Source organism: Rhodnius prolixus, unplaced genomic scaffold, assembly GCF_049639745.1.
Source record: "Rhodnius prolixus isolate KJV_2025 unplaced genomic scaffold, Rpr scaffold_31, whole genome shotgun sequence".
NCBI classification, from domain to species: Eukaryota; Metazoa; Arthropoda; class Insecta; order Hemiptera; family Reduviidae; genus Rhodnius; species Rhodnius prolixus.
In genome coordinates, this window is record NW_027411586.1 from 681,551 (window position 1) to 753,639 (window position 72,089).

Genomic DNA, 72,089 nt, shown 5'->3' on the forward strand with positions numbered 1-72,089 from the left:
GCCCCGAACTTGTCATGAAGCTAGAACAGTCAGTTACTCCTAGCCTGTCTTCGTCCTCGGCTCCAATTTCGTCAACGTCCCAAACGGAAGTCATTCACCAGCACTCTGCTTATACAGCTTGGACTTTTCAGCTTCCGCCCCCCAAACCACAACGGTTAAATAGAACGCGGCGTCCGCTACAAGTCCTTGACACTCCTGAGCCTGACCCTCTTCCTCCTGCCATAACTTTGGCGGAAGTCCCTTCTTCTGAAGGTTCTACCCTACCGGTTAACACCTCCTTAGTTAATTCTATGTCAACCATTTCCGTCCAACCTACCGTACTCCGCCTCAGCTCTGAAAAAGTTTCTCAACCCATTCAGCACCCCCCTGACCAGGTCCTGTCCCGTCTTGTGGAGAAAATGTTCGCCCTGGAGGAAGTGTCTGAGGTCTCCCCCCTTACTCCCGATGAATTGAAGGCCGAGGAGTGCTTCTCCAAGTCATGTCTCCGACTCCCCAATGGCCGGTTTTCTGTGGCCTTGCCACTTAAAACTAGTCCTTGCTGTCTGGGAGAGACCAGAAAGATCGCGCTGAGGCGCCTTCTCCAATCCGAAACACGCCATGCTAAGTCCCAGCATCTGCGTACTCCCTACGTCGAGTTTATGAAGGACTACTTAGAGTCTAAACATATGGAGCTGGCCCCTCCTCTTAAGTCAGGTCAAATTGCATATTACATTCCCCACCATGCAGTCCACCGTCTAGATGATCCCCCGGAAAAAATCAGAGTAGTCTTTAACGCATCCCAAAAGTCCTCCTCAGGAATCTCACTCAATGAACTCCTGCTCCCTGGCCCTAAATTACAGCTTGACATCTGGAAAGTTGTGACCAGATTCAGAGTTGATAAATGGGTATTTACAGCCGACATACGTCAAATGTTTCGTCAAATATTACACCCCCCTGAAGATCGAGACCTATTACGTTTCCTTTGGCGCTTTGATACCAGTCAGCCGGTTCAGGAGTACCGACTGTGTACTGTCACGTATGGAACCACGTCAGCGCCCTATTTAGCATGTCGCGTGCTACAAGAGTTAGCCCTCACTTCGCAGAATTCCTTTCCCCAAGCAGCAGAGATCCTTAGGGATCGTACTTATGTCGATGACATCTCCGGAGGAGGCCCTACTCTTGAAGCGGCCCTGAAATCGAGAGATCAACTTATACGATTACTAAGTCAAGCTCAAATCGAGCTTAGAAAATGGGCATCCAATCACCCTCGACTGTTAGAAAGAATTCCTCTCGACCACCTTCTCCCAGCAATGTCTTCTGTATGTCTAGAGAAGGACGAGGAGTCACAATTAAAAATTCTTGGCCTCTGTTGGAACCCCTCACAAGACTATTTCCATTTTTTGATTCGTTCAGTCCCCAATATTCAAACCAAAAGACAACTAGCCAGTCAGATCGCAAAAGTTTTTGATCCATTGGGATGGTTAATCCCAATAACAGTTTTTGCTCGTGCAATATTTCGAGTCGTTTGTCAAGCCTCCTTTAGCTGGGATGACCCTTTACCTTCATCCATTATCCAAGAATGGTCTCAGTTTGCTGTCACCCTTCCGGAACTCTCAAATATCCGTATCCCTAGATTTTTGTCCCCGTCTACTCCTAAACTATATTTAGTCGATTTTGCTGATGCATCAGAACGGGCATATGCGGCCGTAGTGTACCTTGTGTCACTTTCTGAGGAAACAGTCATCAGCCTGATCATGTCTAAAGCCAGAATAGCTCCCATGAAACCTGTCACGCTCCAACGTCTGGAGCTTTGTGCCGCTCATCTCCTGGCTCTTACACTCCATAAAGTCAGTCTTCTCTTCCCTCAGATACCCTCTTCAAACATTTTCGCCCTTTCCGATTCTACCATAGCTCTTGCCTGGATAACCGCTACCCCGCCTCCTCATTGGAAGGTGTTTGTAGGCAATAGAGTGGCTGCCATTTTGGAAAAGGTACCCGCTTCCCAATGGTTTCACGTCCCCTCATCGTTGAACCCTGCTGACTGTGCCTCACGTGGGCTAAGGCCACAGGAGTTGGTAAAACACCACTTATGGTGGGAAGGCCCTCCTTGGCTAAAATCAAATCCTGAGTCATGGCCTCTAGGACAAGTAAATGCAGATTTGTCGGACCCCATTGTGGGGGCAGAAATTCGCTCCCAGGCCCTTAATGTATCGATCGCAGCCTCCTCTCCTGAGGATTTGGAGTACAAGTTTTCCAGTTTGCATACACTTATAAACGTAGTTGCCTGGTGTCTAAGATTCGCCCACAATGCCAGAAATTCAGCCCACCACATGTCAGGCCCATTAAAGGTCAAAGAACGCGGTGAAGCCTTGCGTGCCCTGATTATTCGAGCTCAGCGACATTCATTTTTAGAAGAAATTGAAGATGCCCAGTCCTCCAGACCTAAATTACGCCTGGTCAGAATTTTAGGCTTATTCATACATACCGACGGAGTATTGCGAGTTGGAGGAAGATTAAGACAAGCCAATATCCCTGAGTCCAATAAGCACCCGGCCCTCTAGCCTCAGCAACATCCCCTTACGGCCCTGATAATTCAAGACGCTCATGTATCCAATCTCCATGTAGGCCCTACCGCCACTCATGCCTTTCTCCGAAACAGATATTGGATTACTAATGGAAAAAATGTGGTTCGACGTCAATTGTCGTCATGTAATAAATGTTTCAGCATTAAACCATCACCTTTCAACCCTATTATGGGTCAACTGCCAGAGGGAAGAGCCAGCGCCTCACCACCCTTCACGACTACTGGTATTGACTACGCAGGCCCCTTCAACGTAAAAATTGCGTCACTTCGGTCCGCCAAGGTCCTCCAATGCTACCTCGCTATCTTCATCTGTTTTTCGACAAAGGCCATTCACTTAGAATTCGTCACTGACCTCACGACTCAGGCCTTTCTAGCCGCCTTAAACCGATTCATAGCCAGGCGAGGCATGCCTAGTCACATATGGTCTGACAATGGTACTAATTTTGTTGGCGCTACCAGGAGACTTAAGGAAGTATCTGCCCTGTTAAAGGATTCCCAATGTCAGGAATCGATCCTACGAGAGTCCAGAAGAAGAGGAGTCGAGTGGCACTTCATCCCACCAAGAGCACCCCACTTCGGTGGCCTATGGGAGGCAGCGGTTAAGTCTACAAAACGTTTGCTGAAGGTTACCTTGGGCCTGCAAGAGCCCACAATGGAGTGTTTTCTCACCATCATCTGCCAGGTCGAGGCTATTTTGAATTCACGACCTCTGACAGCCCTTTCGTCGTCGCCAGACGATCTACAAGTCTTAACGCCAGGACACTTCCTAATTATGCGTCCAATGAACGCTCTTCCGACTAGTGACTCCCTGAATCAACGCAACGCCCTCAAGTCTAAGTGGGCGATGGCCCAATTCACTGTTAGCCAGTTTTGGAAACGATGGCACAAGGAGTACCTCCTTGAGCAGCAAGCCATGCTCAAGTGGCATTCGCCGTCCTTCCCAGCGGCAGAAGGACAAGTGGTGGTCATTATGGACAACCTTCCTCCGTTGCAGTGGTCCTTAGGCCGGATCGCCAAGCTGCATTATGGCCGAGATAACGTGGCGAGGGTGGCCGAGGTGAAGACGGCGTCCGGAGTTGTCAGCCGCCCTGTCAGGAAGCTGTGCCCTCTCCCAAATCAGTAAGTGGAACTCTGGCGAGTCCACTGCGGGGGAGGATGTTCGGTCCTCGCAAGGAGGTGCGGCCCCCCTTTGTGGGAAATTTGGGCTGATGCAGTTGAGGGTTGGCTGCATTGGAGGTCTAAAAAGTGAGTGGGGCTGCGTACGTGACCAAGTGCTTCTAGTTGTCCTTGACTGCCTCGAGGAAGTTAGATTTTGATATATGTGCCGTGTCTATTGCGTCGCTTCTTGTTTTTTGTTCTTGAGTAAAAAGTGGAAGTCAGCGTCCTTTGTCTTATAAATATATATTTATGTATATGTTATGTAAAGATTTATGTATTTTATGATTTGTCATTGTACCTTGTGTCTTGTAAGTTGAAAAAAATTGTTGTCAGTTAATAACATATCAATTGCCACTTCGCCAGGAAGTGAGTATTGCACAAGCACTAATTAAGCAGTGTATACACTAATTAAAACATCTCCCTCACATAAAATAAGAAGGGATAGTATAAGGTCTGCCAGGCAGGTTAGTTGTCATCTTGTATATAATTGTGAATAATAATCTAATTGAGTCAATCAATAATAACTTTGATATTAGATATTGTGTTGTTAATAAATTACTAGCCATTCCTAATGGCGTTTGTGAAGGTATTTTGAGTGGCTGTGGCGTCCACCACAATCAATTTCCCTTGTACTGTCTGCCATCTAATTATTGTTTAATCCTTTTGCTCTCCCAAAGATCGTCAAGGTCTAGGAAGGAATAATTAGTCCCTTCAAAATTATTCAGAGACTTTGTACGTGTTTCGAAAAAGAGAACTATATTTAGCAGAGGTTACACACCCAATTGGAGCACTGAAGTATTTAAAATTATAAATGTCCGCAACACTATTCCATATACTTACTTGTTGGAAGACTTGACAGGACAACCTATTCAAGGAGCATTTTATGCACAAGAACTGCAGAAAACTAAATATAAAGATGTATATCTTGTAGAAAAAATTCTAAGACGTAAACAAGATAAGCTGTATGTAAAGTGGTTAGGGTTTAAGAAACCTTCTTGGATAAATAAAAATGATTTAGTAGAACAAAAAAAGTTTTTATAATAAAATTGTGTAGTTTTTTTTTTTTCATTAACCTTCCACATCATTAAGGAACATAATAAAAAATTAAAACAGATTATTTTGTATAAACAAATTTATTCATTAGTTTTTACACCAGTGTTACAACAGTTTAATATCTTTCTTTAATAAGTAAATTGTTTATTAACATCGTCTATTAAACTCACTAGTTTAAAATATTTATTTTTTAAAAAAATTATCTTCGGAGGGTGATATTGATGGAGATCTTCTTACCATGATGGTTTTCCTCGTATAACTATAGTTTTTTGGGTGAACATCTCAAAGAAAACTGTTGCATTTTGTAGTTGTACTTCAGCCGGTACGGATCCGTTTTTTTTACCAAAAAAATCATCACATACTTGCTTGTTAACTTGTAGAGTTGACCAATCTTCCTCATTTAAGTAGATAACTGTTTTTTTTTTTTTGGTTTTTATGCAATAAGTGGTGCACCATCTTCAGACAAGCCTGTTACCAGTTGTTTTGAGTGTTTGGCGTTCAACGAGAAGCTGGTTGTAAGCTGCAATCCTGTACCACTCGCCATCTTGTCACAAACTGAATATGTTACACTAATTCTCATCATCTATCCCTCCTTTGCATAGCAGATTTAATTCTTTGGTAATGTGGTGGGATAACCAAGCAATGTTCGAACAAGGGCAAGTATCAGGCCCAACAGTCTGCTTCGGATTGGACCAAACACAGTTAATATAATGTTCATTAGCAGCCTTAACAATATATTCTTTAGAGTAATTTTCTAATGATTTCAAATCATCACGTAGATTGATATAAGCTAGTACTAAATCCAAATCGGCTAGTGTAATGGTGGGAAATGTTGTAACAATTTTATTATAATTATAATAATAAACCAGATACAACAGCCTACGCTTTAATTTTACATGATGCACTAGTTGAATATAATCCACTGACAGGTTTAGTTAGAACAATTTAATTGGTTAGAGTAGGGGAAAGAATCATATAAGTGTAGAGCTGTACACGGTTGCTTATAGTTCATCAATATGCATGCCGCAGTGATAGATATTCAATGTTATCAAAGCGATGATCCTACTTTCATAATAATTATAATATTATAATCACTCACTGAAATCACTTTCCATTGATCTGCCATTTTTTAATTAATAATAGAAAAATCTGCAGGAGGTGCTCAATGGAGTCAAAGAAAGTTGACTGACTGTGTCGTATTTGCAATAGTATTATTATATAGTCTTTTAAAACCGGCCCCTCTCTAAGTAGAGAATGTGTGGGACTATACCGCTTCTACACATGATGAGTATTATATAAGTAGTTGATGTCTGCAGCAAGAGAAACTAACCGAGAGAGAGAGAGTTTGAGCATGTTCACGCATGCTAGTTGAGATTTTTCAGGTTATTCACCCATTTAAGTATTATATTTTCACAATTCAAATCAACTATTATTTAGTTTTAACTAATATGGATGGGCGAGAGAGAGAGAGATGTACCTTAATAGTGTGGAGAGAAGAGAAAGATGCACCTTAAGAGTGTGGAGAGAAAGATAGAGCAGGAATAAACTGCACCCGCCACCCCTACTTCATCATAGTTCGCCATCTTTACTGAGCCAAAAGCCTCCTTTTTACTCTACTAACAATTCAGGGATGAAGCTCCTATTATTGTAATAGACTGTTCTTGTCAGTCTGAGGCAATTAGAAGAATATAATTGGTTAGAGTGGGGGAAAGAATCATATAAGTGTAGAGCTGTACACGGTTGCTTATAGTTCACCAATATGCATGCCGCAGTGATAGATATTCAATGTTATCAAGCGATGATCCTACTTTCATCGTAAAGGAGTTGGCAATTGCTGATGTAACCGGTCAACAGAAACATTGGATGTTCAAACCGCCCTCATATGGAAACCCGTACTCACCTCCCAATAGATGGGTGTACAGAAACCTACATGGAATCAATTGGGAAGATGGCGACATGGATTATTCTGAATTTAAATATGTTTTAAAGGATGAAACTAAAAACTACACTTTCCTCTATGCAAAAGGAGTTGAAAAGATCAAGTTCTTGGGGGATATTATGGAAAAAACTGTGTATTATCTTCAAGATTTTGGATGCCCCAGCTTAAAACAACTTTGCAAACATCATTATTCATCCAAATGTGACTGTCATTGCGGAACTAAATATAACTGTGCTTTGCACTTTAGTAAAATATTAGTGCATTGGCTGCTGAACAACTACTCCAAAGTTGATTTTACTAATTCTAGTGTTCGGGAGGAATCTTTCAGCGGGTGGAAATCAACTGTAAGTCCGGAATTACTTCCCTTTAACGGCTACATCAAGATAAGAGACGGTTGTGTTCAATGTATTTCTTGTGGACTACAGATTTTAGAAGATGTAATTAAAGAATGTCCATGTAAATTACACAGTATTCATAATCAAAATTGTATATTGCTTAAAAAACATGGTATTAAATAAATGTATTTTTTTAAATAAAAAGAATGGTAATTTTTTTTCTATCCTTTTTATTTTTATTTTAAACTTAGGGAAAGAAATGACACATTTCTTAATTATTTTTGTTCTTTATTAGCATAAAACAAAATGCATATAATCAATATTACATTTTATAATATAAATATTACTTATCACTAATTTAATACAAAAAAGTAAAATAAATATTTGTATAATCATCATTGGCCATTTCATCTATTCATTTAAATATGTCCCAGAGCTCGAGTATTAATTGAATCAACTATGTACCTTTTATTATCTAAGGGACATAAACTTACTTTATTCTGTTCTACAGTCATCAATAAGGTGATGCTTACTTCTAAACATAATCATTGAATGTCTAATTGCTTCGTTTGTCAGTAAGCAAGCAATATAATCATCAAACTTTATGGAATGTTTTAGAACCAGCTTTTTAACCCCTTTTGCTTTTTTTATTATTTTGGAATCTCCCATTCGAAGCGAATACATTTTTGGACGGAGTCCAATAAATTCTGTTATTATTTCACCTACAGCTTCATCCTTAAATTTACCTATAGCTGCTTTATTCTTTTGTACGATAATTCATTAATTATATCACAAGACGCTATATCTTTGAAATCCTGACGAAAGATTTTGATCAACGGGTGGTCTGATGTGGTGGGATAGTTGGACAAATCTAAATAATCGCGCAACAGCAGTGAATCTTTAAATAAATTATCTGTTTTAATGAGATAAACATATGCATCGGTATCCATATAGCAGAGAGCTAATCTATCAGACCCGTAAAATGGAAGCATTACATCATAATGATACCAGTACATATGTAATTTCGATAAATCCAAAACACTAAGACTTATGTAAATAGGTTTATTAAAAAGAATGCTATTCTTGGCTAAATGTACAGCCGCCAGAGATTTGTTGTATATAACATAGTCTAGACCGGTGTTTCCCAACGTGGGGCCCAAGCCCCCCAGGGGGGTAATTTGATAGTTAAGGGGGGCAATTTGAAAATAGACTCGACACGACTTTAACCCTTTTGCTCCGGGCCATTTAAATGAAATGCTAGATATAGGTGCCAAATTTAACAAAAAAAGCAAATTCTTAAATAATTGCGGTAAATAATTATTAGGTATAATTTCGTTTTACGAGGCCTTCATACTGAAGTAAGATGGCTACCTAAAGGAAATTGCTTGAAAAGATGTATGGAACTGTTTGATACTCTTAGTTTTTTAAGCGACCAACCTGAAATGAAGTATCTGTTAACAATCGATGGTAAAGTATTTGTGAGTTATTTAGCCGATGTCTTTGAAAAACTAAATATAAAAGCAACTTCAAGGAACAAATAAAACTCTTGTCGATACAAAAGCGAAGATATTTGGCTTCATTACCAATATCGAGTTATGTCAGAAACATATTAACAACAAAAACTTTGAACAGTTTCATTGGCTCCAAAAATGTGAAGTAACTGATACCGCTTTACTTGTTATTGTCAATCATTTGAATATTCTATCAGCTAATTTAAAAGAAAGATTTTCTGATTTAAAACAAATTGATTTCCCAACATGGATGATGCAGCCAATGTTAGTGGATTTGTCTGATATATCAAATATGCAGTATCAAGAAGAACTCGCAGAATTGCAAAATGATGAGTTAGTTAAAACTTTATTTAATATAAAAGGAGCGATGGCATGGCTTTGTGAGGAAACAGAAATCAAATACCTAAACTTAACCAAATGTGCAAGAAAACTATTGCTACCGTTTCTATTATGTATTTAACGAACGAGTACACAAAATCTGTGATAACGTATTTATTCACTATAACAAGATACATAAGATACATGTAAGAAGTCTGTATTGCGTACTTAACGTAATGCACCTCGTGTCCTCTCTAACCTCTAACCCCCTCTATGTCTTATTGTCGATTATTCTCTATCGATATTCACAATATATATATCATCTTTCCCCCTTGAAAATGATTCAACGAAATAAAGTATAAAAATAGTAATATAAAATAAATTTGAATAGCATTCATACTTTATAAGTCCAATCTATCGTCAGGCTTCCGTGGTCTTTGGGATCTACGTATTGTAACTGGAGGTATAGTAGGAAGGGAGATGTTTGAAGTTCGAGGGTTAAGAGTATTTCCTGGAACGGTCTTAGGAGTGGAGGGTAGCGGAGAACTAGGTGTAGAAGTAGTAGGTTTGGAGGTGATGGGAGTAGGTGTAATGGCTGTAGGATCGGAAGGAGAAGGATTAGTAGCAAACGTAGCTTAGTCGGAGTAGTTATGATTTCCTTTCTGTAGTTCCTTCCTGCAGATGTTGTAGTTGTAGTTGGGATGTGTTGACTTATCTTCCTCAACTGCTGAGCATGTCTTCTCACAAATCGTCCATCCATGTAAATCGTGTAAAGAAGAAGTCCATCTCTATTGATGACTGTACCTATTACCCATCTGTTATTTGGCATTGTGTAATTTCTTAACGCCACTTTCTCTCCCTCTTGAAAGGTTTGGGACTGTCTTAAAGTTGTAGGTTCTATTCTCGATTTGCTCCCTGGTGACGAATGTAAGCTAAGTCGTGAGAGGCAGTCTGCATTAGAATTTTCAGTAGATTTCCTGTATTTAATAGTGAAATTAAACATTTGTAAAAATAGAGCATATCGAAGTAATCGTGTTGCAGTAATTACTGGAAAACTGTTTTTTGATCCCAGAATCCGCGTAAGGGGTTGGTATTCTGTAATTAATGTAAAATGTTGCCCATATAAATAATGGTAGAATTTTTCTATCCCCAATTTTATTGCAAGGGCTTCTTTATCTATCTGTGAATAATTCCTTTCACTCTTTGATAAAGTTCTTGATGCAAAAGCAATTGGCTTTTCTTCATTGTTAATATTGTGCGCTAAAATTGCACCTAAACCTTGTGAAAACATCCACTGCAAGTACAACAGGATATTTAGGATTGTAATGTACGAGGACTTTATCTGATGTAATTTCTTTCTTTATTTGATCAAAGCTTCTGGAGTGCTCTTTCTTCCAAATAAATGGCGTATCTGCTCTAGTTAGTTGATGTAAAGGTTCAGCTAAAGTGGCAAGGTGTGGGGTAAACCTCGCATAAAATGTCACAAGACCCATAAAAGATTTTACTTCGGCCACGTTGTTGGGCTTCCGACACTTACTTATGGCTTCTACCATATCTTGCGTTTTTCCAATGCCCGCTTCTGATATTTCAAATCCCAAATATGTGATTTTCTTTTCTAAGAATTTGCATTTGCTTCTGTCCAAGCGGACTTTCTTATCCTCTAATTTCTGAAGGACTATTTCGAGTCTTTGATTATGTTCTTCAATCGTACTACCTGAAACAACAATATCGTCAAGCACAACACATACACCTTTTTCATCTAGAAAGAGAGTATCTATGAATCTTTGCCATTCTGCGGGTGCTGAAGCTAAACCGTATAACAGTCGGTTGACTTTGTACAGCCCAGTATGTGTATTAATGGTTAAAATTTCACTCGCTTCTTCCGTTACTGGCAAATGTAAGAATGCTGTCCTGACATCTAATTTTGAAAAATATTTAGCTCCAGAAAGTTGTGTAGCAACTTCGTCAAATCCTGGAAAGGGATGCTGTGGCACTATCATTTGCGGATTTACTGTAATAGAGTAATCAGCACAAAGTCATATAGATCCGTCTGATTTAACTACAGGAACAACTGGTGTAGCCCAATTAGATATTCTTGTTTTCGTGATGATGCCTTCATCTTCCAAACGTTTTATCTCGTCTTGTACCTTTGGCTTTAAGGCGAAGGGCACAACCCTGGCCTTTGCAATCAGGCTTAAGATTAACAGAGATCTGAATTCCTTCAACTGGTTGAATAAGTTCTTGAAAAACTTGACTATATTTGGTTAAAATACTTTCCAGTACATTGCAATTGCTTCTGGCATGTACTCCTAAGTTCTCGATCCAGTCTCTCCCCATTAGGTTTGAGTAATTTCCATCAACTATGTATGCATTTAATTGTTTTCGTATACCCTTGTAAATAACACTAACAGTACATTCTCCTAAGGGGCGAATTACTTTTTTACTGTAACCCTTAAATAAGGAAGTAGTATGCCGGATTTTTGAATCCTTAAATCTATTAAATAAGCTTTTCGTAATTATAGTAACAGGTGAACCTGTATCAACTTCAAGGGAAACACTTAATCCATTAATTGAAACGTTGGCGTAAACCGGTGGTACATGCTTCAACTTTGTATTAATTTTACAAATTGGGAGTATTTCTTTAATTGGTTCTTGTTGCTTGTATTTCTTCTTGTTAAAGCAAACCTTTATTACATGCTCTTGTATATGGCAAAATTTACAAAATAAGTCATTAGCATAACATTCATTAGCTTTATGACCGATCTTACTACATTTTAAACAAGTGACATTACTCTCTCTAGCATTTGATTTATCACTGATTGTTTTTTCTAAAATTATTTCTTTTGTACCTTTGTGTGGCTATTGTATTATGTTTTGACTTTATAGACAATTTATTGACTTCATTACCAAGAATTTCTCCCGTTCAGCCAGATGCAATTTCGACAGTTTTGTCAAACGATGGATTATCCTCTTCAAAAAGCCTATCTAAAATATGTTTGGAGCGTAATCCACTCACGAAAACATCTCTTAGCAATGTAGCCAACATACTGTCATCATACTTGCTTTGGAGCAGCTAATTTCCGTAATTGCGCAACATAATCTGAAATAGATTCTCCCTCAGCTTGTTTCCGGTTAATTAATGTATGCCTCGAAGGTATTATTAAGGGTGGAGGATCAATATGATTCTTTAAAGTAGCTACCAGTTCCTCAAATGTTTTTCGCATGTATGACATGGGATGTAACAATGTTTTTAAAAGCGTAAATAACTTCGGTCCAATTAATGTAACAAATAAATCTGGTTTTTTATCATTAGGGACACCCTTTGTTCGGAAATAAGCAGTTAATCGCTCAATGTATATTGTATGTATCAAAATCTTCAACTGAAGCATCGTACTTTTCAAAATTCACATGACCAATTGATTTGGTTTCTTCATTTTTAACGCTAATTGTTGCGATTAGATTCTTTACTGTTTCTACCAAACTCTGTACATTTGGATCCAGGCTCATTGTAATTCAAGAAAGATAAATTTAAGGTTACTTACAATTTTGTAGGATATTCAAATTCGTAATATAATATATACTCGCTTTAGTTTTGTAAATCTTACCCTCACGTTTTATATCTCGCCGGTGCCTCCAATTTGTTATGTATTTAACGAACGAGTACACAAAATCTGTGATAACGTATTTATTCACTATAACAAGATACATAAGATACATGTAAGAAGTCTGTATTGCGTACTTAACGTAATGCACCTCGTGTCCTCTCTAACCTCTAACCCCTTCTATGTCTTACTGTCGATTCTACTCTATCGATATTCACAATATATATATCAGTTTCCATCTTCATTTTTAGCTGAATGTGGATTTAGTGCTGTTTTATTAGGGAAGAGATTAGCTATGAGGTTAGCGTACTGGACTCCCACGCGGAGGTCCCGGGTTCGAATCCAGCAGCTGACCCTTAGATTTTCTCTTCCTAGGAGCTTCTTACAGCTCACTGACCGGTGATGGACAGTGTTGTCTGTAACAAGAGAACACTGTCCGGAGGCCGGCAGTGCACTGGAAAATGCTCCGGGCGCTAATAACCTCAGCTGTTGATGCGCAAAAAAAAAAAAAAAAAAAAAAAAGTATTTTATTTATTTACATCAAATAATACAAAGGTTTAAATGAAGTGAAAAAATAAAAATAAAAGAAATAACACTTTTCAGCATGGATAAAAATCCGTCTGCCGAGTTGCTACAACAAAATAATTCATCCTCGGTACTAAGTTACAGTAAAGTAATTTATAAACATAACCAAAAAATAAATTAACAATTCTTTAAATATTTAACTAAGTGGTCCCATTTTTTTCCATTAAGAAAAAGAATAACGTCTTCCTGTGTTAACTTTTTCCCTCCCAGATATTGTAATCTATAAGGAGCCAGGATGGGGCATATCCCAATAAAGTGGAAAATGTCTTCCATCTCAGACAAATTGCACAGGGTACACTCTTGTCCAGACTCTGTACTAAAAGGCCTGTAGTTAAGGTACAGCGATTCAGATCTGGCCTGCATGAGAAGTTGTGCCTCAGAAAATGTCCTGTTACGGACATAATCTACCTCGTATAGCAGTCTGGGATACAGTTTATGAAATTGTCCCATTCTAGCACGCGACGTAGTAGATAGGATTTGGCGGTTCTGGCACACCTAAAATACAAAATGGCACACCTCATACCAGCTGTAGACCACAAGATGGCGGACCTCGTACCAGCCAATGAAACATACCTCCACCCCCTCGCCCATTGATAGACAGGAGGGTGAATTTTTTTTATTTTAATTATTTTTACTTACCTGGGATTCGATCCTACAACCTTCGTGCTGGTAGACACGTCATCTGCACCAGTCGGCCACAGTGGTAGTCTCGCTTACTCTAGTTTTGAATGTTCTCTTATGTTTTAACTTGGAATTATTTTTTAAAAAATCTAACCCCCCTCACCAAGAATTTTTTTAAAATTTAAATTACCCCCACTATCACAAAAATATTCAACTTAAATAAAAATGGATAACCTCACTTTAGGTAATAGAAAAAACTATTTACTTACCCCCTCCACCTGGACTGCTTCCGCTGCTGATGACGCGACCTACACTCACTGAAAACTAAACCCGAACTGGCATTTGGACTGCGATACTAGCATAAACCCCCCCAACACAATTACGTCACACTCTAACTAGCTAATAGAATTGCATCTTTTTTTCCAACTGATTGCCTCTCTGGACAGGTCTCTGTAGCAAGCCCCCCCCTTCCCTTCCTATAGTCTCAATAGGATGACACGTATGATTACCTGAACATGCTCCAACAAGTCTGGACATGTAGCCAGCTGCCTCTTTCGCTTTAACCGTTTTTTTTTGTTATTATGAAGTTAAAAGTAAATTGAACTTTGAACTTTCATATATCTTATTATTTCAGTTTACCAACTATACAAACCTGTATGAACATATCATCGGTGTAGCCTCAATATGTGTGTTTACCTGAACATGCTCCAACAAGTCTGGACATGTAGCCAGCTGCCTCTCTCGCTTTAACCGTTTTTTTTTTTTTTTTGTTATTATGAAGTTAAAAGTAAATTGAACTTTGAATTTTCATATATCTTATTATTTCAGTTTACCAACTATACAAACCTGTATGAACATATCATCGGTGTAGTCTCAATATGTGTGATTACCTGAACAAGCTCCAACAAGTCTGGACATGTAGCCAGCTGCCTCTTTCGCTTTAACCGTTTTTTTTTTGTTGTTATGAAGTTAAAAGTAAATTGAACTTTGAACTTTTTAATAAAATATAAATAAGTTTTAATTTCCTTTTTTTTTATTTATCACATAATTTGTATATGGCTTAATATTGCTCAACTTGCATGTCTGAGCTTGCCCTGTTTGAATTGGTCAGTAACTAACTGATGTCTCCCACCCTTGGGCATGACGTCACTTATTGTTAGCCAATGGCATTTCGTGTTTTTACTAATAATCGATTATCATAATCGATTCTTCTGATGTTATAAAAGTCGCTCCGAATTCGGCTGCGGTCATAAAGTGTTTAGTGTTCTTAGTGTCAACAGCTTTTCCAGCATCTTGCCTTCTTTGAACTGTAAGTACTTTTTTATTATTTTTCAACAAATATATATATATATATATTCGTATTATTTCACTTTTTTTATATTTCATTTTTTCTAAGTTTTCAATTTTAAATTTCATTCTGTATTGTTAATTTTATTTCTTGTATATATTTAATTAGTAATATCTTAGTCTAGTTTATATTCTTATTAATTTATTCTTATTAATTTTTATTAGTAATTTTTAAATATTCGTGCTTTGATAATATATATATATATATATATATATTTGTATTTATTATTTCGTGTTACGTACTATTTTATTGATAATGGAGTGTCAGTATTGTGGAAAAATGTTTGTACGGGGGGACTATAATGAACGTCATGAACGTGCTTGCGCCGCAAATGAGCAATCTCGTCAATGTCCAAATTGTAGAGAAAGGTATTCTTCTAGAAAAACGATGCTTGCTCATTTGCGACGCTGCGGTACTGAAACACCAGTCATGGCAAAACGAGCTCGTATTGAGGCAGCTCAAGGCCATTTATACGAAGTGGAGTCAGCCTTTGGGAGGACTCTTCGAACTTTTTTCCTTCCAAGTTCCGGGGCAGTCGACGCAATGGAATTTCTAACAGGTCAGATAGAAACATTGCGTCGTCTGCTTCAGGAAGTAATGGCAGACAGCGATTCTCCCCTGAAATATAACTTGGTCTTGGAGGCGACCTTTGAAAACATCAAAGGTGAAACTTGTGATCGCGCCTTCAAGACTAAGAACAAAGTAATTTATGAAGACTCCTCCATCGACGACTCTCTTAATGAGAGCTTCAAGAAGATTATAGTAGAGATGGAGGAGTCAACACTAAAGGGGAGCGGCTGGTGCCTAAAAGAGTTCGACGGAGTCCTCTTAAAAGTAAATAAATTTACCCCTCTCGGCGGCTCCAGCTTCATTCCGCTTCCTCCTCACATTGCCAATAAAAAAGCCGTCATCAATGTCCAAAATACAGATGACCGGTGTTTTCAGTACGCGTTACTCTCTTGCTTCATCACAAAGAATCCACAACGCGTTAGTAAGTATGCTAACATAGAGCACAGGTACAATTTTGACTGCATTTCCTTCCCCACTCCTCTCCATGAGGTGAAAAAATTTGAAAAGTACAACAACATCACGATAAATGTTTTAACCCTTGGAGAGAAAGGAAACGTGTACCCTTTAAAGGTGGTAAAACAGGAGAAGGAAGACCATCGCGATCTCCTTCTTCTGACTTTAAAGAATGGACGGAGCCACTACACTTACATCAAAGATTTTAATAAATTAGTGGTCCGTCAAATTACTGCTCATGAACAAAGGGTACACGTTTGCAAGCGGTGCTTTACCCATTTCAACATGGATGGTGAAAGCATCGCTGAGCGGGTGAGGGAACATATGGAGTATTGTGGAGTAAATAGACCGACCCGGATTGTATTGCCAGTCTGTAACGACGATGGGACCCCTCCAAAAATATCTTTCACAAAAATACAAAATCAAATGAGGGTTCCCTTCGTCGTTTATGCTGTTTTTGAGGCAATTTTAAAAAAAATTGATACAAACGGAAATAATGTGGGTCGGTCACACACAACTCCCTACCAGAGCCACCTTCCTATGAGTTTCTGCACTTATGTAAAAGTTGCAGAAGACATACGCCACTGCCTTCCTGCCGATTTTCCTGCGGAACCTTACATCTATACGGGTGAAGATTCCACAGAGAAATTTATGGCTTACATAAAAGCGGTGGCCGAGAAGGTGGCTCTGGTGTACTCCATTAAGCGGCCAATGCTACCCCTGACACCATCTCAGCTGGAAGACTTTAAACGGTCCCCAAAATGTCACCTCTGCAATCTTCCCTTCAATAGATCCGATCCTAAAGTGGCGGATCACGATCACATCACTGGTGTGTATCGTGGTCCTGCTCACAATTCCTGCAATATCCTTTACCGCACTCCTCGTTTCCTTCCCGTCTTCCTCCACAATCTGAGCGGCTATGACGCCCACTTTATTGTTCGCCAGTTGGGGTATGACTCAAGTCGCATTGACGTCATCCCCAACAGCGAAGAGAAATACATTTCATTTAGCAAGCAAGTGGGCGCTCTAACCGTCAGATTTGTGGACACCTTCCGTTTCATGTCTTCTAGCTTAGATAGGTTGTCCAAGAATTTGCCCAACAATAAATTTATAGACACGGGCAAATTCTTCCCCGCCGACAAGATGGATCTGGTCGTAAGAAAAGGAGTGTACCCCTATGACTACACAGATTCGTTCGAGAAACTTAGGGAGACGGTTCTACCCCCTAAGGAGGCATTCTACAGCACCCTTAATGAATGCCACATCTCGGACGAAGACTATCAGCATGCCTAGTCAGTTTGGGAGGCCTTTGAAATTAGAACCCTAGGGGGGTACAGCGAACTCTACCTTAAAGTAGACGTAATGCTCTTATGTGACATCATTGAAAATTTCATAGATGTTTGCATAAGAGCATATTCGCTGGACCCTGCCTGGTATTTCACGGCCCCAGGACTGGCTTGGGATGCCATGCTGAAGTGTACAGGGGTACAGTTAGATCTACTCACTGATTATGACCAGCTCCTGATGGTTGAGCGGGGCATTAGGGGTGGCATTTGCCAGTGCAGTCTTCGCTATGGTAAAGCTGTTAATGCTTATCTGTACCCAGATCGAGATCCCCATAAGGAATCTAGCTACATTGCCTACCTAGATGCAAATAATTTGTACGGGTGGGCAATGTCAAATCCGCTTCCTTACGGGGATTTCGAATGGGTATCTGATCCGGATACTCTAGACTGGGGCAATATGCAGGAAGATGGTCCCTTCGGGTATATTGTCGAAGCCGATATTGAGTATCCGGCCGAGTTGCACGAACTGCACAACGATTTCCCCCTTCTCCCGGAGAATAGGGTGCCTCCGGGACAGGTTAATAAGAAATTGTTGGCTCCATTGACCAACAGGGAGAAATACGTTGTTCACTTCGTCAACTTGAGGCAGGCTAAGGGTTTAGGTCTGCGGTTGGTACGCGTACATAGAGCACTGCGATTCAGGCAGTCCCGTTGGCTTCGTCTCTACATCGACCTCAACACCCAAATGAGACAACAGGCGACCAACGACTTTGACAAAGACTTCTACAAACTAATGAACAACGCAGTATTTGGCAAATTCATGGAGGACGTACGAAAACGAACAAAAATAGAACTAGTAACTGACGAACGTAGAATACGGAAACTAATAGCGAAACCTACTTTTAAAGACAGGACGATCTACTCTGAGACGCTGACTGCTGTACATCTGGACTTTGAACAGATCACGATTAACAAACCAATCTATGTTGGGATGGCCATTCTTGATCTGTCCAAAGTCCGGATGTATGACTTTCACTACGCTACAATGCTGACAAAATACGGACCTGACAAACTAAAATTGTTATATACAGACACTGACAGCCTCATGTACTTAGTAAAGACGAAAGACTTTTACGATGACAAAACTACAATGATGGACGAATTTGACACCAGCGACTACCCAGACGGACATCCATGTAAAAACAATAGAAACAAGAAGCGGGCGAAAGGGATAAAGAAGGCAGCCGTAGATAAAAAAAATCACCTTTGATGATTATATGGCTGCCCTGTTCGAGGGAAAAGAGTTTACAACAACGTTTAGAACAATAATTTCTAAAGAACATAAACTCTTTTCCGTCGAACAGAGAAAAGTATCCCTTTCGCCCCACGACGACAAACGCCATCTAGTCGATCGTGTACATACTCTCGCCCATGGCCACTTTACCATAGCGGACTTGCCTGTGTAAAGTTGTGGATTTTTTGTAAATATATATATTTCATATACTTTGCACATGGTTACCTTGTTTAGAGTAGGTCTTTTTTTTTTTTTTTTGTTCTAGTCAATCTTTATTTATTAATTTTTTTAAACGTATTTTTGTAAATATTTTTTTCCATATATTATTATTTTTTGTAAATATTTTTTTCTATTTATTATTAGTATTTAGTATTAAATTTTTTCTAATTAATAGTTTATTAAAATAAAAAAAAAATTAAAAAAATTAATAAATAAAAAAAAAGGTGGTGGGTATTTTAGTTTAAGTTATTTTATTTTATGTAAATAGGATGTGTGAATGTTGGTGGCGGGTGTGTGAATGCAGTGTAGATAGATTTCCTGTGCCATGTACATAGCTTAGTTATATATATATATATATATATATATATATATATATATATATATATATATATATACAGAAGCGAGAGAGCGTTCCTTATTAGTTCCCATCATGCGCTTGATAAAGCAACATCACACCCTCTCCGTGCAAAATCTTGACGACAGGGCCTCTTCCAAGAAATGCTCCAAACACGGTCAGCTTTTCCCAGATTCCATTAGATGTTTAATAAGTGGGCTGTCCAATTGTGGGAAAACTAACCTGATGTTGAGTTTAATATACGATCCGAAGGGGTTGAGATATGAAAATATATATTTGTTTGCAAAGTCATTACAACAGCCCAAGTACCGGAAGCTAGCTCAAATTTTAGAACCTTTAAAAGATATTGGGTACTTTGAATTTGAAGACAATTCTTCAATTATTATATAATATATAATTATTTTCGATGATATAGCATGTGACAAGCAAGATAATGTAAGAGCCTATTTTTGTATGGGGCGCCACAGTGGAGTTGATATATTTTATCTAAGTCAAAGTTATACTAGAGTTCCTAAGCACCTAGTGAGAGAAAATGCAAATTTCCTAATACTCTTTCGGCAAGATGAATTAAATTTGAGAAGAATTTACGATAACCATATCAATTCCGACATGGAATTCAAAACTTTTAGAAAAATTTGCCACTGGTGTTGGAAAGAAAATAGATATGGTTTTCTAGTGTTGGACAAAGATAGACAGATTACTGAGGGAAGGTATCGAAAAGGTTTCGAAGCCTATATAATACCTTAACTATACACTTGAAGATCATTGTTCATTGAGCCATGGAGGGGTCAACTAGTGACGTTGTTATGCGAGAAATAATCGAAACCAGAAAGGCGATTCAAGAAAAGTGTAATATATTGAAGAGAAACAGAGAAGAGACCGATGAATATTTGAAAATGAAATATCAACCTTTATTGAGTCCATTGAAAGCATTGGTGGAAAAGCAGGAAAAGCCACCACTTGAATTAAAAGAATCTCCTAAACCGGAAGTAGCTACTTGTGAAACACCCCTTCCACCTCCAAAGAGACTAAAATTTCTGAGGCTGGAATCGGCTACAACACCGCCGTCAAGATTTACAAAAACATGGCATGAAGAACTTTCAACCCCAAAGCGACCGGAAGTTCTAAAGTTATCTTCTTCTGCTTCTGCTGAAGCAACCAGCCCGCTTCGAGAGGTACGAGAACAAGCACAAACTCCCGAAGGGAAGGAAATTTCAGCAAAATATTTGAAGGAAGTTGGAGAAATGTCCTCAAAATATATCAAAAAATTTATTAAAAATGAGACCAAGGACTTGGATATGATATATGGTGTAGTTTATGACGGCCGGAGATTAAGTATTGGTGACTCAGTGGTCTCCATCAGCGAAGATATTCTATCCGTTGGTGATAATACCTATTTCGGCACACCAGGTCTTTTCGAGTTATTATTCTTTACAAATCCAAACTTGTCTATGGTGAAAAAGACGGATTATATCAATTATAAGAGCATACTGCAACAGACGAACGCTCATAGAGAAGGGCACAGCCCTTCCGGACCAATTAAAGTTCTGAACACAAACATGAAATACAAGAATGTGATTTCAAAATTGTTTTCAACAAAAAGAGGTGCCGGATATGTAGATCCTAACATGCTTGTAGATCGATTAAGAAGCTTACTTGGCACCAACAATGCCAGCGCGGAAATAAAAAGTATTGAAGCCCATCTGAGAGATGGAGGTATAATAGCGTAGCGTGGACATGAACAAGCTTCATTTTATCATGGCCTCTGTTAAGGAACAGATTGTAAACGAGTTGCATAGACCAGCAAGAAGAGTGTTCAAGAGAAGAGCAGTCCTTCTGAAGGGCTTAAATGACGTGTGGCAAGCCGACCCGGTGGAACTAATACCCTACGCTAGATTCAATAAAGGTCATAAATATCTGTTGACCGTGATTGATTGTTTCTCCAAATATGCATGGGCGATCCCTCTGAAGAATAAGACAGCCCTGGAAGTGAGTCAAGCATTCGAGAAAGTATTAGTCGAACGGAAGCAAAACAATTTGCAAACGGATAATGGAAAAGAGTTTTACAACAAGATATTTGGCAAGCTGATGAACGTGAACAGTATAAATCACTATTCTACCTATAGTAACTTAAAAGCTTCAATAGTGGAGAGATTCAATCGTACTCTGAAAGCGGCAATGTGGAAAAAATTTAGTCTCCAAGGATCGTACGACTGGTTAACCAGTATTAAATCGCTAGTGAACAAATATAATAATACTAAACACAGAACGATTAAAATGACGCCGGCTTCAGTACGGGGAAAAGAAATAGAAGAACAGCAGTTACGTGAAGTATATGCGAAGAAAACTTTGAAAAATGCCAGCATTCCCAAGTTCAAAGCTGGTGATCATGTACGCATATCCAAATATAAAGCGCAATTTGCTAAAGGCTACTGCGCTTCATGGTCTACAGAAATATTTAAAGTTGCTGAAGTGAAAAATACCATACCGGCCACCTATCATCTGAAAGATTATAAGGAGCAAATGATTGCTGGAGGTTTCTATCAAGAGGAACTGCAGCTGGCCAAACATCCCGACAGTTACCTAGTGGAGAAGGTTATTAAACGGAAAGGTGATAGAATTTTGGTGAAATGGTTGGGCTTAGATAATTCACACAACAGTTGGGAGAATGTTAAAAATGTTCATATATAAAGCCAGAAAAAACTATCAGCGATTCAGTTTATAATGAGACGTGCTAAAGATAAGAAGAAAAAGAAGAGTATCATCCCCACTCCTAGACGAATGGGTGGCAAATCTTCAAAATTGAGTGGAAAAGCTAAACGAATGCTGGATACTCTACCTCGCCTGCGGCTAAGTAATTTTGATCTAATTAAGTTGGCGAAATCAAATAAAATTCCTCATTTCAGAGGAGTATTTATGATTGATGAATTTCCAAAGAAACCATGGAAAAATGAACGAGCCATTTTTAATTTGGATAGCAGTGTTCGCAGTGGTACTCACTGGGTTTGTTACAAGAAGAGAGGAGAATATGTTCAATTCTTCGATAGCAGTGGTGCCAATCCCCCTGCTGAATTTGTCCGATATGTAAAGGGAAGTCGAATTTCATGAACAGGAATCAGTATCAGAAAGTTGGCACTAACAACTGCGGTCAGCTTTGTCTACTCTTCCTGCTGGATGTCTTATAAAAGAGAGGCGCACAACTGAAGTTGGCCATTTGATCACTAGACGGAGATGGGATTAGACTTTAGAAGAGGCGATAAAAGGACAGTTGCGGAGAAAAAGAGCATCATTCCAGTGAGAACAGTTGCCGAGCGAACATCGCTGACCAACAGCAGTATTCGATTTCTTCAGGCTGCAGGTTACTAAGTTCTATCATCATCATGGAAGTGTTAGATTTGGAAGAGAAATGTCAGTTTGACAATTCAATCGAGTGCATATAATTGCATTCCCATCACCCATATGCTTCTTCAAAACTACTGCCAGGCGTTGAAATACGCATTAGGGTACAACATCAAGATCTATATACGCTACCCAGTCAAAGTTTGCTCTGCTTGGAAGGCAAGTTTTTAAAGGAAGACGGCTCTGCAGTTCCTGTTTCATCCAAATTGACCAATAATGCTTTTGCATTTCTATTTGATGAAATAAGATACGAACTAAGTGGAGTTGAAATAGATCGAGTAAAAAACTCAGGAATAGCTTGTACACTTAAAGGGTTGGCTTCGCTTAAGGCAGGCTGTCAGTATATTACAAACTGGGGCTGGTGCTATCCCCAAAGCGATGCTCTCAACATCACTTCAGCAGAAGGATGTTTTAATTTATGCATTCCGCTATCATCGCTACTGGGATTTTGTGAAGATTATCAGAAAATTGTGATTAATGTTAAACAAGAATTGATACTTGTTAGAAGCAGACAAGATGGAAATGCCTATAAATTCAACAGATTGAATGAAGAACAAGCGGTGGAGAGGTGTAAAATTGAAATGGTAAAGCTTTGCTGGATGCTGCCCTATGTAACAGTCAACGAACATCAGAGATTGGCTCTTATGCGTCATCTTAAATCTGCTAAGGTATTTGCTCTAAGTTTTAGAAGTTGGGAACTCTATGATTACCCTTTGTTGCCGGCCACTCAGAGGCAAATCTGGTCAGTAAAGACATCTAGTCAAATGGAAAAGCCCCGATATATCATTCTAGCTTTTCAGACCGGACGTGCTAATAATGTGGAAAGCAATGCTAGTCACTTTGACCACTGTTCTATTTCAAATGTAAAACTTTATCTTAATTGTAAAGCTTTCCCTTACGGCGATTTGAATGTAGATTTTTCCTCTAACCGTTTTGCCATTCTATATCATATGTATGCTTTCTTTCAAATGTCATATTATGGAGAACAACTCTATCCTCTAAGTTCTTTACAAAATTTTAAAGAGAAAACACTCTTAATTGTAATAGATTGTTCTAAACAGTGTGAATCTATCAAATGTGGCCCGGTAGATGTTAGATTGGAATTTGAATCAAAAGAAATGTTCCCGCCCAACACCACTGCCTATTGTCTTATTATTCACGACAGGGTGGTAGAATATAATCCTTTGACAGGTATTGTACGTCGTATGGTATAAGAAGGCTTGAAGAGCTAGTTCAGTGTTCAGTATGGCTCAAACAGGCATGCTGATAGCTGACTTCCAGTGCTTTGTAGACAGTGTAGGAGGTTATATTGTTAAAGAGCTTTTTCTATTAGACTATAATTTTCAATCAGTCAGACACTGGATATTCAAGCCACCTGTCCAACATAAACAATGTGAAAAAAGTAGAAGAACCAATTATTGGTTAGAAAATTATTATCATAAAATTCAATGGAATGACGGGGATATTGAATATGAAATGATTAGAGATATTTTCAAGTTTATTGATTGTAATTATAAATTTGTGTTTGTTAAGGGTTATGAAAAGAAAAGATTTCTTTTGCAAAATCTGTACAGTTGTTGTGTAATTAATTTAGAAGATTATGACTGTCCAAAACTTGATTCATTAGAAACAGCAGGAAATCAGTGTATTATACACAATACTTGTAAAGAGAAATGTACGCAATATCGAATTAAAGCCATCAATTGCTGGCTCAACGGTAAGTTTGGTTGGAATGAGACGGAAATATTTTTGCCTTGAAGAACGAATATGGTCACTGACGAATGCATTGAGTTGCACACAAACCTGAATGTTGGTCACTGGCGGGGTGTAAAATCCCCGTAAACCATGAATGGATTTGTGCAGATTCTGTACAATGTATGAATGCGATTGATGCAAGGCAGCTAAAATTCCAACAACCATTAAAATAAACTGATTCGATAGCAAAACATTTCTTATTTATTTCACTTTAATTAAAACTGTCCGGTAGGACAGTTGTATAAGGGTTGATCGTCAAAAAGTGCACGAAAAAGCGTAACGTTGAAAAACACCCAACTTTGACAATTTTTTTCTCTTTTTCTACTAAAGATAAAATTCCCAAATTTTCTTTAAAATATGGGGCAAATCCTCCTTTATAGCTGTAATTTTTTTGCAACAACCCAGATCTAATAGGTTTCGAGAAAAAAGTTGCCGAAAATGAGCAAAAACGGCTTTTTCAAAAAATGTTCTTGTTCTTGTTCTTCTTCTTGTTGTTGTTGTTGTTGTTACCTTTTTTGTAAACAACGTACAGCCTAAACGCGTGAACCGATTTTCATGAATGAGGTGTCATTCGATTCGGAATTTTATGTAGATGTGCCTTTTGGGGGTCTCGACCCTGTACATCGAATGGGAGAGGAGTTAGCCCCCTTTATGTAAGGCCCCCTCCAAAATTATTATTACTAATTACTCTGTAAATCTTGGCCCGATTTTGATAAAATTTGGTAGGATGATAGGGTTAGGGCTCCCCTACGTAACATTAAAGCGGCGATCAGCTCTTACACTTGTTAAGAAGAAGTATAGGAATCGTTTCAAATTATCAACACGTGAACCGATTTTCATGAATGAAATGTCATTCGAATCGAAATTTTGTACAGATTTGCACTTTAAAAGTCTCGACGCCGTGCCTCATAAGGAGGGGAGTTTTGTCCCACCCAAATAAGGCCCTTTCTAAAACTATTATTACCAATATTTCTATAACGCTTAGTCCGATTTTGATAAAATTCAGCTCGAATAAGTGGTTAAAGCTCCTCTACATTGCTGATGCTCTTGCACCTACTAAGAGGAAGTACTGCAATCGTTTAAATTATCAATGAGTGAACCGATTTAAATCAATGAATTGTCGTTCGATTAAAAAATCTTTGCCTCTTTGCCTAGAAGTTCTGCAATCGCAGTTTATTTTTCTTACTCCTCTTAAAAGGAAGTAATGAAATCGCAGTTTAATTTTGTTATTCACGCACAAATACCTTCCTATGTTATTCAAAACGCTTTTTCAAAAAAAGTTGTTACTGAGGATGGTTTGGGGGACTTTTCTTTAAATTATAGGGCAAACCCTTCTTTATCACTGTATTTGTTTTGTAACAACCCAGATTTAATAGGTTTCGAGAAAAAAGTTGCCGAAAATGAGCAAAAACGGCTTTTTCAAAAAATGTTCTTGTTCTTGTTCTTGTTCTTGTTCTTCTTGTTCTTGTTACCTTTTTTGTAAACAACGTAGCGCCTAAACGCGTGAACCGATTTTCATGAATGAGGTGTCATTCGATTCGGAATTTTATGTAGATGTGCCTTTTGGGGGTCTCGATCCTATACATCGAATGGGAGAGGAGTTAGCCCCCTTTATGTAAGGCCCTCTCCAAAATTATTATTACTAATTACTCTGTAAATCTTGGCCCGATTTTGATAAAATTTGGTAGGATGATAGGGTTAGGGCTCCCCTACGTAACATTAAAGCGGCGATCAGCTCTTACACTTGTTAAGGGGAAGTATAGCAATCGTTTCAAATTATCGACACGTGAACCGATTTACATGAATGAAGTGTCATTCGAATCGAAATTTTGTACAGATTTGAAGTCTCGACGCTATGTCTCATCAGGAGGGGAGTTCGCCCCACCCAAGTAAGGCCCTTTCTAAAACTATTATTACCAATATTTCTATAACGCTTAGTCCGATTTTGATAAAATTCAGCTCGAATAAGTGGTTAAAGTTCCTCAACGTTGCTGTGAAGTGCTGTCATGCTCTTGCACCTACTAAGAGGAAGTACTGCAATCGTTTAAATTATCAATGAGTGAACCGATTTAAATCAATGAATTGTCGTTCGATTAAAAAATCTTTGCCTCTTTGCCTAGAAGTTCTGCAATCGCAGTTTATTTTTCTTACTCCTCTTAAAAGGAAGTACTGAAATCGCAGTTTAATTTTGCTATTTACGTACAAATAACTTCCTATGTTATTCAAAACGCTTTTTCAAAACAATTGTTATTGAGGATGGTTTGGGGGACCGCAACTATAATCATTCTTTAAAAGATCTCTCCAGAGGTAGTTACGGTTTCGACTTAACACCTTATCAGGTTATAATGATAGAATTGCTTATTCCAAATTTTAAAAAAATCTGTAAAGCAGATATGTAACTTTGCAAAATAGACAAAAAGGAAAATCTATCCAAAAGGTACAAAAATCTCTTTAACAAAAACTTACAGTTTAAAATGTTAAGTATAAGGGTTGATTAAACGCCAAAAGGTACACAAATCAGCAAGTACCAAACATTTCATTAATACTTCATTAATATTTAAGTAATTCTTCTGCATTAATTTTCATTAATACGTTATTTTTTAGAATTTATTAGATGTCACAGACCCTTATGCTGGCCACTTCATTTATAATATTTTTTTGTTATAATTATGATAAATCACACATACGTACATGCATGTTAAAGTAGAAAAAGACAAAGTTAGAGTAGGCTACTGTCTTGAATTCGTCTTACCGAAATATTCGAGAGCACAAATAACACACAGTTATAACAAGTAGGTTATTCAACAACAATTATTGATTTCTCGATTGTAATTTAATTTAGTCCCCCTAATTTTACTTATAGTAAAATACTGGAATAATTAGCTGTCCTAAAAATATGCATATCTTATTTACTTTATATTACATATATACAACATTGTGGGATGAATACCTACATTGAGAATGTAATTGAAGAAAACTATGTTACTTGCGATAAAGCCAGATAATTATTATAAACGTTTGACTACTTCATAAAATAACAATTACTTTAATCGAAGAATGAACTCAAACCGACGATTTTTGAAAATCATTGATGTATGTTGGTGAAGTTTCTTCTAAAAGAAAGTTTTGAATTTTTTAGCCTCATAATTTTTTTTTATTTTTTGTAACGTTTTTCTTTTTAACCTGTGATTAATAGTTTCATTATTATAGATAACTAGATATTACAGTCAATCTACAGTGCTACTTGAACATATATTTTGTAGACGAAAATGGCCAGCATAAGGGTCTGTGACATCTAATAAATTCTAAAAAATAACGTATTAATGAAAATTAATGCAGAAGAATTACTTAAATATTAATGAAGTATTAATGAAATGTTTGGTACTTGCTGATTTGTGTACCTTTTGGCGTTTAATCAACCCTTATACTTAACATTTTAAACTGTAAGTTTTTGTTAAAGAGTTAGAAATTAAATATTTTATTTGTATTTGAAGTTGAATTTTAAGTTTTTATATTTTTCTGTAGATATGTATCTTTTTAAGTTTTATTTCAATAAATGTATTAAGTTAAATTATTGCTTTATTTTTCAATTATTCCTTTTATTATTATAAAATTATTTTAAAAAAAATAAAAAAAAGTAAAAAAAAAAAATAAAAACTTCCTCGATGACCTCCACCTTGACGTGGTGAAGAAGCTTAAGGCGGAAGCCGAAGTAAGAGGGGCGCATATACAAAATTTATTTAGATAAAAAATGAAAGAAAAAACTAAGCTGCAGCTTTTGCACGTTGAGGATATGACAATGGTATGAGTCATCATTATTTTTTACTTGCCTGTACAAACATGTTGTGCAAGCGTGTTAACATTTTTTAAAAAGTAAGTTTTTAAGTCTTCAAACATTCAAAGTTTTATTATTTATAAAGCAATAAAAGCTAATAAGGGCTAAGTTCAGTTTCAAAAATATTGTTTTTTCTAAGAAACATATATGAAGTTAACGGACAGGTTGAGTCCTGCATCAAAGGTGGGAGGTATGATTCACCTTAGAGAGAGAGATACTTGCAAGAGAGAGAGAGGAAAGACAAGCGCGCAATTCTATTGGATAACTATAAGTGACGTCATTCAGTGGGGGGGGGGACATCCGTAACGGTAGAGTAGTGAAGCTTGTAAGGTAATTCGTCATTCGTTGCCCACAGCTCGAGAGGTTAACTTCATACTTCAAAGGTAAGTAATAATACTTTTTTTTATTGAAACAATATTTTGATAATGATGTGATACTTTCATATAATATTCTTCTTTCAGATGTCTAAGTTGGCAAGCTTTTTGAATGATGTGAATACAAGGTCTGCGGGCATTGGCAAATTATCAGATCTAAGAACCGGATACTCATACGAAGTGAAGCAATTCGAAAGAATCAACACTAAATTTGGAGATGCCATCTTTGCCCATTTACATTATATTGGCCCGACAATGGACTACCCAACGAGGATCTTCCTTCCACGCTGATTTGCGTCAGTGATAACTGATGAAATGGTGGAAGATTACCAACAATCAAAGAAAAAACTGTTAATAATGTACAAAGGCTTTAATAATGGAAGATATGACATAGAATTTAAATAAAATTTATACTGTGAAATAAATGTTATTATTTTACTTGTATACTTCCTTTAAATAAAAATAAAATGTTTTAATTAATGTTTGTTCATTTGTATTTTTCCTTATCATCAGAAGGATCGATTATGATAATCGATTATTAGTAAAAACATGAAATGCTATTGGTTAACTATAAGTGACGTCATACCCAAGGGTTGGAGATACCAGTTAGTTACTGACCAATACAAACAGGGCATGCTCAGACATGCAAGTTGAGCCATATACAAATAATGAGATAAATAAAGAAAAGTTAATTAAAACTAATTTATATTTTATTAATAAGTTCAAAGTTCAATTTACTTTTAACTTCATAATAACAAAAAAAAAAAAAAAAAAAAACGGTTAAAGCGAAAGAGGCAGCTGGCTACATGTCCAGACTTGTTGGAGCATGTTCAGGTAATCATACGTGTCATCCTATTGAGACTATAACGATATGTTCATACAGGTTTGTATAGTTGGTAAACGGAAATAATAAAACGGTTAAAGCGAAAGAGGCAGCTGGCTACATGTCCAGACTTGTTGGAGCATGTTCAGGTAATCATACGTGTCATCCTATTGAGACTATAACGATATGTTCATACAGATTTGTATAGTTGGTAAACGGAAATAATAAGATATATGCTAATTAGTTACGGTAGCAACAAGTTGTGTCATAATGTTTTAATTTTTTCTATATTTATTCAAAAATATAAATCAAGGGGCTTGCTACAGAGACCTGTCCAGAGAGGTAATCATTTGGAAAAAAGATGCAATTCTATTGGCTAGTTAGAGTGTGACGTAATTGTGGTGGGGGGTTAATGCTAGTAATAGCTAGTATCGCAGTCCAAATGTCAGTTCGAGTTTAGTTTTCAGTGAGTGTAGGTCGCGTCATCATCAGCGGAAGCAGTCCAGGTGGAGGGGGTAAGTAAATAGTTTTTTCTATTACCTAAAGTGAGGTTATCCATTTTTATTTAAGTTGAATATTTTTGTGATAGTGGGGGTAATTTAAATTTTAAAAAAATTCTTGGTGAGGGGGGTTAGATTTTTTAAAAAATAATTCCAAGTTAAAACATAAGAGAACATTCAAAACTAGAGTAAGCGAGACTACCACTGTGGCCGACTGGTGCAGATGACGTGTCTACCAGGATCGAATCCCAGGTAAGTAAAAATAATTAAAATAAAAAAATTCACCCTCCTGTCTATCAATGGGCGAGGGGGGTGGAGGTATGTTTCATTGGCTGGTACGAGGTCCGCCATCTTGTGGTCTACAGCTGGTATGAGGTCTGCCATCTTGTGGTCATCAGCTGGTACGTGGTCCGCCATCTTGTGTACTACAGCTGTTGGAAGAGACGCCATCTTGTAGGAGAAGCTTAGGAAGCCAACGAATACGACGACCTAGGGGTGGTGGGAGTGGAGGGGGTAAAGGTAAGTGTCATATAATAGAAGTAGGGCTAGGGTGGGGGTAAAGGGATGTCGTCGAATACGCTGATTGGTCGATTAAGAAGGGTGGGGGTAGGAGTGGGGGTAAAGGTGGTGTCATCGAATTCGCTGATTGGTCGTTTAAAAGGGTGGAGTGGGGGAAGGGGCGTGGCCTAAAGCCCTCGTCGAGTTCGATGATTGGTCAATAAGGTGGGGTGGGGGTGGGGGTGGTTTAAACCCTCGTCGAAATCGATGATTGGTCAATAAGGAGGAGGGGTGGTGGTAGGGTTAGGGGATGGGTTGGGAGGGGAGGGGATGGCCGCCATTTTGTATTTTAGGTGTGCCAGAACCCCCAAATCCTATCCACTTACTACCGAAATAAAAGTATCCAACGAGGTTTCCCCAGTTAGCAACTTTTCCATTTGGGAGTTCGGTGTCTGCAATTGGGAGCCTATTTTTACACATTCTTCCCACCATAGAACTTTATTGGCAATTACTTGTTTGGCTATTATTTTGGGAAGTCTGTGATCCGGGAGTTTGAGAACTTTCAAAATATATTTCAGGTGTAATTTTAGCGTGAAAATAAACATTGTATGTAAACCTGACTCTAAGTTAATGATGTAATTTGATGTATTACCAGGTAGTCTGAATAACTTTTTTTATAAAAAACCTCTGTAACTTCTCCAACGTGTCATATCGTTTATATCCCCAAATCTGAGCAGCATAGCACATTACTGTGCGCGCCGTCGCGTAAAACACTTTTAATTTTGGCTGGAAGGAGATTTTTGAGTTATTAAACAACTTATTCCAGTTGCAATTGATGGCAAATTTCGCCGTACTCAATTTTTCTTTTAAATGCAAATCAAACGCCAGGGATGGTGTTAAGTTGACACCCAGATATTTATAGCTACCAACAATTTCAATATCCACCTCCTCATAATTCCACTTTTCCAACTTGGAATGTCTACCACCCCTCCCCCTACAATCATTATTTTGGATTTGTCCAGGTTGACTACCAAACCCCACATTTTGCAGTAGTTGTTTAGTGTGTTGATCATATTCTGTAATGCTACAGGGTCATCAGCCAGCAGCACAATATCATCGGCATATTTCAGCACGGGAACATTTATATTGCCAAAATGTAAGCCACCTCCGATTTCCTGACACAAATCATTAAGATAAATAGAGAAAAGGGTCGGTGAAAGTAGACATCCTTGTTTTACCCCTGACGATGAGGGAAAGAACTCAGAGATATTATCTCTACCCCAGACCGCCACCCGATTGCCTTCATACAACCTTCTGATAATATTAATAAACTTATTGGACAAGCCTAACATCGATAATTTATAAAACAACAAGTTTCTTGGCACCAAGTCAAAAGCTGACTTAAAATCCACAAAAAAAAAGACTTTTTTCTGCTTATCGATTTTAAGTTTCCACAGTACTATATTGTCAAGATTGAAGACATTATCCACTGTGCCATATCCTGCTCTGAATCCTCCCTGAAATTCATTAATTATACTATGGTTATCGAGCCAACAACACAGTCTGTTCAAGAGTAGCCCAGAAAATAACTTTGCTTCAACATCTATGAAGGAAATAGCTCTATAATTTTTTACATCATTTAAATCACCCTTCTTATGTAATGGAAATGCAATGGCATCTTTAAAATTAGAAGGTACAACTCCAGAATCATAAATTTTATTAAAGAGTGCCAGTAATCTTAAAAGGAAATTTGCTGAAGCATTTTTAAAAAATTCATATGGCACCCTATTCAAGCCTGGCGCTTTGCCACATTTAGCCTTATCCAGCACCAATTTCAATTCTTGCAAGGAAAACTTATTATCTAAAGTAACATCACACAAGTACGGTTCTGCATACATTATTACTATTTGTTCAACACTTGGATTATATAATTTTTCGAAGTATTCTTTAAACTGGCATATACCTAGGCTATCATTACACATAAACGATTGTTTTTTATATTTCTTAGTAATATTCCAAAAATCTTTTGAATCCCTGGCAGCACTTATCTTATCAATTAAACTATTTGCAAATTCCTCTTTTTTCGCTTTACAAAGCTGCTTATACTTTTGTTTACAAGTTAAGTAATTTCTCCTAATGACAAAAGAATTTGATTTTCTATAAATATTTAACAAACGAAATGTTTTGTTCCTCTCTTTAACACACTGCCAATCAAACTATTCCTGTTTTCTATTTAGTGGTTTCTGCAGTGACTTTTGCACCCCACTTGCTTGTTTTATCATATTGACAAGTGTTGCTAGCTCCGTCTGGGAATCACCATCTGAATTACCATGGACAGATAACTGGTAATCTAAATTACTTTTATACTTTTCACTATCATTTAACCAGACAAGTTTTGGAAGAAGTGGAATCGCAGAAACATTATTTACCACTTTTGTAACAGTAAACTTAGATATAGCAGACAACAATGAGAAATTCTCACAGCACAAGTCAAGCACAGACGAGGCCCAGGAAGAAATGAAACTAAAGTTTCCCTCCCTGTCACCCTCCACCCTGCCATTCAAAACCACGAGGTCATTATTGTCGCAAAGTTCCAGCCATTGCTTACCTCTAGCATTTATGCATTTATCTTTTGACTTCCGCTCTAAACTGACATTAGTTTTAAAATAGGCAATTCCGGATTGAATAATTTGAGCATCCCCAATTCTGGCATTGCAATCACCCATAATTATACATTTACTATCATTAATTTCATTTAACAGACAATTTAATTGCTCAAAATCACTAGCCCAATTAGTACAGTTAATATAAGTCGGTATTAAAAGAATATGATCATCTTTTTGATTAATTCTAATACAAAAATTATTATTTATTTGGATAAAACTACAAATACTTGCAATGGATTTATTTTTCTTATAACCATAAATACAACCCCCTTCAGCTCTACCATATTTGAAATACCTTGAGGCTGCAACAAACGAAATATGAAAATCTTTAAACAAATGTTCATATAAATACAAATCTTTCTGTTCTAAATGCGTCTCAAGCAAAAAAATAACATCAAACTTTTTTATAAAATTAAAAAACACAAATGAATCTACTTTATTTTTTAAACCCGCAATATTATACGATAAAATTGAAATTTCAATGTTATCAACCGGTTCATTAAATAAGCTTTCAATTCTTGTTTCCGCTTTCATTTTACTCGCCGTGTCATTCTCCCTATGTCCTCGACAGACAACATTGCTTCAGGATGATTTACTAACATCTCGCACATCTCTAGTAGTCCCAAATTTCCTATCCGTTTCAACTATTGTCTGAAAACTGCTTTCCACTTCCTCAGTAACGCCAGTTCCATACAGATTTTTGAGTACTGCTAAGCCATTTTTCCCATCACATTTTAAGCCCTCCTCAAAGTCCACGTGAATCTGTGTTCATTGAAAAGGAAGAAAGAGTCCCTCATTCGAATTCTAACTTGATTGTCTAACTCGAGCAATATCTTCCTCGCTTGTAGTAAACATCTTTTTCTTCTTCTAGTTCTTCCGGAGATATCTCTGTGAATAATTATGCCACTACCTTTTAACTTCTTAGTTTCCGTTAAAATATCGAAAGTCATTTCTTCCGTTTTAAATTCTGCAATAATTATATTTTTCGGATGATTCTTATTTATATCTCTTGCTTTATTTACCTGAATGTTCTCCAATCCAAGTACAGTTTGACAAATTTCTTTTACAGAATTTATTGTGTTTAGATTCTTATCCTTTCCTAAACCTCTAAAAACCAGATTTCTCATCTTATTTCTATTCACTAGCTGTTCAATTGCATCTTCCATCTTATTTTCTCTAATTTTCATTTCTAAAATATCATTTTTCAAACTCTGATTTTCCTTTACTAATGCATCTATTTTATTCTCTAACATTTTGAAGTCATCTCTGACAATAGCGCTAAACGTAGCAAACTTTTTATCTAATAAGTCACTTAAACTTTCCAAGCTAAACGCCATATTCTCTGTTTTACGCACTTTTTCCGTATTTAGGTGCTCTTAGAGCGCCTTCTTTTAACAATTTTACTTGTTGTTGGTGAAAAATAACTTTCTAATTTAGTTTCCTTCCTGCTCATTAAGTAACCAGTAATTTTATAAATTTACAAATAAAACCCTTATACTTGCAAACAAACTAACAGAAAAATTATTGTAACAAAACGACAAATGCTGGAATATACATGAACAGTATGACCAATGTTTAGTTAAATTTCATTCAACATAAAGTTTAAGTAAACACAGATCCACGCAGATAAACTTTAGGCCTCTACTTACTCCACCACTCCTCTTCTCCAAGTAGATAACTATCCCCTCCCTGACAACTACAGCAAACAAATTCAATCTTTCACTGTAACTTTGCAAATTAAAATAATTTATTCACGATATTATCCATAGTATCAGAGTATCACTTTTATAAACTAATTAGTCAAAATAAAGAACAAAAAACAAACGAACAAACTAACAAAAAAACTGTTCAAAACTATTAACATTTACTAATTAAAAATGAAAAATAAGACAGAGCTCAAACAAATACGTCTGCACAGGTCGGCGGACAGGTAGCAACTCCCTATAAATGATTTACTGGTAAAAAAAAGAAATCGGCTGGATATAACACAATGTGGAGACTTGAGACTGAAGCTAACCAAATTGGAACCTAATATAAAATCTCTGTGCAGCAAGCATCAAGCGCAAGGATCTCACTAAATTAAAATAATAAATTAATATAGAAAAATCTGTATTAAAATTATTTGGAATTTGAATTTTGTGGGTTTACTATTATTTACTACCAATTCGAATCACAAAAGAATACAGAATACAGAACAGGCGGTCCCCCACAAATTTCAGATTTGAAATTTTATTTACTGTGTTTTGTTAACAATTTCATAGTGATTTCTTCCTAGATCCTATCATTTATGTTTCTTAAGTGAACAAATCAATTTTAAAATGTTAAAATTATGTATGTTACATAGGGAGGCATAAAAATTTTAGAAAGGTTAAGGTGGGGCATGGCACAAAAATGGTTGGGAAACACTGGTCTAGGTAATGTCTGTCTTTGTCCTTGTTTTTGGTTTTGCCTTAAAAGATGTTCCTCTTTGGGTCTATACCTTTTGTAATTTTTGACCTTTATCGCACTATTGATCTTCAGTCTATAAGTCATACCCCTGCTGTCCCCCTTTTTCCAAGTATCCTCGTGGCCATTCCCTTTGTCAGTCAGTTAGTCTAGTTTTCCCCTGGCCATTCCTTCAGGTTGTCAGATAAGTTAAATTTTCCTCATGGCCATTCCCTCAGTTTGACAAGTTTATCCATGGCCATCCCCTTAGTCACTCCGTCGAGTTTCTTATGGTCATTCCTTAGTCAATTAGTCAAGTTTTCTTATGGCCATTCCCTTAGTTAGTTAGTCAAATTTTCCTCAGGCCATTTTTTCAGTTAAACAGTCAATTAGTCCTTAGTTAGCCAGTGAGTCAGTTATTAGTTTCCACAGTCCTGTGGCCATTGACTTTTAGTCAGTCAATCAAGTGTCCCTGTGGCCATTCCTTCAGTTAGTCATGTTTACCTACGGCCATTCCCCTTGTTAGTCAGCCAGTCAAGATTTTCATGGCCATTCCCTTAGTCATTTAGTCAAATCTTTCTTCATGGCCATTCCCTCTGTCAGTGCGTCAAAATTTTAATGGCCATTCCCTCAGTTAAGTTTTCCTCATGGCCATTCTCTCAGTCAGATAGTCAAATTTTTGTCATGGCCATTTCCTCAGTCAAACAGTCAAGTCTCTTGTGGCCTTTCTTTTAGTCAATTAGTCAAGTGTCCCATGGCCATGCTCTAAGTCAGTTAGTCAAGTTTATCCATGGCCATTTCTCTAATCAGTCAGCCAGTAACTTCCTTATCCCTGGATTTTCAGTCAATAAGTCAGTCAAATCCCTACGCCTACTTTCTCAGTCAAATAGTCAATCAGTCCTCTTAGTCAGTCAGTCAGCCAGTCAGTAGTTTCCCCAGGGAATTAGTCAATCAGTCTAAATTTGAAAGGTTTCAGTAACAAGTCAGCACCGTTTAACCCTCGTACGAGTCAACTACGGGAAGGAAGAGCGTTCCACCACCACTGGCATCGGACTCTGCTGGCCTTTCATCAATGTCAAGGTTGCATCTTTACCTGATGCCAAGGAAGTCTATTAATCGCAATTAAGTGGCAAGAGTGGCAGAAGTCTGAACTATGTCAGGAGCGACCAGGGGGCCAGTCAGCAAGCTCTTCCTACCCCGAAATCAGTGAGTGGAACTCTGGCGAGTCCACTGCGGGGGAGGATGTTGGATCCTTGGAAGGAGTTGCGGCCCCCCTTGACCAGAATTTTCTTTGAGCGACAATTGTCCGTTGGCAGCATTGGTTGTTTGGACGTGGTGGGGATGGTGGCCAGTGCAAGGCAGAAGTTCAGTTGCCCTTGGGCACCTCAACAGAGACGGAACTGCTGACTGACCTTGTGTGCTGTGCGTCGGTCCGCCAAATTGATGGCGTCCTTCCGCCGGAGGAACATGTGCCAGTGCTAATGAGGAGAGATTGTCTGTTAAGAATTGGACTTTAATGGCCATATTGTTATCATTTATTGTACCTTCTGTATCTGACATGTATGTAAGTCTTGTACATTCATTATTAAGAGAAAATTACTTGCCACCTGAATAATAGTCTGTGGGGGGGGGCAGTGGTTATAAAAATGTTTTAGAAAACTCCAATTTAATTAAGTGAAAGTAGGATCAGGAGTGGGGGACACCACCAACATTTGAAATACCTTTAACGACAAAAAAAACTCAAGTTTATTTTGCAAGACAAATGAACAATTAATGACATATACAAGATGATTGACACTACTTAATTCTATTTTACAAATAAAAGAATGATTGATAATGCGTGCAATACTGTTGTACGCAGTTCCTTCCTTAATACGTGCACTGTATTAAAGGAATACAATTGTAGGTTATATAAATGTACCAGGCGGGGCACAAGGAATTATTTTTGTACATTACAATGCCACACTGGCATGAGGGCATAATTAGGGTACAGAGAATATGAGAACCCCAGACGGGGGTAGCCTATAGGTCTTCTTATTGATAATTATACAAAACTTACGTTCATTTACATCAACAAGGGTACAATGTCTTAATACCATTAGGTTTACAGATCCCTTCAACTATGAACAATTTCACAGGCACAAACCACAGACAGAATATTAAAACCGTTTTTTTTTGGACGCCACAAGATGGCCACACAACTTGTTGATTCACTCTCAACCTCCGCAAGTCAGTGTCGTCACAAGGGGGGCACATCGCCTGCATCGCACCAACCCCCACTCCCTGCACACCAATACTGCCAACCAAGGGCCGACACTGATAGAAATTCTGACCCAGGGGGGCCGCAGCCAGTGCGGGGACCAAACATCCTCCCCCGCAGTGGACTCGCCAGAGTTCCACTCACTGAGTTGGCAGGGGGCATAGCTTCCGGATGGGACGGCTGATGATTCCTGACGGGGTCCTCACGTCGGCCACTCTTGCCACTTCATCTCGTCCGTAGTGTAGTTTGGCGATCCGACCAATCGTCCACTGTAAGGGGGGAAGGTTGTCATCTATGATGGTGACTATCTGGCCTTCTGTCGCCGGGAGAGAGGGCGAATGCCATTTCAGCATGGCTTGTTGATCCAGTAGGTACTCTCGATGCCATCGCTTCCAGAACTGGCCGACAGTAAACTGCACCATGGCCCATTTAGATCTAAGAGCGGTGCGCGATGTCAAGGACTCACTCGTGGGTAGTGCTGTCATTGGCCGCATTATTAGAAAATGACCTGGCGTCAGAACCTGGACATCATCTGGCGAGGATGACACAGCCGTAAGTGGTCGGGAGTTCAAGATGGCTTCAATTTGACACAGGATGGTAAGGAAGCACTCCATAGTAGGCTCCTGTGTGCCTAACGTGACCTTCAGTAGTCTTTTGGCTGATTTAACAGCAGCTTCCCATAAGCCTCCAAAATGTGGTGCTCTAGGCGGAATGAAGTGCCACTCAATGCCTCTTCTGGTAGACTCTCTCAGAATGGCCTCCTGAGAATGGGCGTCGCTTAATAGGGTGGATAATTCTTGGAGTTTTCTTTTGGCCCCGACAAAGTTAGTGCCATTATCTGACCAAATGTGGCTGGGCACACCTCTCCTGGCAACGAAGCGGTTTAAGGCAGCCAAAAATGCCTGCGTCGTGAGGTCTGTGACCAACTCCAGGTGTATGGCCTTGGTGGAGAAGCAGACGAAAATAGCCAGGTAAGACTGAAGAACCTTGGCTGAACGGAGGGAAGCAATTTTTACACTGAAGGGGCCTGCATAGTCTATCCCAGTAGTGGTGAAGGGTGCTGAAACGCTAGTTCTTCCCTCTGGCAGTTGACCCATCGGCGGATTAAAAGATGTTGGCTTGATGCTGAATCACTTGTTACAGGCTGACAATTGGCGACGAACTACATTTTTACCATTGACGATCATTGGATCGACTTCGCAGAAATGCGTGAGTGGCAGCGGGCCCTACGTGAAGATTGGAGATGTGGGCATCCTGGATAATCAGGGCTGTCAAGGGGTGTTGCGAAGGCAACAAGGCAGGGTGTTTGCTAACTTCAGGAAGATTGGCTAGCCTTAGCCTTCCTCCAACTCGTAACACTCCGTCAGTGTGTAAGAACAGGCCTAAGGTTTTAACTAGGCGCAATTTAGGTCGAGGGGTCTGGGTATCTTGGATTTCTTCTATGAACGAGTGTTGCTGCACTCGAATAATCAAGGCGCGCAAGGCTTCATTACGTTCTTTGACCTTTAGAGGACCTGACATGTGATGGGCTGAATTTCTGGCATTATGGGCAAATCTCAAGCACCAGGCTACTATATTTATAAGTGTATACAAACTGGAAAACTTAGACTCCAATTCCTCAGGGCAAGAGGCTGCGATCGATACATTAAGAGACTGGGAGCGAATTTCTGCTCCTACAATCGGGTCTGACAAATCTGCATTTACTTGTCCTAGGGGCCATGACTCTGGATTTAATTTTAGCCAAGGAGGGCCTTCCCACCATAAGTGGTGGTTTACTAACTCCTGGGGACGTAGCCCGCGTGAGGCACAATCAGCAGGGTCCTGCGATGAGGGGACGTGAAACCATTGGGAAGCGGGTACCTTTTCTAAAATGGCAGCCACTCTATTGCCTACGAATACCTTCCAGTGTGGAGGTGGGGTAGCTTTATCCATGCCAGAGCTATGGTAGAATCGGAGAAGGCGAAAATATTTGGAGAGGGTATCTGAGGGAAGAGAAGACTGACTTTGTGAAGGGTGAGAGCCAGGAGATGAGCGGCACAAAGTTCCAGACGTGGGAGCGTAACAGGTTTCATTGGAGCTATTCTGGCTTTGGACATGACCAAGCTGATGACTGGTTCTTCAGATAATGCCACAAGATACACAACCGCCGCGTACGCCCGTTCTGATGCATCAGCAAAACCCATTAAATATAACTTAGGAATAGACGAAGACACGAATCTAGGGATACGGATATTTGAGAGTTCCGGAAGGGTGACAGCGAACTGAGACCACTCCTGGATAATGGATGCAGGCAAAGGGTCATCCCAGTTAAGGGAGGCTTGACAATCCATTCGGAATATCGCACGAGCAACAACTGTTATTGGAATTAGCCATCCCAATGGATCAAAAACTTTTGCGATCTGACTAGCTAATTGTCTTTTTGTTTGAATATTAGGGACTGAACGAATCAAAAATGGAAATAGTCTTGTGAGGGGTTCCAACAGAGGCCAGGAATTTTTAATTGTGACTCCTCGTCCTTCTCTAGACATACAGAAGACATTGCTGGGAGAAGGTGGTCGGGAGGAATTTTTTCTAACAATCGAGGATGATTGGATGCCCATTTTCTGAGCTCGATTTGAGCTTGACTTAGCAATCTTATGAGTTGGTCTCTCGATTTCAGGGCCGCTTCAAGAGTAGGGCCTCCTCCGGAAATGTCATCGACATAAGTACGATCCCTAAGGATCTCTGCTGCTTGAGGAAAGGAGTTCTGCGAAGTGAGGGCTAACTCTTGTAGCACGCGACATGCTAGATAGGGCGCTGACGTGGTTCCATACTTGACAGTACACAGTCTGTACTCCTGAACCGGTTGACTGGTATCGAAGCGCCAAAGGATACGTAATAGGTCTCTGTCTTCTGGGGGGTGTAATATCTGGCGAAACATTTGACGAATATCGGCTGTAAATACCCACCTGTCAACTCTGAACCTGGTAACCACCTTCCAGATGTCAAGCTGTAATCTAGGTCCAGGGAGCAAGAGTTCATTGAGTGAGATGCCTGAGGAACACTTTTGGGATGCGTTAAAGACGACTCTGATTTTTTTTGGGTGATCATCTAGACGGTGCACTGCATGGTGGGGAATGTAATATGCAATTTGACCTGACTTAAGAGGAGGGGCCAGCTTCATATGTTTAGATTCTAAGTAGTCTTTCAAAAATTGGACATAGGGAGTTCGAAGATGTGGGGACTTGACATGGCGATTTTCAGTTTGAAGAAGGCGCCTTAGAGCGATTTTTCTAGTTTCTCCTAGACAGCAAGGACTGGTTTTAAGTGGCAAAGCCACAGAGAAGCGACCATTGGGGAGTCGAAAACATGACTTAGAGAAGCACTCTTCTGCCTTTAATTCCTCTGGAGTAAGAGGTGAAACCTCAGGCACTTCCTCTAGGGCAAACATCCTCTTCATAAGACGGGCCAAAACCTGGTCAGGGGGGTGCTGAATTGGTTGGGAGGCTTTTCCAGGAGTGAGGCGGAGTACTGTAGGTTGAATTGAGATTACCGACACAGGGTTGACTAAAGGAGAATCAACGGGTTGGATAGCAACTTCCGAGGGAGAAACTTCCGCAGAAGTTATGGTAGGAGGAAGAATTTCAGGGTCAGGAAGGGTAAGAGTTTGTAGCGGACGCCCTGTTCTGGTTAAACGTTGTGGTTTAGGAGGAGGAAATTGACTAGCCTCAATCGGGCGAATGTGTTCTTGAGGTTTGGCTTCTTCTGAGGAAGTTGATAAAATTTGAGTGGAGGATACAGATCGACTGGGTAAGCTTGGCTGATCCGACTCCACGACAACTTCAGGGTCATCACAAAGGGCAATTGGTTCAGACTCAGACTTGCAAAGAGGGGTTTCAGTCGAAGGCTTGTTTTCTGGAGTAGACTGGGCTGTCAAATGACCATACTTGTGCTTGAACAAAATTTTATAATAGGTCCGGTAGAGCTCGGAATTGGACCTGCTGTCCTGGATGGAAGAGTCAAAACGAACCCTTCTTATGGGGAGACTTCTCAAGGGACCAGACATGATCCAGCCAAGAGTTGTCAATCTTGCGTTGGGAGAACCATTTTGGGAACGGATCATCTGACTAAGATCAATGGCGTCAAAGACCGAGGCTGAAAAGACCACATCTACTGGGCTAGGTTCATTAAAGGCTGGGTCAGCTAAAGGTTTATCTATTAGATGCGGCCAATCCTTGACCGGAAAATAGGAGGATGGTGCATCTGGGACAGTCTTGGTAACTACGCGGAAGGGGATTTTAAGTTGGGAGAAAGGGGGGCTTTGTCTTAAATTGGTAGAAACCTGACCCACAACTTGAGTGGCGATATTGCCTCCTATTCCTCGAATTCCACCTGACATGGGGCTACAAGCCAATCTACTTTCCTTGGCGAATGACTTAGACATCAAATTTATCTCACTGCCTGAATCTAGCAGGGCACGAGCGCGATACCACTGGCCATCTCCTCCAAGGAGATACACCAGGGCAGTGGGGGAGACTGACATGTCAGAAGGGAAGGACTTGACTATGGACTTACGTGGAACCTTTGCTAGATGACACAAACGGCAGTGTCTGCGACGGCAGAGAGCAAAGGTGGACAATGGAGGGGTATCGCGCCTGCCAAGAACCTATAATTCTGGCGGGGGGGGGGGGTGCCGGATGTCGGCCAAAATAAGTTACAGGATGCACGGGGGGTAATTCGTCGGACGAGGAAGATGACGAGAGTCGAGACTCAGAGTCCCTGGCCTTGCCGAGAGGGAGAAGAGGCTCAAAGGAACTGGGAGGAAGAAGGGGGCGTCTTGGGAAAGGAGGCGGGGATTCAGGTAAGTCCTGGTAATGTACCCTTTTGGGAGATCTGGGCCTTGAGGGTCGAGAGGTCGGCAAGGACATGAATGGAGGAATTCCAGGAGTACTGGCTCCTTTCTGACTAACGCTGGCTGATGGCGGAGGGGGGTGCAATGAGGTGTGATGCTCTCCATGACATTTCGCGCACCCAAACTGGCAGGGGCATCGGGACACGAAGTGATAAATGGAAAGACAGTTAACACATAATTTCTTCTCCACCACAAAATTCCATTTATCACTCACCGACATATTCAGGTATTTAGTACACTTGGAGAGGCGGTGTGAATCCCCGCAAAGGTAGCATTGGAAGGACGAAGAGGTTGAGGAAGCTGGGGCACGGGAAGTGGAAGGAGTCATTCTCCGGACTGGTGAGGAGGGGGGCGATGGTATTCTAGGAGGACGGGGCACAAATCTCACAGATCTGGGCGTGTAGCCCCTGACCTGTTTTGGCGATTGCACAACTCCGGACCCAGTCTCTCGTACAGGGGAAACAACGCGAGGTTGAGGAGTAGGAGGAGGAGAAACTTGACTAGGAGTAGGCTGGCCTACGGAGACAGGTACTGATCGACCAAGGGTCAATTTCGGGGCAAATCTGTCTTCTTGGTCTTTGAGAAAATCAAGCACCTGGGCACTGGTGGGTAGCACATCAAATGAACCTAAATACCTTTTCCTAAATTCCTCTTGGAGGGCAGGGGAAAGGACGGAAAGAACTACGTGACATAACAGGAAGTCGAGTGGGTGCGGGATTTCCAAAGAGTCCAGCATAATCTGTCGACGCGACAGCCACGCGATGCAGGTCTCTATGCTGGGATCGGCACCCGGAAATTGCAGGAAGGTCTCCATTGTGGCGCTGGCGACGCGGAGCCTTCCTTCATACCGGGAGTCAAGCATCTCCCAGGCATGACTGTAGCCCTCCTCAGAAGATGTGGCGTTTTGGATCCAATTGTAGCGTGGGAATCCAATACGCTAACCGCATAGGTAATCCCTTCCCTTTGTTCATTCATAATATTTTATTTTTTTGTTATACCTAATTATGATAAAATGTATATTATATCTTCATAATTAAATAGGTACTTTATTTTAGCTTTATTCCAAATTATTCTTCTGATTTATCTTTATTATGCTCTTTATTCTGAGAAGTATGTATGTACATGTATGTATGTATATGTATGTATATGTATGTACATGCACGTTAAAGTAGAAAAAGACAAAGGTAGGGTCGGCTACTATTTAAATTTGAATCACGGATTTAAAACAATATTTCAGTCTAAAATTCATCTTTCCGAAGTATTTGTGAGCACAAATAACGCGTAGGTAATATCAAGTAAATTATTCAACAATAATTATTCATTTCTCAATTGTAATTTAATGCAGTCCCTCTAATTTTACTTATAGTAAAATACTGGAATAATTATGTTAGCTGTCATAAAAATATGCATATCTTATTTATCTTATATTTCAAATATATAATACTGTGGGAAGAATACCTAGATTGAGAATGTGATTGAAGAAAACTATATTATTTTCTATAAAGCCAGATTAATTATTACCTATTATTATAAACTTTTGACTACTACATAAAGTAACAATTACTTTAATCGAAGAATGAACTTAAACCGACGGTTTTTATTTAAAAATAAAAATAAATAAATGAAATCATTGATGAATGTTGGTGTAAGCATTTTTTTTAAAAAGTTTTTGTATTTTCTAGCCTCATATTTTTTTTTTTTTTAAATAAAGTTTTTCTTTTTAACCTGTGATTAATAGCTTGTTGATTAGATATTACAGTCAATCTAAGTTAAAGGTGTTCTACTTGAACAAATATTTTGTAGATTAAAATGGCCAGCATAAGGGTCTGTGAAACATCTAATAAATTCAAAAAAATATTAATGAAGTATTAATGAAATGTTGGGTACTTGCTGATTTGTGTACATTTTGGCGTTTAATCAACCCTTATACTTAACTTTTTAAACTGTATGTTTTTGTTAAAGAGATTTTATTAGGTAGTAGTCAATCATTAAAAATATTTAATAATTAATCTAGGTTAATATTAAATAATATAGTTTTCTTCAATATTAATGTAAGTGTTCTTCCAACAATATTTTATACATGTAATATTAAATAGGTAAAGATACGCATATTTTTAGTAAATTAGGTATTTTAGTACAAGTAATTAAAGGCACTGCATTCAATTTTAATTTAAGAATGAATAATTATTGTTTACTAATTTATTTGATAATTTAGTGTAATTTGTGCACTCGAATACTTCTGTAAGACCAACTCAATATTCAAATTTTGTTTTAACTTCCTAATTCAAAATTCAACTGTAACCTACAGTAACAAAGTAAGTATTCTACCATTTTCATTGCATGTGTATGTGATCTCTTTAACAAAAACTTAAAGTTTAAAAAGTTAAATATAAGGGTTGATTAAACGCCAAAAGGTACACAAATCAGCAGTACCCAACATTTCATTAATACTTCATTGATATTATTTAAGCAATTTTACTGCATTAATTTTAATTAATATTTTTTAGAATTTATTAGATGTCACAGACCCATATACCATTTTCATCTACAAAATATTTGTTCAAGTAGCACTGTAGATTGACTGTAATTTCTCGTTTTGAAAAATAATAAAAATTATGAGGCTAAAAAATTCAAAAACTTTTTTTAAAAAATGCTTACACCAACATACATCAATGATTTGGTTTATTTTATATATTTAAGTTCATTCTTCGATTAAAGTAACTGTAACTTTATGTAGTAGTCAACCATTGATTAAAGCTGTCCGGTAGGACAGTTGTATAAGGGTTGATCGTCAAAAAATGCACGAAAAAGCGAAAGGTTGAAAAACACCCAACTTTAACAATTTTTTTCTCTTTTTGTATAAAAGATAAAATTCCCAAATTTTCTTTATAATATAGGGCAAATCCTCATTTATAACTGTAATTTTTTGCAACAACCCAGATTTAGTAGATTTTGAGAAAAATGTTGCCGAAAATGAGCAAAAACAGCTTTTTCAGAAAATCTTCTTCTTCTTCTTGTTGTTGTTGTTGTTACGTTTTTTGTAAACAACGTAGCGCTTAAACGCGCCGAACGATTTTTGAGAATGAGGAGTCATACGATTCGGAATTTTATGTAGATGTGCCTTTTGGGGGTCTCGACCCTATACGTCAGATGGGGGAGGAGTTAGCCCTATAAATGTGAGGCCCCTTCTCAAAATTATTATTACTAATAACACTGTAAATGTTAACCCGATTTTGATAAAATTTGGCAGGATGAAAGGTTTAGGGCTCTCCTACGTAACATTTAAACGACGTTCTGCTCTTACCCTTATTAGGGGGACGTATGGCAATCGTTTCAAATGGTCGACGCATGAACTAATTTTCATGAATAAAGCGTCATTCGAATCTATATCTTGTACAGATATGCATTATAGAAGTCTCGACGTTGTGCCACTTCAGGAGGGGATGAAGGGGTGGAGAGGGAATACTATTTTTACTGATATTTCTTTAACGCTTAGGCCGATTTTGATAAAATTAAACACGAAGAAATGGTTAAAGCTTCCCTACTTGACTTTAAAGCGCCATCATGCTCTTACACCCAATAAGAGGAAGCGCTGCAATCGTTAAAATTATTGACGAGTGAACCGATCAATTTACATGAATGAATTGACATTACAAATCGAAATTTTATGTGGATATATGTTAGCTTTTGTGGATCTTAATGTTCAATATTCATCAATTAATCAATATTCATCAATTATTCAATATTAATCAATTAATCAATATTCATCAATTATTCAATATTCATCAATTATTCAATATTCATCAATTAATCAATATTCAATATTCATCAATTAATCAATATTCATTATTCATCAATTAATCAATATTCAATATTCATCAATTAATCAATATTCAATATTCATCAATTAATCAATATTCAATATTCATCAATTAATCAATATTCAATATTCATCAATTAATCAATATTCAATATTCATCAATTAATCAATATTCAATATTCATCAATTAATCAATATTCAATATTCATCAATTAATCAATATTCAATATTCATCAATTAATCAATATTCAATATTCATCAATTAATCAATATTCAATATTCATCAATTAATCAATATTCAATATTCATCAATTAATCAATATTCAATATTCATCAATTAATCAATATTCATCAATTAATCAATATTCATTGCCCGATTTTGATTAAATTTGGCAGAAAGAAGGTTTCAACTTTTACTGCATTACTTCCTATTATTTAATAACCCTTCATGGGATGTATTCATCATTCATCATTTCATCCCATAACATTTCTCTCAATATCCATCTTCTTACCACCAACCACTTGTTACCACTCCCCCATAACTCGTAAAATTTTTTTATTTTCATTCTACATCTTCCGACTAGTTGTTCACTAATCCTCCATAACTATTCTCAGTCTGCATTTTCTTCCTGCCAACTTGGCAACATTCCCCCCTAACTTTTCTCTAGTGTTTAACTTCTACTCACTGATTTGATAATGCTACATCTACCTTCCACTAACTTGGTATGAAATATTAAAGTACAATGTATAAAACTATTGCCTATCCCTCATGTTGAAAAAACCTGTAAACCAGAATAGCAACTTTACAGAATAGACTTTTAATGGTTTGGAATATTTTGGAAAATGATAAGGAGATAGTCAAGGAGGGGAGTTTGCCTCATCTAAGTTAACCCGCTCTAAAATTATCATTATTAACTCTGAAAATCTTAGCCCAAATTTGATAAAATTGGCGAGGGAACAGGGGTTAAATTACATTGAAGGGCCATTCTGATCTTTCTCCACTAAGGGAAAGTATTGCAATCGTTTTAAATTATCGATGGGTGATCTGATTTTCATGAATGAACAATTAAACACAAAAAAATGTTTAAAATTTAAAAAGAAAACATACAACGACTTTATTTTTACAACAGGTTTGTTCAAAAATGTTTATTATTATTAAAAATATTATACCAGTGTTGAAAAAAGCACACAGACACACCGTATTATTTATTTTGCATTGTAACCTTCTGTGTCTCTAAACCTTGTTATCTGCTAAGTCAACTAGCGCGCCCCACTGTGAAAACTTCTAAAATTTTAAAAAGAACAACGATATGTCTATACTGATAATATATTTAAAACTTCATACTAACTTAATAAAATATATTTTACTATACTTTATTCTTTTGTATGAGGTTGTGAACAAAAAAATAGTGTTTTACTTAATAAAGGTTATAGTATTGTGATTCCCCTCTCCTTTATGGTTTGTATACACTGTAAAATAGAAATAAAGATGTAACCTAACCTAAATCAAACGTCTTTTAACAGTTGTTGAAATAAGTGTTAGCAATTTTTGCGATTTTATTATTTATTAAGCAACTTTGTTGAAGACTTCATATTCATACATTCTTCTTAATTTTGTAAGTAGATATTTTGCTATTACTTAGTTTCATATAATTTACTTCAATAATTAGCTGAATATATGTAGAGCTTGTTTTAGTAAGATTGAGTGCACCTTAATTGCTGATGTCTCGTCAAAAAGTGAGCCTAGTTCTGATTAATTGTTAAGTTTCAAACAGTTTCTTATTTCGATAAGTTATTAGTTAGATTGTTTTCGTTGTTTGATCAAAAGAATAAAATAATTACTTGCTAGATGTAGTTTTTTGATGCAAATCCTCTTATTTTATTTATTTTTCTGTCTGTTTTACGGAATGGATGTCCCCTTTATTGATCAATTTGCAATATTTTTTGTATGCTTCTGGTGTGGAAAATATTCCAATCGTGTCAAATTTTGACACAAAATAGTACAAGTCGATAATAAACTTTCAACCGAAAGTGTCAACCACTTTATAAAATAGTTTTTCACTTTCACGATTACTAGAGCCCAGTTTACACCTATTTCAATAAATAGGTTTTATTCGAAACATTTTTCGAAGAGCTTTCTTTATCAAATAGGATTACATGAGTCATAAATTTCCATGTTTGAAGATACTTCCAGTCTTTCCTCAATTCTCTGTCATTGTAATTATTCTTGTTTCAAGTTCAGGTTTTTTATTTTCATAATTTTAATTTTCCTTTTGGGTTTTTATTTGGTTTTGTAAGTTGCAATCTGCAACTTAATATTCCATAACTCATATTCAGCTTGGTTAACAAAAATTTTATTCTTCCATTTCTGTTTGTAGTTATGGTCAACTATTGTTCTGGAGTTCCTTATTTTTTTATTTTTTATTTTTACTAAAACATTTCAAATTACTTTTTGAAGTCTATTGCAACACACCAAAATCACTTTTTTTTACGAAGCTAAAAAATAATTTTTTTTTGTTTTTGTTTTCAGAATCTAAGAAAAATTAAAACTGTCCGGTAGAACAGTTGTACAAGGGTTGATCGTCAAAAAATTCACTAAAAAGCGTAACGTTAAAAAACACCCAACTTTGACAATTTTTTTCTCTTTTTCTATAAAAGATAAAATTCCCAAATTTTCTTTATAATATAGGGCAAATCATCCTTTATGACTGTAATTTTTTGCAACAACATAGATCGAATAGATTTCGAGAAAAAAGTTGCTGAAAATGAGCAAAAACGGCATTTTCAAAAATTGTTCTTGTTCTTGTTGTTGTTGTTATTGTTGTTACCTTTTTTGTAAACAACGTAGCGCCTAAACGCGTGAACCGGTTATCATAAATGAGGTGCATTCGATTCGGAATTTTATGTAGATGAGCCTTTTGGGGGTCTCGACGCTGTACATCGAATGGGAAAGGAGTTAGCCCCTTTATGTAAGGCCCCCTCCAAAATTATTATTACTAATTACTGTAAATCTTGGCCCGATTTTGATAAAATTTGGTAGGATGATAGGGTTAGGGCTCCCCTACGTAACAATAAAGCGGCGATCAGCTCTTACACTTGTTAAGGAGAAGTTTAGCAATCGTTGCAAATTATTGACACGTGAACCTACTTTTATGAATGAAGTGTCATTCGAATCGATCTTTTGTACAGATTTGCACTTTGAAAGTCTCGACGCTGTGCCTTATAAGGAGGGGAGTTCGCCCCACCCAAATAAGGCCCTTTCTAAAACTATTATTACCAATATTTTTATAACGCTTAGTCCGATTATGATAAAATTCAGCTCGATTAAGTGGTTAAAGCTCCTCTACGTTGCTGATGCTCTTGCACCTACTAAGAGGAAGTACTGCAATCGTTTAAATTATCAATGAGTGAACCGATTTAAATCAATGAATTGTCGTTCGATTAAAAATCTTTGCCTCTTCGCCTTTTAGGGAGAAGTACTGTAATCGGAGTTTATTTTTCTTACTCCTCTTAAAAGGAAGTACTGAAATCACAGTTTAATTTTGCTATTTACGTACAAATAACTTCCTATGTAATTCAAAACGCTTTTTCAAAAAAATTGTTATTGAGGATAGTTTGGGGGAACGCAACTATAATCATTCTTTAAAATGATCTCTCCAGTGGTAGTTACGGTTCCGACTTAACACCTTATCAGATTATAATGATAGAACTGTTTATTCCAAAATTTAAAAAAATCTGTAAAGCAGATATGTAACTTTGTAAAATAGGCAAAATGGAAAATCTATCCAAAAGGTACAAAAATCTCCTTAACAAAAACTTACAGTTTAAAATGTTAAGTATAACGGTTGATTAAACGCCAAAAGGTACACAAATCAGCAGTACCCAACATTTCATTAATACTTCATTAATAGTTAAGTAATTCTACTGCATTAATTTTAATTAATAAGTTATTTTTTAGAATTTATTAGATGTCACAAACCCTTATGCTGGCCATTTACGTCTACAAAATATATGTTCAAGTAGCACTGTAGATTGACTGTAATATCTAGTTATTTATAATAATCAAACTATTAATTACAGGTTAAAAAGAAAAACGTTATAAAAAATAAAAAAAAATTATGAGGCGTCAAGTATTTAAAAAAATATAGGTTAATTATTTACCTTCTGCATTAATTATTTACTTATATTTCTTATATATTTACAAAAATGCATTCTAAGTACCGAAAAAGAAAGCAAATAATTAAAAATTTAGTAACGGGTATTAGACAGACAATTGACAGCACTGCTGAGCTCGAGAACTACAATTTTATGACTCCCGACGCCACTAATCAACAACGGTACTACGTTAAAAATCGCGAGGGAATAGTAAGAAAACAGCGACAATATAATTTAAGACAAAAAGAAAAAATCCAAGAGAAACAGGAAGTGTACAATTTAGAACATAAAGAAAGCATTAAAGAGAAACAGAAAGAATACAATACAGAACATAAAGAACACATTAAAGAAAAACAGAAAGAATACGATTTATTTCATAGAGAGGAAAAAAAGAAAAAACAGAGAGAGTACGATTTATCTCATAAAAAGGAGATTAACAAAAAACAGAGAGAGTACGATTTATCTCATGAAGAGGAAATAAAGAAAAAACAGAGAGAGTACGATTTCTCTCATAAAGAGGAAATAAAGAAAAAACAGAGAGAGTACGATTTATCTCATAAAGAGGAAATAAAGAAAAAACAGGGAGAATATGACATAGCTCATTCAGAACATAAAAGAAAGAAGCAAAATGTATATAATGTTGTCCATAAAGTTGGCATAGCAAGGAAGCAGAAACAAAAAGACAGAACAAACAGTGAAAAGAAAACTGAAACACAAAGAAAGTACAATGAAAAGAAAAGAAACAAAGTCAGCAGTAGACAAAAACGTTATGATGGAAGAAATCGAGCTGTTATCAACTTAAAAAGAAATATCCGGTACTTTTGACTCGCCAAAACGTAAATAAGCCCTCGGTGTCATTCGCTAATTTATTGAAAAAACGGATACAGACTCGAAAAACAAAATAGGTTTCAAGTTGAATACGCGTTAATAAACAGATTGTGTGCAAATTTAAAGCTAAATAGTAAAGTTAATAAACATTATATTGTCAAAAATAAAACTAAACGCACAGTGTTTTATTACCTGATAAAACATTCTAATCATTTAGTCGGAATCGCTCGATCATACTTAAGATTTCTAAACAATAAATTAAAAGCCGTTGTTGATGAGGCCGTGAATAAGTTCGAAATCAATAAAATTAAAACCCTAACTCCTAAAAATATCGTGAAAGTATTCGGAGGTAAACAGAAACACACTGCACATTCTGAACCTTATTTCTTCGAAAGCTCTTATAGCGCGATTCCTCCCGGCCTTACATTACTTGCTAATAGCCAGCACGTTTTCGTGAACGCACACAATTTAAAAAAGTACATTACTAAAGGTAATAATATTGAAGAATGGCCTTGCGGTATCAGATGTAAATTTTCAAAACAAAGTATGAGCACTACTTCAAATAAATTAGTTGAATTTGCTCACGGCGATATAAATACTGTGTCAATCAAAAAGCTTGCAAACAAATGTCGGTACAGACATCACGAAAAAAAAGGTCACACCATACACTGCGCCTCACACAACAGCATTTTTAAATGCAGTACACTTCTACAAGTTCTATCGGAATTATCGGTCCACTACACCGCGTTTAGGAACATAAAAAGACAGATTTACATCATTCGTAATCTATTTTTCAAAATTAATCGTGTAACATCGCGTATAAATAGAGCAAATAATGTCGAATCTATTTTACGGTCCGTTAATGATTTAAAAAAGTTTCTCGGAACACTTAAAATCGATATAAACAAATTTAAGAAATATGTACCTTCTACTAGTTGCGACACCAATGAAATAAATATTCTGCATAAATATAAAAAAAACTTATCTTCCTTAAAACGTACAGTTCTTTCCTTTCCGGAGACTTTTTGTGCGTGTTGCAATATGTTAACTTATGACGAGGATTTAAAAGATTTCATAAATTTTCAGATAAAAAATAACAAATCATGGCAATCTATAATTCTTTATATTAGTAAAAATTATGATAATATTCACCGACGCAGTCTCAAAATTTGTTTATACTGTGCACGAAAATTGAATCATAATTGTATTTCCGGACAATAACTGTTTAGAAGTAGATCCCGTGCCTGCAGAAGTTGGTAAGTTGAATATTTTCGAAACTATGCTGACTCAATTAGTTAAATCGTTTCAATGTGTAATTCGTCTCCAGCCGAAAAAAGGGGAAATTGCGGTCAGTGAAAAACTTAAATGGTTAAAGGGTTGCGTCACTTATTTACCCCTCCCTTTGCAGAAAAACGTGGACCTACTTCCGAACGAACTGCCCCAAAATCATGAAGTGGTTGTACTGGTTAATGGCGTACCTACACGAAACCGAGTCATATGGCAAGATTTAGTGAGCACGAATAAAATTCACAAAGCGATTGCCGCTTTAAAAGAAATTAACCCGTTATACGCGAACGTAAATCTAAAAATAAAATTGTTACCCAATATTAACGAAAATATTGGTTATAAATGTCCTTTAAGGATATATCCGGGGCTTCCATAAAAAAAGTAGATAGTGCTACTTTTTACAAAACCGGATTTTATACTTTTCACTCCCTTCATCCGATAAATATGAATGCAGTGGAATCGAGTGAAATTGAATCGTATCAAATGCAGCAAATGAAGGGAGATTACGTGTCGGTTTTTGATAAAAATTTAGATTACCTAACATTTCCTCATGTATTTCCTAAACGCAGGTTCGAAAAATTTGATGTAAATAGAAATATTCCTCTGTCGGACGCTGAGTACCGTGAAACGCGAATATTGAATAAAGACGGGCGGTTTCGGCGGGATCCTTGTTATTTATTTCTCTTGTTAAACGATAGTGAATTTAAATACCTAGGCGGGGCGATTGCTCACTTGTTAAACGTTCGCGCTTACAAACCGTACACGGTGAATGATATTTTGACCAAAGTTTCCGTTAACGATGAATTATTAGAACAACAATTAATCAATCTATTTAGTTCGTTGCGAGGTACTAAAGAGTATTGGCAACGTCGACGTCAAGAACTCAATGTCATGACACGCGATTTTGGGGCGCCGACATTTGTTGTAACATTGTCGTGTGCAGAATATGATCATTCCAAATTATTGCAGTACCTTGTCAAAATTAATAAAGATGTTCCTAACGTGGAGAAAATGTCCGCCGGAGAGTTATGTGCGTTAGATCCGACTAGTGTGTGTAGATATTATCACCGCCTCATCCGTAATATGTTCAAGTTTCTAATAAACGATAAAATAAATCCGGTATTAGGTTTCGTGGAACATTATTTTTGGCGCGTAGAATATCAAGAAAGGGGGGCGCCGCATTACCACATGTTATTGTGGATTCGGGATAGTCCGGAAATTAATAACGATTGGTTTAAAAAGGTTGCCGATTTTATTAACACATATATTTGTGCTCGGTTACAGGATCCATTAGAGTCACCTGACTTGCACTCGTTTGTCCGGAAATATCAAATGCATAAATGTAACTCGTACTGTCAACCTAAATATCGCGTTAATCAAAAAATGTTTTCTAAATGTCGGTTTGGATTTCCGCGTAAAGTTACCAACGAATTGATAATTAATGACATAATTTCCACAATCGCATCTAGAGTTAAAGGTTTCGGTCCGAAACGTGTTTATGACTTGCCCAGACAGAGAAGTGAGGTACGCATTAACGACTACAACCCTGTCCTTTTATTAGCTTCCGGCGGGTTTAACGTTGACGTGCAATTTGTTAAAGACGGAGATTTGAGACTAGTCATTTATGTAACTAGTTATATATCGAAAAATGAAAAAACGGAATTAGAAGATTTGTGGGCTGATATATGTAAAGAATCGAATAAAAAAGCGTTATGGAGTATAGGTTTAAAAAAATTAACGCATCGTCAGATCGGGCAATGCGAAACAGTGGACCGGTTACTCGGGCATCATTTGAACGGTAAATCGGAAGATATGAGATATATCAGCACCACGTTTCGCGAGAATAGTAAACTATGTTTAAAACCGTTTAACCAATTACAAAATATGCCGGCTAATTCAATGGATGTATATTTGAAGTCATGGCTAAACGATTACTATCCGAATCGACCCGACCATCTAGAAAATTTAAACTTATACGACTTTTGTCGTTATTACGATCTTTCCCGTGATCAATTAGAAGCCGATAACCGAATAAAATTAAAAAATAATGTTGTTTTAAGAAAGCGTGGAAAACCTTACGTAATTCAACATCCGATGTACAAAACGTTAAATACAGAACAAGACTGAAATAAATATTATCATTCCCTTTTGCTTATTTTTAAACCGTGGCGAAATGAATCGGATATTTTAAAAGGTTTTCGGACGTACCAAGAAGCGTTTGACCATTATTCCACGGAATTAAAACGGGCCATGACTTATCACGATAAATTAATTATGATTGAAGAAGGAATCAAAGAGCTTCAGAGTAAAATTGCGGAATTCAAAGAAGAGAATTTCATTAATATAGAAGAGGATAATATTATCCGAGAAGTGCAGGATGCAGACGTGGCGATGTTGGAAGTTTGCGCGGCGATGTATATTAGTAATGACGATCGCGATAATAATTTATTTAACTTAAATGAAGATCAAAGCCGGATTTTTAATAAAATAACTAAAACACTTAACGACCAAAGTAATAATAAATGCAACAGTCAAATTAAATTATCCGTTTCTGCTGTAGGCGTTACGGTTAAATCGTATCTTTTAAAAGCGTTAAAAGTTTGGATTAACAATACATTTCCGCCTAAGAAAGACACTGTTTCAGTGGCTATAACGGCTCCGACCGGCCTGGCTGCATATAATGTAAATGGCGTCACCATTTACCGGCTTTTATCGCTCCCGGTTGAGCACCAACAAACCGCCGAATATAATAAATTAAACGTTGAAAGTTGTCAGGCGATTAGGCACGTACTTAAAGATATGAAATTATTGATAATCGATGAAATTAGTTTAGTTTCGACTCACGTTTTTGCTTATATTCATCTTCGGTTGACGGAAATTGCCAAAAATAATGAACCTTTCGGTAATTTTAATATCATACTTTTCGGAGATTTGTTACAATTGCAGCCCGTCAAAGGTAATCAAGTTTTTAAAAAGTTAACCCACATCGAATGTAAATCCAAACTCGGATCCATCGGTTCAGTTGATCTTTGGTCGATGTTCGAATATGACGAATTAAAAATTAACGTAAGACAAAAAAATGATAAAAGCAGTTTTATAAATACCTTGCTCAATATTCGGTCGGGTAATGTCTGCGAAGAAGACATCTCACTATTAAACTCACGTCTTCTACCAAATAACGATTTAAATAATGTAAATCTGATTTAAATAAATAAAAATGATTTAAATAAATAAAAATCTGTAAAACAGGTATGTAACTTTGCAATATAGACAAAAAGGAAAATCTATCCAAAAGGTAAAAAAATCTTTTTAACAAAAACTTACAGTTTAAAAAGTTATGTATAAGGGTTGATTAAACGCCAAAAGGTGCACAAATCAGAAAGTACCCAACATTTCATTAATACTTCATTGATATTATTTTAAGTAATTTTACTACATTAATTTTCATTAATATTTTTTTGAATTTATTAGATGTCACAGACCCTTATGCTGGCCATTTTAATCTACAAAATATTTGTTCAAGTAGAACACCATTTAACTTAGATTGACTGTAATATCTAATCAACAAACTATTAATCACAGGTTAAAAAGAAAAACTTTATTTAAAAAAATTAAAAAAAATATGAGGCTAGAAAATTCAAAAACTTTTTTAAAAAAATGCTTACACCAACATTCATCAATGATTTCATTTATTTATTTTTATTTTTAAATTCGATTAAAGTAATTGTTACTTTATGTAGTAGTCAAAAGTTTATAATAATTGGTAATAATTAATCTGGCTTTATCGCAAATAATATAGTTTTCTTCAATTACATTCTCAATCTAGGTATTCTTCCCACAGTATTATATATTTGGAATATAAGATAAATAAGTTATGCATATTTTTATGACAGCTAACATAATTATTCCAGTATTTTACTATAAGTAAAATTAGAGGGACTACATTAAATTACAATTGAGAAATGAATAATTATTGTTGAATAATTTACTTGATATTACCTACGCATTATTTGTGCTCACAAATACTTCGGACATACGAATTCTAGACTGAAATATTGTTTTAAATCCGTGATTCAAATTTAAATAGTAGCCGACTCTACCTTAGTCTTTTTCTACTTTAACGTGCATGTACATTCTCGTACATACATGTGACTACTCAGAATAAAGAGCATAATAAAGATAAATCAGAAGAATAATTTGGAATAAAGCTGAAATAATGTACCTATTTAATTATGAAGATATAATATACATTTTATCATAATTAGGTATAACAAAAAAATAAAATATGAATGAACAAAGGGAAGGGATTAACTAAGCGGTTAGCGTATTGGATTCCCACGTGGAGGTTCCGGGTTCGAATCCAGCTGCAGACCCTTAGATTTTCTCTTTCTAAGAGCTTCTTACAGCTCACTGTCCGGGTGATGGACAGTGTTGTCTGTAACGAGAGAACACTGTTCGGAGGCCGGCAGTGCACTGAAAAATGCTCCGGGCGCCAATAACCTTAGATGTTGAAGCGACTTAAATCATAAAAAAAAAGAAAAAGAAAATGAATGAACTGGCCAGCATAAGGGTCTGTGAAACATCTAATAAATTCAAAAAAATATTAATGAAAATTAATGTAGTAAAATTACTTAAAATAATATCAATGAAGTATTAATGAAATGTTAGGTACTTTCTGATTTGTGTACCTTTTGGCGTTTAATCAACCCTTATACTTAACTTTTTAAACTGTAAGTTTTTGTTAAAGAGATTTTTGTACCTTTTGGATAGATTTTCCTTTTGTATGTTTTGCAAAGTTACATATCTGCTTTACAGATTTTTTTAAAATTGGGAATAATAAATTTTCATTCTATCATTATAACCTGAAAAGGTGTTAAGTCGGAGTTACTACCACTGGTGAGATCTTTTTAAAGAATGATTATATTTGCGGTCCCCCAAACCATCCTCAATAACATTTTTTTTGAGAAAGCGTTTTGAATAAAATAGGAAGGTAATTTGTACGTAAATAGCAAAATTAAACTGCGATTTCAGTACTTCCCTTTAAGAGGAGTAAGAAAAATATACTGCGATTGCAGTACTTCTCCCTAAAAGGCAAAGATTTTGAATCGAACGACAATTCATTGATGTAAATCGGTTCACACATTGATAATTTTAGCGATTGCAGTACTTCCTCTTAGTAGGTGTAAGAGCATGATGGCACTTCACAGCCACGTAGAGGAGCTTTAACCACTTCTTCTTGCTAAATTTTATCAAAATCGGACTAAGCGTTATAGAAATATTGGTAATAATAGTTTTAAAAAGGGCCTAACTTGGGTGGGGCAAACTCCCCTCCTTATGAGGCACAGCGTCGAGACTTTAAAAGTGCAAATCTGTACAAAATTTCGATTCGAATGACACTTCATTCATGAAAATAGGTTTACGTTTCGATAATTTGAAACGATTGCTATACTTCCCCTTAACAAGTGTAAAAGCAGATCGTCGCTTTAATGTTACGTAGGGGAGCCCTAACCCTGTCATCCTACCAAATTTTATCAAAATCGGGCTAAGATTTACAAAGTAATTAATGATAATAATTTTGGAGGGGGCCTTACATAAACGGAGCTAACTCCTCTCCCATTTGATGTACAGTGTCGAGACCCCCAAAAGGCACATCTACATAACATTCCGACTCGAATGATACCTCATTCATGAAAATCGGTTCACGCGTTTAGGCGCTACGTTGTTTACAAAAAAGGTAACAACAACAACAAGAAGAAGAAGAAGAAGAAGAAGAACAAGAACAAGAACATTTTTTGAAAATGCCGTTTTTGCACATTTTCAACAACTTTTTTCTCGAAATCTATAACATCTGGGTTGTTGCAAAAAAAAATAACGATTATAAAGGAGGATTTGCTCTATATTATAAAGAAAATTTAGGAATTTCATCTTTTATAGAAAAAGAGAAAAAAATTGTCAAAGTTGGGTGTTTTTCAACGTTACGCTTTTTCGTGCATTTTTTGATGATCAACCCTTATACAACTGTCCTACCGGACAGTTTTAATTAGTCGATTCGGTCGGGTAATGTCTGCGAAGAAGACATCTCACTATTAAACTCACGTCTTCTACCAAATAACGATTTAAATAATGTAATTCAAAAGTAAAAGGAATTAGTCGATTCCGGTAAAAATCCGTTATGTCTTTTCGCGACTAAAGCTCAATGTATAACTTTTAATAAACTTTATTCGGATAAATTCGCGAAAGAAATAGTTACAATTGATAGTATCGATGAAATTGATTATAATTCCAAATTGTCAAATAAAAAAATTAAAGATTTGAACTTGTTAATTTCTAAAATTTCGGAAGACGTCTCCCGCACAGCTAATTTATCTAAAACTATAAATTTATTTGTGGGCTCGAAAATAATGATTAAAAGAAACATCGATATTGCTAACGGAATTGTAAACGGAACAATTGGTGTAGTGGAACGGTTTGTTTATAAAGGAAAATTCGTTGATTCATTAATTGTCGTCGTAAATAATAAACCCTTTACTTTAGAAAGGGTACAAGCGCGATTTCAATTAATAAAAAATATTTACGTGCATAGGAAACAATTTCCGGTGTCTCTTTCGTACGCGGTAACCATCCATAAATCTCAAGGCTTAACCTTGGATTGTTTGTTCACGAGTTTAGGTAAAGAAGTGTTTGCACCGGGCATGCAATATGTAGCTCTCTCGCGGGTCACTAATTTAAGCGGTTTGTATTTAATTGATTTCGATCCGTCAAAAATAAAAGCAGATACAGACGCGATAAGTGAATACCATCGTTTAAATAAAATGATCCAATCACCATGTTTGCATACTGCGAATAATAATATTTGCGTTTCCCCACCATCAAGTTAACAAAAACAAAATGCCTTCCTCAATCATATGATAATTAAAAAATAACCTGTCCAATAATATAAAAATAAGATTTCCGGATCCAAAAACTCGCGAGAACTACCAAACAGTGAGCGTAACTTGCGAATTATTAAATATTTTAACAACCGGAATAACTCTTGGTACTAACAAATCAAATACTAAACGACTCCGCGAATTAATTGCTCACGATAGCGACATAAACTTCAACGCTAATATTCAGCAAGACGCGCAAGAATTTCTATCGTTCGTAATAAACGCTTTAGTTACAGAAAATAACATTCCGAGCAAGTTATTTGATTGTACAGTTAAATTCGTTCGAAAATGTTTCAATTGCAATAGTTATTGGGATGACGTTCCCACTAATCCTGAAGTAATGCACTTTCTAGAATTCGGGGTTGTCCAAAATAACGAGCCGGTTAGTTTTCAAACGTTATTGGACTATAAATTATCGGATATCACGTGTTCAGAATGCGGTGAAAATAAAATTTATATTCGAAGTAATTTACATTCGGTATCGGATTATCTCATTGTAATATTAAAGCGTTATCATGAAAATCGTGTTTTAAATGAAATCCATTCTTTCGATGAAAATAATGTTAAAACTGACGGTTTTAATTTCTCACTGGCGTCCGTGATTTATCACTACGGTTCGGGCCTTAATTCCGGTCACTATGTTTGCGCGATAAAAAGTCAAAATAATTCGTGGACTTTGCTAAATGACGAGATTATTAATTATAATTTTAAATTTAATCCGGGATTAAAAGGCGCGTACATTTTAATGTTAAAAACAAAAACAATGTGAAAACAAAAACAAACCCAATATATTTTAAATTTAAAATCTTTAATTTCGGTCGTTAGAGAGCTAGCAGTTAACGGACATTTGGACTGACAGCATGTGATTTGTATTTAATGATATTATTAATCTGTTTGTGCATGTTTCTGTTAAAAAAATCATTGATATAAAATTTGTTTTTCGCAATAAGTCTTTTTTGTCCCGAAATATTTTTTTTTCATCGATGTGAATGAAAATACATTAATGTTATTTTGTTTTTTTGGAAGAAATGGTCCATCCTATTCAAAGAAGAAATATATTTCATTGTAATTTACATTTATATTTGCGATTAAAACAAATTCTATTTCATATTCAACGATATTTCTAAGTTAATTTCTTCATTTTATTAATTTGCATATTTTGAACAATTTTAGTCTATATTTATAAATTTTTGAAATTCTACGTACATATAGATGAATCTTTCACAGCTGATGACTATAAACATTAAATTAAAAAGTTCTTGTTCAACTTCTTTTCCGATTTTTTTAAATCTTACGCTCGTTTTTTGTTTTTTTTATTAATGCAGAAAAGTTTAAATTGCCCAACCAAAATTAATTTTCTGTTTGATGCAGTTGTCAGAAGGATTGCATACCTAATTCAGAGGAAGCTAAATACATATTGTTAAATAAATACTCACTGTGAATGGTTTGTTCTATATAATTATTTTTTTACATCAATTGTACTTTTTTGCTATGTGTGACTAAAACTAACTGACGGACTAAGTCCGCCGAAGCCGGTCCCAAGCCCAGGTTGTAAAAGGATGAGGGGTCCGTTACATTATGTTGCAGATTAAAGCAAACTGTACGCAGAGAGATCTTATTCAGAGATGTCTATGAAGTTTAAATATTGTTCGTCATAGGACTATGAAACTATAATTAACACTTTCTAAAAGCTACAAAAATCTCCTTAACAAAAACTTACAGTTTAAAAAGTTAAGTATAATGGTTGATTAAACGACAAAAGGTACACAAATCAGCAAGTACCTATCATTTCAATCATACTATAGCTCGTAATAATTTCAGCCATTTAGAAACATTTTCTAAAAGCTTATTTTATTTAAATTGGTTTCTAATTTTTCGCGATTTTTATAAAAGATTTCTCTTACTATTAAGTTTCCGAGAACATTCCCCTGTGAACAGTGTCTTAATGTATCCTTACAGAAGATATTAGAAAAAGAATCCATTGTACTTTTGAAACAATTGATATCATTTAAGTATAACTTTACTTCATTAAATTTTCATTAATATTTTTTACATTCTATTACACGTCACAGACCCTTATGCTGGCCATTTTTTTTATCAATAAAATATTTTCTGCTAATATAAAAATGCAGTTTATATTACGGCTTAATAAATGTTAGTAAACAGGCATTTTAATTTAACTCCGTTCCCAATTATTTTTGTTTTATCTTTACTATGCTCTTTATTTTGAATAATCATCACTCGACCTGGCAAACCCTACTCAAATCACACGCACACTGAAATAGAAAAAGATAAAGCTACAGTTTTTCTATCACTGTTAAAAATTGAATCACGGAGTTAAAAGGAATTCCACTCTTGAATGGCTAATAGCCAATATATACCTATTTGTAATAATAATCCATTCTAAATTATAAACAAATGAAGTCCCTTTAATTAAATACTTACATAGAATTTTAATAATTAAATAATTAGTAAAAGTAACAGTATTGTCCTGACTTAATCCATTTTACAGAGGAGTCAAACAGCTGTAGAAGGAGTGACAGGAGAGTAGACGGATAATAGGCAGACCTAAAAGGAGAGGAACTGAGGAATTGAAGGAGCATCTCAGAAAGCTGGGAATCAGGCAATGGAAAAAAAGTTCTGGACAAAAATGCTTTGAGAACCATTACTGTGGAGATTAACGTCCTATGCAGACTGTTGCACTAAAAAACAAATAAGAAAATTCATATGTATAATCAGATGAGGACAGATTTAAAGGAAGCTGTATACATTAATATATTGTATTACTATAAATATTTGTAATTAATTAACTCTTATTTTTAATTAACATTTGACCATTTGGTACATTATAGTGCCAAACCGTTTAATCAAAGGATGAACTTAAACCGACGATGTATAATTTCCTAATTTGCACTTAAATGTAAACAAGTAAAAGTAATAATAACAATAATTGCGTAAATATATGTTGGTAAGGTGAATTTTCTTAAAAACGTTTTATGATTTTTTGAATTGTTTAATAGAATAGCGTCTCATTAAAAACCTATGCATTAATCGTTTAATAACTCCTATTACAATCAATATGAGCTAGAGGGGTGCTACTCTTCCCTGAGCAAAAATATTTTATTGATAAAATTTGGCCAGCATAAGGGTCTGTGACGTGTAATAGAATGTAAAAAATATTAATGAAAATTTAATGCAGTAAAGTTATACTTAAATGATATCAATTGTTTCAAAAGTACAATGGATTCTTTATCTAATATCTTCTGTAAGGATACATTAAGACACTGTTCACAGGGGAATGTTCTCGGAAAACTTAATATTAAGAGAAATCTTTTATAAAAATCGCGAAAAATTAGAAACCAATTTAAATAAAATAAGCTTTTAGAAAATGTTTCTAAATGGCAGAAATTATTACGAGCTATAGTATGATTGAAATGATAGGTACTTGCTGATTTGTGTACCATTTGTCGTTTAATCAACCCTTATACTTAACTTTTTAAACTGTAAGTTTTTGTTAAGGAGTAATAATAGGTAATTAAAACTGTCCGGTAGGACAGTTGTAAACGGGTTGATCGTCAAAAACTGCTCGAAAAAGCGTAACGTTGAAAAACACCCAAATTTTACAATTTTTTTCTCTTTTTATACAAAAGATAAAATTTTCAATTTTTCTTTAAAATACAGGGCAAACCCTCCTTTATAGCTGTAATTTTTTTGCAACCACCCAGATCTAATAGGTTTCGAGAAAAAAGTTGCCAAAAATGAGCAAAAACGGCTTTTTCAAAAAATGTTCTTGTACTTGTTGTTGTTACCTTTTTTGTAAACAACGTAGCGCCTAAATGCGCGAACCGATTTTCATGAATGAGGTGTCATTCGATTCGGAATTTTATGTAGATGGGCCTTTTGGGGGTCTCGACGCTGTACATCGAATGGGAGAGGAGTTGACCCTCTATGTAAGGCCCCCTCCAAAATTATTATTACTAATTACTCTGTAAATCTTGGCCAGAGTTTGATAAAATTTGGTAAGATGATAGGGATAAGGCTCCCCTACATAACATTCGAGCGGCGATCTGCTCTTACACTTGTTAAGGGGAAGTATAGCAATCGTTTTAAATTATCGACACGTGAACCGATTTTCATGAATGAAGTGTCATTCGAATCGAAATTTTGTACAGATTTGCACTTTAAAAGTCTCGGCGCCGTGCCTCATAAGGAGGGGAGTTCGCCCCACCCAAATAAGGCCCTTTCTAAAACTATTATTACCAATATTTCTATATCGCTTAGTCCGATTTTGATAAAATTTAGCACGAAGAAGTGGTTAAAGCTCCTCTACGTGGCTGTGAAGTGCCATCATGCTCTTACACCTACTAAGAGGAAGTATTGCAATCGATAAAATTATCACTGAGTGAACCGATTTACATCAATGATTTGTCGTTCGATTCAAAATCTTTGCCTCTCAGCCTTTTAGGGAGAAGTACTGTAATCGCAGTTTATTTTTCTTACTCCTCTTAAAAGGAAGTACTTAAATCGCAATTTAATTTTGCTATTTACATACAAATACCTTCCTATGTTATTCAAAACGCTTTTTCAGAAAAATTGTTATTGAGGATGGTTTTGGGGACCGCAACTATAATCATTCTTTAAAAAGATCTCTCCAGTGGTAGTTACGGTTCCGACTAAACACCTTGTCAGGTTATAATGATAGAATTGCTTATTCCAAATTTTAAAAAAATCTGTAAAGCAGATATGTAACTTTGTAAAATAGACAAAAAGGAAAATCTATCCAAAAAGTACAAAAATCTCCTTAACAAAAACAGTTTAAAATGTCAAGTATAAGGGTTGATTAAACGCCAAAAGGTACCCAAATCAGCTAGTACCCAACATTTCATTCATGCTTAGTTGACATAATTTAAGTAATTTTACAGCATTAATTTTCATTAATAAGTTATTTTTTAAAATTTATTAGATGTCACAGACCCTTATGCTGGCTACTTCATTTATATGTTTTAATATTTTTTTTGTTATAATTATTGTAAATCACATATATGTACATGCATGTTAAAGTAGAAAAAGACAAAGTAGGCTACTGTCTTGAATTCGTCTTTCCAAATATTCGTGAGCACAAATAACACACTGATATAACAAGTAGATTATTCAACAACAATTATTGATTTCTCTATTGTAATTTAATTTAGTCCCCCTAATTTTACTTATAGTATAGACAATTATTACCTATTTATTATTATAAACGTTTGACTACTTCATAAAATACCAATTACTTTAATCGAAGAATGAACTTACACCGACGATTTTTATTTAAAAATAAAAATAAATAAATAAAATAAACAAAATCATTGATGTATATTGGTGTAAGTTTGTTTAAAAAAAAGTTTGAATTTTTAGCCTCATATTTTTTTTAAATTTTTTCTAACGTTTTTCTTTTTAACTTGTAATTAATAGTTTGATTATTATAAATAACTAGATATTACAGTCAATCTACAGTGCTAATTGAACATATATTTTGTAGACGAAAATGGCCAGCATAAGGGTCTGTAACATCTAATAAATTCTAAAAAATAACATTAATGAAAATTAATGCAGTAGAATTACTTAAATATTAATGAAGTATTAATGAAATGTTGGGTACTTGCTGATTTGTGTACCTTTTGGTGTTTAATCAACCCTTGTACTTAACATTTTAAACTGTAAGTTTTTGTTAAGGAGATAATTAATCTGACTTTATCGTAAATAATATAGTTTTCTTCAGTTACATTTTCAATCTACGTAGGTTTTCTTCCCATAATGTTGATATATGTAATATAAAATGAATAAGATATGCATATTTTTAGGACAATTAATTATTTAGGACTATAAGTAAAATTAGGAAGACTAAATTAAATTACAATTGAGAAATGAATAATTATTGTTGAATAATCTACTTGTTATTAACTGTGTGTTTTTTGTGCTCACGAATATTTCGGTAAGACGAATTCAAGACTGAAATATAGTTTTAAATCCGTGATTCAAATTTGAACAGTAGCCGACTCTAACTTTGTCTTTTTCTACTTAAGCACGCATGTATATGTGACAAATTCAGAATAAAAGCCATGTTAAAGATACATCAGAAGAATCATTTGGAATAGAGTTAAAATATACATTTATACAAATATACAAAGATACAATTATACAAAGATATAATATACATTTTATCATAATTATAACAAAACAATATTATGAATGAACTGGCCAGCATAAGGGTATGTGACATTTAATAAATTCTAAAAAATATTAATTAAAATTAATGCAGTAAAATTGCTTCAATAATATCAATAATATTAATGTACATCGCTGAGAGGCCACAGTTTTAAACCACTCAGCTATCCCGTGGGGGCTTACAAAAAAAATAAAATAAAAAAAAATAATATTAATGAAATGTTGGGTACTGCTGATTTGTGTACCTTTTGGCGTTTAATCAACCCTTATACTTGACTTTTTAAACTTTCAGTTTTTGTTAAGGAGATTTTTGTACCTTTTGGATAGTTTTTCCTTTTTGTCTATTTTACAAAGTTACATATCTGCTTTCAGATTTTTTTAAAATTTGGAATAAGCAATTCTATCATTATAATCTGGTAAGGTGTTAAGCAGTAACGTAACTACCACTGGAGATATCTTTTTAAAAAATGATTATAGTTGCGGTCCCCAAACCATCCTCATTAACAATTTTTTTGAGAAAGCGTTTTGAATAAAATAGGAAGGTATTTGTACGTAAATAGCAAATTAAACTACGATTTCAGTGCTCCCTTTTAAAAGGAGTAAGAAAAATAAACTGCGATTACAGTACTTCTCCCTAAATGGCAAACAGGCAAATATTTTGAATCGAACTATAATTCATTGTTATAAATTGGTTCAATCATTGATAATTTTAACGATAGCAATACTTTCTCTTAGTAGGAGCATGATAGCAATTCACAGCCATGTAGAGGAGCTTCAATCACTTCTTCATGCTAAATTTTATCAAAATCGTTGCTTTCATCTTGCATTAGAAACGTAGAAATTGATGGTAAAAGAAATTTTTTTTTTAAGGACACATTTTACATTAACTTCAGCAACAAAGCGAAAATTTGGCAAATCGCCGACACAAACAAATAATAAAAAAATTAAACGACTCCGGCCCAACTCCAGCATTTTCATTGCAGTTTCATTTAAATTGGAGTGATTTAAATTCTTTTGTAACCGGACTCGTTCCATTTTTTCGTTCACTAAATCTAGCCAATAGAAATTGCTGGAGCTGGAACCGGAGTTGTTTAACGATTCCATTGTCATAGTAACGAAGACTGACTCCACCTGCATACTAGATCATTCTGTGTTTGTATATTATATTTTATTTGAAATTCTTCGTATTTTATGAGTAATGGACAAAAACAAATTTTAAAAATTAAAATAATCTTAAGAAAGCGTTAAAATGTTTTTTGTATTCAAATGAAACGAATATTTAACCAAAAAATATTTCCAATCGATGAATGTTTGTGAAATAGGTGATAGAATGGGAGGGATACTGCAGTAAGTAAACCAGTTAGGTAATTTTAATTTTGGCTCAGTGTTACTTTGACCGTCTTACGGACATGTACACGTTTCAATTTACGCCAATGAAGATAAGAATAAGAGAGTCCAGCGCTATGTGAAGATTAAGCACTTAGCTTGTTCTTTTTGTAAAATAATAAGATAATATTTTTAAAGCTTGATATTCAATTCTTAGTAAATAAATATTTCTTTATTTATGAGTAACTAGCTGTACCCGTTCACACGTTGCTGTGTTTGAACAAAAAGGCAGTTTTGATACCTCAAACATAATTTATTAATGACCAAATGTATATAATACATCGAAATGAAAATTAACAATAAAATTATCCCTACTTCAGAGTACAGTAGTGTCCTTGCAAAGGTATCATTTCTACATAATGTGAAAAATTCAGTTAATGTTGATGGCGGTGGTGACATTGCTCTTGCACGTACATTTTCTGATGTAAAATACACACGCTGTCCATTTTCAAGATGTACTGCTAAATGAACAACCGTTGAATATCGTTCATGAATGGAAAATGATATTCAGGTAATACGCCGTACAGCCTCATTGCTACTTATGAAGCGTCCCAGTTGATATTGGGTGACTTCATCGTTAGATGCAGTTGTATTTTCCACTCTAAACACTCCCATATCGCTTCCTTTGTTCACATATTTGCAAATATGTTTATAGCTTTCACTGAATTGCAGTACCCAACATTTATGTGTGCGTAATACGTTTTTAGTAGTAATGGAGAATATACCCAACGATTATCAACGTCAATAGTATTGTTGAGTACTTTTAGTTTAATGGATTTTCCACCATCTTCGGTATAATTTATTCTCGTATTAATAATTGCAAAAAACTGTTTTTCATGGTTTTCATGTTACACTTTCAACAAATATTACTAATTAAATGTTATTTTGATATTTTTGAGATATTTATTCGAGTGCACCCCAACTCTGATTTTAAAAAAAAAATGCAAAAACCTTCCCGGGGATATATCTAATAATTTCCCAAATTTTCACGGCAATTGGATGTATGGTTTTTGAATTTATCGAGTGCAAACAAACAAACAGACACACATTCATTTTTATATATGTAGATTATCATTTTGCTTGAAGGGTTAGAATTTTTTTTGTGGGAATAATTTCCTACCCATTTCCGTTTCTCTATATTGAATCCTCTTGAAGCAAGTTAACTCCAGTCTTCCAATGACTAAACTACAGTGCTTTAATTTATATAATTGACTAGCCTATTTTTGTGTTAATATTTGTATTACGTTGTTAATTTGATATTTATCAGAGCAACTGGAAATTAGGGATAGTACTTAATGTGTGTTAAAGAAATATAGTTTTGTTATACACTGGGAAAACTAACATTTAATGATATATTTTAATAAATTTCGGGCCATTTTTACTGATGCGTTGGGTAAGTACAGTGACCGGAATCAGTGAACGAGTTGTTGGAATCGATTCCAACCCTGGTACTGATTCAAATCCAACGACTCCAAAGGCGAACTCGTTCTGCCCATCACTACTTCCCAATACTGCTGTCCTCCACTCTGCTTCGTTCAGCTCCCCTCTCCATTCCCTACCCTTCTCTCAACACAACACCTCTTCGCTTTTTTTTTTGGGCCGGTAGCCGCAGCACCTTACGGCATTAGTTGACGTAACGTTACAATAGATATAATTTTATTTTAGAATTCAATTTTTAATTTTATACTGTTTTATTGTGCATTTATATTGTTTTTAGTGCAAAGACTCCTTTTTATTTTTATTCATTTATTTTTTTTTTCTATTTCGATTTATTGTTTTTTAATTCAATTCCTCTGATGGTGTTTAATACCAGAGAGTGTTGTCTTTTATTTATTTCTATTCTATTTTGTTTAATTTAAATTCATTATCATAAAAGATATTATTATTGTTATTATTTTATTTTATTTTATTTCTATTTATGATTTAAGGCGCGTCAACATCTAAGGTTATTGGCGCCCGGAGCTTTTTTCAGTGCACTGCCGGCCTCCGGAAAGTGTTCTCTCGTTACAGACAACACTGTCCATCACCGGACAGTGAGCTATAAGAAGCTCCTAGGAAGAGAAAATCTAAGGGTCTGCAGCTGGATTCGAACCCGGGACATCCGCGTGGGAGTCCAGTTTGCTAACCTCATAGCTAATCCCTTCCCTTATTGTTATTATTATTATTATGCACCCAATTTCATTAACAGTACACTTTTTACGCAAACACTGACATAAACACACATACAAGATACAGTCTAAGGTTACCGTCCCTAGTCTTAAATTTGGGTCGGCCATACAGAGGAGCAGTGACTTTTTTCTGTTCTTCTGCATATATGAAGTTTCCAATCATACCTGGCCGAGGGACGCCCATGTCTCTCTCCGCATGGGTGAAACCCGCATGTCCAACTTCCGACAAGTTGGTATGGCCACCTTAAATCTTTAATAAATTGCTATGTCCGATGGCAATTAAAAAAAAAATTCAAAACAACTCTTTATTACAATTTTTTATAATAACAATAATTCTACTTATAATTATAATAATTATAATAGTTACTCAAACTTAGAACAATAGAACAAATCAAAAATTTACCTTAAAAAATTTAAAGTTATTCATCTCATTACTAGTACTAGCATCTCATTCCCTATCCACACACACAGCCCGACTGACCCCGCGTTACTCCGCTCACTCCCCACTCCTTGTTCTATTAGAACTTTGTCACTTCTTTACCGACGTCACTACACATCAATTGCCCACCGATAAAAGAAGAAGTGACAAAAGTCTCAAACACCAACTCGTCATCCTGACATAGGATCATGAAATTTCTTGAGAGAAGAAATGTGAAACTTCCCTCTAACAGTATGATCTAGTCTGGCCACGGTATAAGTAGATGCGCTATGCTTCGTTTGTATGTAGAACGGCCCTTCCCAAAATGGCAGAAACTTGGATGCTTCATTCCTACCATTAGGAATGCGTAAGGAAGCCACTAGCACCAGATCTCCAACCTCCAACTCTTGAATTTGGTGGTTGGCATCAAACTTACTCCTTGCCTCTTCACCTTTTTTTATAATTCTATTATGGGTTGCATCCCACAGTGCCGCTATCTGCTCCTCGTCCAGCTGGCTGTTGGTGTTGACCACATACTGTCCAATTACATTTTCAAACAGGTATACAGTGTCTCTTCCACAATGAATCCTTATCGGATATCCGTCTACTCCCTGGTGGTAAGTATTGTTAATTAAAAATTCAATCAGAGGCAAATATTTGATCCAAAGTGTGTGCTTTTTCTCTTTTAACAATACTCGGAAGTATTCCCCTAGGTCACGATTTGTTCTCTCAGTTTTGTTCGACTGAGGGTGTCTTATAGATGCATAAGCTACCAAAATGCGTAATTTATTCATTTCTTGCTGCCAATTCTTGGACATGAACTGCGAACCGTGATCGCTCACGACTCTATATGGCCGACCTACTTCATCACAGAACTTCTTATCACATTTCACCGCATTATTGGTATTTGCGACTGTAACGGGGTACAATTTCGTGAATTTAGAAAAATTATCAACTATTACAAACAAATATGTGAAACCACCCTGCGCTCTAGGCAGAGGTCCCATGTAATCTACACTAACAGTTTCTAAAGGTTTTGAATTGGCCAAATAGGTATATTTGGCGTACATAGTATTATTGGTGATCTTATACATTTGACAAGTTTGACATTTCTTAATCACATACATTATTCTCTCTTTTAGATTAGGAAAATCAAAATATTTACTTATTAAATGAAACGTTTTATGAATACCTACGTGCCCATGACACTCATGAAATAACAAAATCAACTCTACAATACTCTTTTCAGGAACACAAATTTTGTTGTCCATACTTTCATTTTTCTTAACTAAAATTATTCTGAACGGACCATTGTCATTGTAGAAGTATTTAGGAAATTCATTGTTCAAGTTACTACCCTGCATAATATTAATTTTAACAGTACTCAGATTTTTATCAATACTGTAATAGTCATCAAATTTGGCAAACAAACCAGTCAATAGCTTCTCGTCCACTAACGATATTTGATTCACTTGTACGATATCCATTTTATTCTCCATCATCTCAGCTCTGCTATACCTCGATAAGAAATCTGCAACAACGTTCTTTTTACCCTCGATGTACTCTATTCTGTAGTCGAATTGCTGCATAAATAATGCCCACCGATGAAGGCGTGCAGGCAGGTTTTTACACTCATTCAGGTAGCTAAGAGCTTTGTGGTCGGTCTGAATGACGAAAGGTTTACCAAGAAGATACAATTGAAATTTCTTGACGGCCCAAACTATTGATAAGAGCTCCTTCTCAGTAATGCTGAATTTAACTTCTCTATCTTGAAGCATACAGCTGGCATACTGTATTACTTTAATCTCCCCATTAATCTCTTGGAATAACTGCGCTCCCAGAGCATAATCGCTTGCATCGGTCTGTAATATAAATGTTTCATTGAAATTTGGATGGTGTATAAGAATTTGGTCAGTAAAAACTTTCTTAATTTCTTCGAAATTGTTAGTATCCTTTTGACTCCATTCCCACTTCCTCTTCTCCTTCAACAGATGTCTCAACTTACTTACTTTTTCTGAATATGATGATGAAAACTTTTGATAATACCCACATAGACCCAAAAATGATTTTAAATGTTTCTTGTTTTTTGGTATGGGAAAACTATGAATTAAATCAATTTTCTCTGGTTGTGGCATCACTCCTTCGGGTGTTAAAACAAATCCGACATAGTTCAATTTTTGTTTAAAAAATTCTGATTTTCCAAAATTCACAGTAATATTATATTCTTTAAATTTTTGAAATAACTTCCTCAGA

General features: G+C 36.2%; 6 protein-coding genes across 6 annotated transcripts in view; 4 read left to right on the top strand and 2 right to left on the bottom strand.

The window, feature by feature from the left end:
* Nucleotides 1–723, top strand: part of LOC141448434 (uncharacterized) — a 4,438-nt gene extending 3,715 nt beyond the window's left edge. Inside the window, exon 2 of the mRNA XM_074116794.1 lies at nucleotides 1–723. This exon is cut by the window's left edge and continues 557 nt beyond it. The gene's annotated coding sequence lies outside the window, so the exon portion shown is untranslated.
* Nucleotides 666–2,540, top strand: LOC141448416 (uncharacterized). Its single transcript, XM_074116773.1, has one exon. It carries the CDS (start codon nucleotides 666–668, stop codon nucleotides 2,538–2,540), a length of 1,875 nt encoding a protein of 624 aa, XP_073972874.1.
* Nucleotides 2,541–2,969: 429 nt separating this feature from the next.
* On the top strand, nucleotides 2,970–3,686 carry LOC141448417 (uncharacterized). Its single transcript, XM_074116774.1, has one exon. It carries the CDS (start codon nucleotides 2,970–2,972, stop codon nucleotides 3,684–3,686), a length of 717 nt encoding a protein of 238 aa, XP_073972875.1.
* Nucleotides 3,687–17,418: 13,732 nt separating this feature from the next.
* LOC141448418 (uncharacterized) lies at nucleotides 17,419–21,901 on the top strand. The gene is made up of 2 exons (XM_074116775.1): nucleotides 17,419–17,919; nucleotides 20,984–21,901. The coding sequence occupies exons 1-2, from the start codon at nucleotides 17,419–17,421 to the stop codon at nucleotides 21,899–21,901; spliced, it is 1,419 nt and encodes a 472-aa protein (XP_073972876.1).
* A 15,983-nt stretch (nucleotides 21,902–37,884) lies between these two features.
* On the bottom strand, nucleotides 37,885–38,841 carry LOC141448419 (uncharacterized). The gene has a single exon (XM_074116776.1). It carries the CDS (start codon nucleotides 38,839–38,841, stop codon nucleotides 37,885–37,887), a length of 957 nt encoding a protein of 318 aa, XP_073972877.1.
* A 73-nt stretch (nucleotides 38,842–38,914) lies between these two features.
* LOC141448420 (uncharacterized) lies at nucleotides 38,915–39,676 on the bottom strand. Its single transcript, XM_074116777.1, has one exon. The coding sequence runs from the start codon at nucleotides 39,674–39,676 to the stop codon at nucleotides 38,915–38,917; it is 762 nt and encodes a 253-aa protein (XP_073972878.1).
* Between the last annotated feature and the right edge of the window lie 32,413 nt (nucleotides 39,677–72,089).

Coding starts and splice junctions, on each gene's coding strand:
- LOC141448416 (XM_074116773.1), top strand. CDS start 666: ATGGAGCTGGCCCCTCCTCTTAAGTCAGGTCAAATTGCATATTACATT.
- LOC141448417 (XM_074116774.1), top strand. CDS start 2,970: ATGCCTAGTCACATATGGTCTGACAATGGTACTAATTTTGTTGGCGCT.
- LOC141448418 (XM_074116775.1), top strand. CDS start 17,419: ATGCTCTTATGTGACATCATTGAAAATTTCATAGATGTTTGCATAAGA. Junction 17,920..20,983: donor ATAGGGTGCCTCCGGGACAG/GTTAATAAGAAA, acceptor GCCTCTGTTAAG/GAACAGATTGTAAACGAGTT.
- LOC141448419 (XM_074116776.1), bottom strand. CDS start 38,841: ATGGGTCAACTGCCAGAGGGAAGAACTAGCGTTTCAGCACCCTTCACC.
- LOC141448420 (XM_074116777.1), bottom strand. CDS start 39,676: ATGGATAAAGCTACCCCACCTCCACACTGGAAGGTATTCGTAGGCAAT.